Raw genomic sequence first — 72,089 nt, forward strand, 5'->3', positions numbered from 1 at the left:
TGAAGAGGATGTGCTGGAATCCAAAGTAGACAAACAGGAGGCTGGAAGAACACAGCAAGCCAGGCAGCATCTGGAGGAAAGAAGCAGTCAACTTTTCGCGTAATTAACCTTCTTCAGGACTGGGGTGAACTCTGTAGCTCTGTAATGAGGTACCTTACCGTCCATGACTGGGCGATGGAAATATCTCAGCGCACGCTTCCCAGTCTGAGGTGGATCCCGGGCGCTGTTGCACGGCTCCCGCTTCGCCCTGCCGCTCCCCCGACATCAAACAGTCGCCTGCCTCCAGAAACCTCCGGGATTGCACAGCAGCCAACTCACCCGTCATAATGTTAATTTACGAGCTAGTGGCGGGGGGGCGGGGGGGGAAGAGAGGAAGATGCAATAAGTGCAGAAGAAATGAACTTCAACATCTTGCGTACATAACCAAAGCGGCTCAACAAACACGTGCAAAAAAAAACTTGCTCCAAAACTATCAAATGGCAGTGAAAATAAACAAAATAGAAAATGCTGGAGACGGGCAGCAAGGCTCACCAAAGCTGTCAATCTGTACAGGATAACGTTACATAACGAAGAAAACTACAGGAACATGGGAAAACATACACAAAGAAAAAGTCGACTCCCTACAGAGGAAAGAGCTGAAATCTCTACGGGGTTACTGAGAGCTTATCAGCATTTTCTGCTTTTGTTTCAAATTTCCTGCACCTGCAGTTCATATATTTAGGAATGCTCTCCAAAAATATTTATAAAACCCAACAGAAAAAATAATAGGAATCAAGCGAACTGTCAGTACTTTTGAACTCTGAATAGTTAGAAGTGCTTGTTGATACAATACGAATCGCTCAAGATCAGCTGCCTACTGTTGCTGCTGTCCTTGCTTCATGCTATAGCTATATTGGCGTAGATGTGGAATAGCTGCTCCAGTATTTTGGGTTGATTTTGGTCCTATTACCATAAGACAGTCCTCTCCGTCAATATACGGGGCCTAATAATGAACAGCCACGCCGATGCTCCTAGTTACAGTAATCAGTCTTTGCTTGAAATGTGTCCGTTTTGCGTTGGCGCCGGGAGCACAGCAGCGGCGCCCAATGTCACAAAGACGCTCTGTTGATGCGCCAGAGCCGGCGCCAGTAACAGGCCGCCAGTCCAACCCGCCCATCAGACCGGAACGGCACAGATCTGCAGAAGCACCCGTACTATAGGCACATACAGCCAGGAAAACACCATGCCGTTAATAACAAATACCAGGCAGTTCCTACCTACAGTCTACAGAATGGTGGCTGAGAAGCACTTGTTGTACGTTATCCTACACAACAGACAATATCCTTGGCTAGAGAACCCATTTGCTGTTCATCATAAACACCAGTATACACCATCTGATTGAATACAAGTTGAAATCAGTTCAATGCCTAAAAATTGTTTGTTTGTGTGGATCTGTACACGTGCGTGAGAGAGAGAGAGAGACGGGGTGGGGTGGGGAGGAGAGAGATAAAAGGGGTGTATCTGTAAAATGATATTGTTTCCTTAGTGTCCTCAGGACATCCCAAATTCTCAGGTAATAAATGACTGTTCAAGCGTACCAGCTACTTCTTAGTTGTCATTCTTTGAACCATAAGGAGACTGATCATTTTTATGATGAAGGATTTTTTACAAGTCAATGCAACATGCAACTCATTTCACTTACCAAGACAGTTGGTGCAACAAACCAAAATTAATAGTGATTTGGCAACTCATACAATATTTTATAGAATCCTTATTGCACAGATAGAGACCATTCAGTCCATCAGGTCCCACAAACCTTCCCATCTAATCCCTGTAACCCCACATTTACCATAGTAAACCTATCTAACATGTACAGGAAACGCACACAGACATTGTGAGATGATGAAAACTCCACAGAGTCAGCCAAGGCTTGAATCAAACCCAGAACCCTGCTAATCACTGTGCCACCCCAAATTTCTCATTAAGCACAGCGCAAACAGAAAAGTTTCAGCAAAGGTTTGTTCTAGATGAGCAAGTCAACAATCTCTGAAACCTCCTCTTTACATTTATATGTGACAGGGTACTCTTTGCACCTTGTCTGGTCTATAAAGTGCCAAACTCCTCCTGGCTTTAACACAGTCTCATCTTTCTGCCCTATCAGCATAAATATTCCAGTGTCCTTTCAAAGCCACCTAGACTTAATATTCTCAAAATTATTGTGTCGACTTCTAGTACTGAGGCAACCTTTAGCAGTTCTTAGACTTCCAACTCTCCACAAAGCCACTTTTCTTCAGTCTGGGAATCTGTCCGCACCAGCACTTGACCTGGTAATTAACACCAAAATGATTTTTAAAATCCTACTTGGCACCTGCTGTGTGCCTGCTCTCCCAAATTACCCAAAGTCCACATGCACCAAGATCATGTGACTCGTCCTATGTCCACGTTTTCAAATACTTTCAACTATACTTTAGAGTTTCTAGCTCTATAACCAGCCGTTCATGTTTGTCTCCAAGCAGATTACGCAGGTCACATTTCCCCCTCCAAAGTGACTCTATTTTACTTTGATTTAAAAGAAACCTGTTTAAAAACATATCCATCTTATAAAGTCCAGCATTCATAAACTGCAAGTCGTCACTAATAGCAAAGTCTCACATTCAGAAAACTAGCATGACCAGGTAATTGGTTTTAGTTTTAACACTGGTTAAATATTTCTTAGAAACCAGCAATATCTAGCCATTTCACCTTGCCCCATGCCTTCAAATAATAATGAGCATTTAATATACATATCAACAAGCAAATGAAATTCCAATTTTAACATCTCGTCCAGATTAAAGAATTTTTATCCCACTTACTATATTTTCATTTGTGTACATGCGTATCACAAAACCATCTTAAAAAGTTATTAAATTAGAAATGTACAAATAGTGAAGAATATTGATGAGGCTAGGTTAAGTGATGGTGTGACAAGGACTTTCAAAAAGCCTACATAAGACAGATGTTGAATTTTAATCACATGACTGAGGGATAGCAACATAAAATGAACTGTACAAATTTTAGGGGGATACAGATACACACAATCAGCTTGTAGGTGTACATGCCCTAAAGATGGAACAAGTTAGGAATGGTGTTTAAAAAAGACCGGAATCTTGTTTTGAAAACAAAAGATGCTCAGGTAAGCAAATTATATAACTCTGGCTAGGCATCTGCTAAAGTATTGCATTCAATTTAGGAAGACTGCCAACGTTTTGTAGAGGGTGCAAGATAAATTTATTAGACTACTGCCTAGGATAAGAGACTTCAATTTCATGGAGAGACTTGAGAAAAAATGGTTCTCTTTAGGACAGTGTACATAAAAAGGAAATTTGATACATTTGTTCAAAATGATAAATAATTTTGATATCAGTAAATAAGGAGAAACTATTTAGCAGCAGATAGTCAGGAACGAGCGAATACAGATTTAAGGTAATTGGCAAGAAAAAACACAATAGGAAGAAACATTTGAAAAAAAATGCAAATTGTAATTTGCAATGCACTGCCTGAAAGATTGAGAAAATTGGACGAATCACTGAAGGAAAGAAAAGTGAGACGTGGAAAAGCAGAACAATGAGACAAATTGGATAGGTGTACTAAAAACAGTAAACAGGCCCAAATGAGCCAAATGCCCAATATTTGTGATGTATCACTAATTTGGAGTTTAAATGGCTACAAGTTTACACTCCTCTGAAATTAGCTGTGCTTGCACGTTTAAAAAATAAACAGGCTTTTAAATACTAGGCAATGTCCAAATCTAAACATCAAATGCATGCCCTGAATATTATAAAATTTATGAACAGTAGATGCAAGTGAATAATTGTTGGTAACTTGGGGAACTCCCTATTAGCATTATGGGTACCCCTATGGAAACACTGCAGTTTTTTAAGCAGACAACTCACATTTTCTCAAGCGCAACTGAGAATAGGAAGCAAATGCTGGTTCAGCCAGTAACCCCCAAATCCCATGAATGCATAATTAGTGTTTAAAAATTGTGGTAATGATTCTGGGTGATCTGTCTCAGTGTCATATAAACGGCAAATTACTGCAGATGCTGGAAAGTTGAAGTAAACACAGAGGGTGCTAAATAAACTTAGCAGATCTGGCAGCATCTGCAAAGTGAGAAACAGTTAATGTTTTGAATCTGGTATGAGTATTCTTCAGGACAGTGTTTGGTTAAATTATCATGTGTCTAAAGGTTCCTTGGGAGGTTTTACAACACTGATGCAATTTCTTGATTTTATAACAAAATAAAAATCTAATGAACTAAATTACAACAGGCAAGTCTTAATATTATTACTTATTAGCTTGCTGAAAATCAGTAGTTTTTTGTAGCACTTCCCTAAATGATATGTAGCTCACCAGCAAAATTAACATTTGTAATTCACTAAGACCAGTAACATTTGCTCAAACAAGGGATGTAGTCTTTTAATTTTCAATCCTGTGGAACTCTTACATTATAAGTTAATAGACATGTTTATTTAGGTGACACACACAAAATGGGGATGGTCAGAATACCAGCAATGGAAACATTTTCTTATTAATTGTCTCAGATTTTTCTACAAACATTCAAAACACTATTTTCACAGCACTCAAAACATAAAAACAACTTTTTAAAAAATATTCAAACACAACTCATCCAACCAAATCAATTACAGTAAATGCAGAAGACAAGTGTTTTTTTTGTCTTTTTGGGAATATATAAGTAGCTTTATATTGGGATTCTACTTTAAAAGGTTACATGACTGAATTTGTAATTTCCTAGAGGGATCAGAGGAAACTTTTGCCACAATATTTTTCAGATTCACATATGAGCTTTCATCTTTTAAAAAGAAAATGAAATCCCAGAAACCAAAAAGAATAACAAAAAAAAATTACTTTTTTTCACTTTCACATCCAATCATATAGTTTATTACAATATATTAAAAAAATTTAATCTAAGGTATGTATAGACTGTGTGGGAGCTCTTTATTAACAGCAAAAGGAACCACTTAAAATTTTTGCTCTCTGTCTTCAGACCAGATTGTTAATAAGTTGGATAGAATTCAATTTGCTGCAATTTATAGGCAGTTTAAGGATAAGCTGGCCAGGGAATCTTGCACTGCCAGTTGGGCGTTGAACAAAATGAAATTTGGCAGTTCTAATGTGCAAAATTACTTACAAATTGACAATAAACGTGACCAGACCAAAAGAAAATCTTTTAGGTTAAAAGATTCATTATGGTCAAGTAAAGATAGACAAAGTTTAAATACTGCAGCTCACTCTGCTGATCTTGAGCAAACATTCAACACTGAAACAGAATATCACCAATAGAAAAGTGATCAACTCTTCAGCACCAAACACATATAACACCTGCTTTTGTCAGTGTTCGATAAACATAGTTGTTTTAATATCACTGGAGACGTGACCAAAAATTTGATCTAAAGTTTTACTGACCGCAACTGGAAATTGGAACAAATCTTAGTCAAATAAAGACGAGGAGGAGAAGGCAAAGAAAAGCTTTTGAAACAATTCACAAATACCACCCACTCAAACACTAATACAGTTAATGCAGAAGACAATTTCTGTTGTTTGAAAATGATTGATGAAAATGCATCACATATAGTTCAGCATATTGATATACTGTATCATGCTCTGGAACAAGTCATAGTTTATAGCCACAATTTCCCATTCTTAACTGTCCCTCACATCCCCAAGACTGTTCCAGTGAAATTGATATTGGCAAGTTGAGGCCCTTCCCTCTCAAAGGTCTGAAAATTAACATTCTGCCAATTTCTTTATTTCATGAGCTACTGGAAATGTTGTAACTGTCTTCAAAAGGCTAAGGCACCGAGCAAGTGAAGGCCTACGTAAAATCTCAACATGTCTCCACTTAAGACAAAATAAGCTGGAGAAAGGATTAGCGTTCACGACTAAAATAGAACTAAAAATTCATTACAAAGTAAATTTTCTGGATAAGAAATGCAGGTGGATACATTAGCTGCAAGTCCCTGTGACACTGAAATTAAGTAGTAAGGTCTAAGGCTCTAAAATTCCTGAATGTGAGAATGCAGGTCAATGTGAGCTTTGGACAAAAACACAATTCTGTCAGGACCTAGGTCAACTGGGTACCAATCTGAAAAGCACAGCAGCATCAATTTCAGGATCCTATAATAAAAGCACTGGGAGATTCTAAGGAAAGATAGCTTTATTTGGTGGCACCAGGGAAAAGCTACACCACCTTTCTAATACTCATCAGTAAGATGTATCAACTTGTGCTCAGTTAGACCTTGCCTAGGAGTTCTGTGTTACCCTGGAGACTGTGCTTCAGTCATGATGCTGGGGGCCTCGAACAGTCAGATCAAGAATCGAGAGTGTTACAGTTTACATTGTAGCGAACGGCTCAGAAAAAAAATGACATCTTAACTTTCAGATGGCAGCAATCATTCTGAGGAGTCACTAAAGACTTTAGGCAAGCTAAATAATTCATGGCATAATCTTCTATAGAGGGGAGTTACCAACACCACCTTTGTGACACATCAATTTGTACAGTTTGACAACATTACCAGGCCAAAGCTGCCAGATGTTTGTTCATTCTTAGCAGTTACTGTTGAAATTGGCACCTGTTCAGATACAGATTTTAAATCCATTTATAAAGCTGCACATGAACGTAAAAATGGTTGTCTTAATAGATACCATCTCAAATAAAATTGTTATCTCGTCCATAAACTAGTTGATGTCTTTTTCAACACAGCACTCAAATAATGGCAACAGCTTGTGATGCAGTATCCATTTACTTATGCTCTGCTGGTAATAGTCTAGTTGTGTCAAGAGTTTACTTCTGTTCGCATACCCAATCATCCCAGTCTTCAGGATCAAGCTGCAAAAGAAAACATAAAATGCATGACAGCAGCAATCTTGTGACCTTTAACTATCAAGGCAGAAAAGCATTACAGAAATAAAAAACAGTACCTCACCCGAGGCTTCAGCTCGAGATAAAGTCATCTGGATTTCCTCTTCAGTCATGTCCAGATCAAGGTCTTCATCCCAATTTTCAACATAATCAGTGTTTCCTATAATTAAGAAAAAAACCTGTGAAACCAGAATTCATACAACACTAAATCATTGAAAAGAGTTTCCCAATGTGTTATCAATATTATCGTTTCTTCCTGTTAAAGATCACCACCACTATAAATGGAAGGTCGCTTTAGTTTTAACGCTCTAACTCTGGAAGTAGCCAAGTCAGTTTCAGATTTCAAAATTCTATTCTTTAGCTACAAAAATCTGGCCCACTGAGAATTTTCTAATTTAGTATTTTCTCCTTCAGTTGCACTGTTAGTAGAAGGGAAATGCAATGCAATTCAATTCAATTAATACTGACTTCAAAAAGCTATACTTCAGTAACAGTGATCATGAATCTACCACTGTTGCAAAAACTGATTTGGTTTATTAATACCCTTCAGGATAAGGAAATCAGCCTATATCATGACGCCAGACCCACAACAATGTGGTTGATGCTCAAGAGCCCTCTGAAATGGCCCAACAAGCCCCTCAATTGTATCAAACTCTGCAGAAAAGTTGAAAAGGATCAAAAATAAACAAAGCACTCAACATCAACCCAAGCACCAATCCATCCTGCAAGTTCCATCGCTTTTTATATCTGAAAATATGCCACAGTTCAGACAGGTTTCAACAGCAGTCATACTCACCAAACCATGTCTTACAATAAATGTCCCAGGGCTGTATGTCAGGAGTGCATGTTCCGAGGCTCCTCAATATTGATTAGATTAGATTCCCTATAGTGTGGAAACAGGCCCTCCGGCCCAACAAGTCCACACCACACCTTGAAGCATCCCACCCAGGCCCATCCCCCCTATAACCCACACACCCCTGAACACTATGGGCAATTTTAGCATGGCCGATCCACCTAGCCTGCACATCTTTGGACTGTGGGAGGAAACCGGAGCACCCGGAGGAAACCCACACAGACATGGGGAGAATGTGCAAACTCCACACAGACAGTCACCCGACGCTGGAATCGAACCCAGGTCCTTGGCGCTGTGAGGCTGCAGTGCTAATCACTGAGCCACCGTGCCGCCCTAAACTGAGTCTTATACGCCATGAAATCTTAGGGTTTCTAGTCAAATGAGTAAAGAAACCTGCAGTTACCATTTACCATCCTGTCTTAGTTCAGGATTCAGTGCTCCTCCATGTTGAGCGCCACTTAAAAGGAGCAATGAAGGTAGGAAGGTCACAAAATGAACCTCTATCCCCTGTACAATGTCCTGTGAATAGGCAGCAGTAACACTGACTAAACTAACAAACAGAGTACTGAAGGACATATCTGTAAGACTAGCCTATAGTAGATAGCAGAAGGAAAAAACTATGACTTCACCAATCTACCCATAGTTGTTGCATCTGTTCTTAACAAGTACAGATACGGATGACCACAGCAAGTACTTGTGAACACAAAGCCTTTTGTTTGGTAGTGTTGTAGAACAGCAATACCCAAGGGTTAAAGTGCACAATTCCTTGAAATTTTCCTCACAGGTGGACAGGGTGGTTAAGAAGGCATTTAGCATGTTATTCTTAAAAAAAAACATTTGTGGAGCATGGCTAGTATTCATTGTCCGTACCTAGTTGCCCTCAAAAAGTTGATGGTGAGCTTCCTTCTTGAACTGCATGGTTTAGCTGGACCGAAGGATCTGTCTCCATGCTCTAAAACTACGAAAATGACTATGTCGTGTGGTACAACCATTATACTAGATGGGGCACACTTAGATCAGATATATCAACTCAAAACTTGTCATTCATGAAGAGCTGTGGGCTATCAGGACCAGTGGAACTGTAATGAAACATAATTTATAAGCTTGTGGTCTCTCTAACTACCACTGCTATTAAAGGTACCAGTGTTGATTCAACGAAGAGTGTGAAAACTGTCAGGAACAGCAACAAGCATTCCTATAAATGAGGTGCCAAGTGCCTGGAAGCTATGACAGGTCTACATAAGGAAGCAGCAATGGTCTGCAGATTCCAAAGCTAATGAACCGAATCAAAGGCTCTACTGTTTTGCCCATTCCAACCACAAATGGCGGTGATTAAATTAAACAATTAACAGAAAAAGGAGGTTCCAGAGGATATCCAGACTCAATGATGGGGGTTCCAAGCACAACAAAGCAAGAGAGAAGGTTGAAGGGTTTGCAACAATCTTCAGGCAGAAGTGTTAATTGAATGATCGATCTTTGCTTTCTCCTGAGGTCACCAAAGTGGCCAGTATGCAGCCAATTTAATTCACTCTACATTATGTTAATTAATGGTTGAAGATACCAGATACAATATAGGTTATGGGCTCTGAAAACACTCTGAATTGAAGACTTGCCCTTTAGAATTAGTCACATCCCCAGTCAAGCCATGCAAATGTGGTTACAACACTGACATACAGCTGACAATATAGAAAACTGAAATGAAACAGAAAATGCTGCAGAAACTCAGCAGGTCTAGCACTATTTGAAAAGACACTGTTTTGATTATGTTACAAGTCTTCAGAAAAATTGCTCAGGTGAGCTTTGATCATAAAAAGCAGGGATGTATCCAACTGGCCAATTATCACCCATCAGCCTACTCTCAATCATTAGTAATATAAAATGCTGTTATCAATGCTTTTAAAGTGAAACTTACTTAGCATAATCTGCTCATTGACGGTCAGTTTGTGTTCTACCAGGGTCAATCAACTCCTGGCATCATTATAGCTGTGGCTCAATTATGGATAGAAGAGTGGAATTCAAGGGTGAGCTTAGGGTGACTGCCCTTCACAAAAAGGCAGAAATGTGCGAAGTGCAGCGTCAAGGAACTCCAGTAAATGTTCATGAACTAGTCTCTTTCTTACTGGTTTTTCTGTAGCTCCTTTTATTCCCTCCACATGCTGCTGAAACTCCTGTTTGTCTGGCCAGAGCAAAACTAGAAGAAAGATGCTCACTTTGAAAGAAGAGTATGATTAGCATTGCTATATATTTTAGAAGTCAATCCAAACTTTTTTCATGGAAAGAGAACCACTCTAAAGTGATGTCCAAAATATCTCCTAAATTTTACAGCATTTTAAACGTCAGAGGAGTATCCCTAGAAAAGGTCAATTCCTAATCTTTGACAAAGTAATGGTGGCAGAATGGATTTACCTGGAAATCACGAACTTAATTATGGTACCTGAGCCATTTCTTTTCCCCAATAGTTTAGTTTAATCTGTTTCAGACAAGAGCCTTGGTCACCTAAATGCAGTCTCCACAACAAAAGAAAAGGCCACTGTACTGGCAAATAGCAAGAACATTCAGAGATAACAGTGTGGATTTGGTGGAACACAGCATCAGTGGAGCAGGAAAGCTGACGTTTCGGGTCAGGGCCCTTCTTCAGAAATGGGGATGGGGAAAGGAGATCCGAAATGAATACAGAGAGGAGGCATGGGGCTGGGGAAGGTAGGTGGGGTGGTGATAAGAGAGTGCAAAGACACAAGAGATGCAATTGAGGGCATTTTCAATCACCTGTGGCAGGGTGGGGGTGGGGTTGAGGGTGAGGGGGGCGGGGGTTGCAGTCCTTAAAAACAGGAGGACATCTGGGGCGTTCAGGAGTGGAATGCCCCATCTTGGGAGCAGATGTGCAGAGGCGGAGGAATTGGGAGTAAGGGATTGCATTCTTGCAGGAAGGTGGGGGAGATGTGGCGTAGTCTAGGTACCTGTGAGAGTCAGTGAGCTCCCACTCCCCGGGTGACATGCCAATCCTGGACCATCTTTACTGATCAAGAATCTATCTCAGCCATAAATTTACATAAGGACTCTGGCCCACAGCTGTGTGGTAAGGAGTTCCAAAGATACTGAACCCTCTAGAAGAATTTTCTCCTCATCTGAGTCTTAAATTGGCACCAATTAATTCAGACACTATGCCCTCTGGTCCCAGACTATCCCATGAGGGGAACAGCCTCTCAGCATTTACCTTGTCAAGCACCATAAAAATCCTACAGGTTTCAATAAGATCACCTCTCATTCTTCTAAACTCCAATGAGTAGAGTCCCAGCCTATTTAGCCTTTGCTCACAAGACAATGCCCTCACACCAGAGATTATTAGTTTCAACTATGCAAAAAGTCTTAGACTCATTGTCCAACTCAAAATACCTTCGTGAAAGACAATGGGCTAAATATTCCCAGCCCCTGAATGACAAACAGCAATGGTGAGATAGTCAGGGGGAAAGTGGCAAGAACGGAAAAATTATTTTCTCAAAACCGAGGGAAAAATAAATGACTGATTTCGTGCAGACGGTTTCAATGGCCAAACAAGAATCTCGCTAATGAGCTGGAACGGACCTAATTGCGTGGCATTAGTTACTTAATCCTATGACATTTACATATAGGTTGCTATTTTCCTCAGCAAAGGAAACTAATTGGCACCAGTTTCTGACAGGAAAGTCAGAGCAGTTACCTGGTGGCTGTAGCATGATGATGTCTCTTCAGGCATTGACCTTGGCTAGCATTCCCCAACATCTCAGGGCATGCTACATAAGCAGCAACAGCTTGCAATCTCTAAGTACGAAGGTTGGCTTTGACCAAGCAGCAGCCTCACCACACTGTCATGACACATCTCAGACTCGCTTATAATATACAGGTTTATACTTTAATACTGCACTTTGAAGATCAACAGTTCCTTACATTGTAGCACTGCTGCCAGGCAGTTTTACACAGGGACAGGCATTCATCTCATGAATGGTGCATATCAGGGCTTTTAGCCTCTTAGTGCTCTCCCTTTGAATCTACGTGGATGCATACAGCATCTCTGCCTTGCCTTGCTTTTTTATACATTGCCACCTCATTCATATTCTCCAAACTCACAGAACCTCCATTTCACAGCACCTTTTAGGACAGACACAAAGCCGGCCAGCAATGATCAGTCAAGGGGGTAGACATGTTGCCGTACAGCATTACAACAATCGCCGTATGTGCCAGCAGATTATGCAGCAAACAGATAAATGTGCCTCAGTCAAACAGCCATGTCTCAAAGTCAAAGGGACTGACCCTTCAGTCAAGTCAAGGGGACTCTTGTCAGTCAGGGGTCACAACATACTCAAAGGCATCATCCAGAAGCATCAGTCAGGTGGCCACCTGGTTTAATCAGGTTCAGGGGCTCTAAATCATTAAAGCCCTGACAGTAGGTTACAATAACTCCTACAGGTTCAATGCCATCAGCCTGGAATTTAGTACGTCAATCAGGAAACTGCACAGATGTCAGTTAAGGATCTGGTCAGCCTTCATTCAGGGCTGTCGTTCCAAGTCGGGCAGTAGAATGGGGGAGATGGAATCAGTGTGTCCTAGGGGTTTCCTGACTGAAAAAAAAAAATCACAGAAAACGGGTTAACCAGAGGTTGCTGTTGTGGTAGGGAATTAGCAGATTCAATTTTGAGAACCGGACAGAGCGAGGGGGGGATTCAGAGGAGAGAACAACTATGCAGGAGACAACTTGTGATAAGATGATAGGAGATAGTACAGCATTGGAGCACACAGGCTTTGTTGGGCATTAAGTGGGTAAGCCTGGGGCTCAGGGGTAATTTGGGAAGCTGAAGGCCTAAATAAATGAGGTTACTATGGGGTTGCCAGTGAGAGCGTGGCAGAAAGTAACATGAAAGTTTGGTTGAGTGCAGGGGAGGGGATTACTTACCTAGATCAACAGGTTGAGGTCACAACGCTGTCTGAATCACTGCCTGCATGGCCTTCCGTCCCCAAATCACAAACAGGCATTAGCAATGAAAATTGGCCTACACCACATCAGAAATGGAGAAGTAGTGTTTTATTTTGTCTGATGGACTAGGTTGTACTTGTTAGACACGTGAAGTGCTTCAAAGGACAGTTGCATTAAACCAGGCATTTATGCAGTACAGGTTAAAGAAATAGGAAATCACAGAATTCTGCTTGTGAATCTTATGCAGTGATGAACTACATTAAATACACATCCTGGTCTCAAGTTCAAAAAAGATTTATCAGGATGTTGCCAGGAATGGAGGGTTTGAGATATAAAAATAGACTGGAACGGCTGGGACTTTTCTCACTGTAGCATAGGAGGTTAAGGTTTATAAACCTTCAAGATTTATGAAATTGTAAGGGCATAGATAAAGTGAAAGACAAGGGTCTTTACCCTGGGGTGAGGATTTGAAAACACAGGGGCATATTTTTAAGGGGAGGAGAAATATTTGAAAAGGACACAAGAGACAATTTTTAAAATACAGTGTGGTTCATGGGGTAAATGAACTGCCAGACAAAATGCTGGATGCAGGTACAATTACAAATGTTTAAAAGACATTTGGATAAGTTCATGAATAGGAAATGCTTGGAAGGATATGGGCGATGGAAAAGCAGGTGGGGCCAATTTAGTTGGAAACATGGTTGGCATTGACGGTTTGGACTGAAGGGTCTGTTTCCAAGCTGTATGACTCTATAACACTCTAGAGGTCACCAGTGATCAGAAACTAAATTGGACCACTCAGAAATCGGGCAGATCCAAGGGCAGGTCAGAGGTTAGGAGTTATGTGCACCTCCCGGTCCCTCAACCCCTTTCTATCATCTATAAGGTCCAAGTACTCTGTCGTTGATTGAATGAGTGCAGATCCATAAAATCTCAAAGGAACTACACCACAACAGCCTGCTTAATTGGCAAACTACCATCATCTTGTGTACTTTCTTTCTCCATCACTAACACAATGTGTTTCATCCACATGGTTCATTGTACAACACACCAGCATTTTTTGCTAGCACCTTATAAACCGTTAACTTCTACTGGCTAGAATAAGAGTTAGCAGGTGTATGGGAACACCATTTGTAAATACTCTTCCAAATCGTAAACCATCTCAACTCTGAATTATATCATCGTTCCTTCACTGTTGTGTGTTTAAAACCATGGAACTCCTTACCACCATTGAGGATGTATAGACTACATCTGTTCTTGAAGCTAATTCTCCAACGCCTTCTCAAGAGTGGTTAGGGTCAGGCATTAATTGCTGTCCTCACCAGTAATGCCTGAATCCCATGAATTAATATAACTGACCTCAGCAATTTCAATAGTTTAGCATGAGAGCTCAATCCATCAGGGTGCACAGATCATTACTGAAGTACTATTAATGCACATATCATTCAAATTAGAAAAGTTTTAAAGTGAGTTTGATATAACAGGAAGACTGAGCAAAGTGCAAAAGGTCTAATTTATATAGACTCTACAACAACTTAACTATGGATGGTTGATTTAAATGGCTGATTAAAATGTTCAGAAAATGAATTTTGTGAAGGATTAAGCATTAAAAACTCTACCAATTATTCAAGCAACTAACCCGTTAAATATATTGACTGGTCCCAAGTTGAATTTATAATTTGTCCTAAATCTGAAGATTTCAGCAAGTTTGCCAGTAGCATTGTGATCATTGGTCTTTGCATCAAGTTGAAGAGAAGAAATTCAACCATATATTCCTGTTCTGACTGAGTTCAAGAATTACAAGCAGACTTATGAGAAACATGTTGAATACATGCTAGAATTTTCTATAAAACTCAACAGTCAAACACCATGCACAACACAACAACACAAAGCATGAGTTTGAAGGATGGTAATTTATCAAACTGTGCACTGAAGGGTGGAGCCAATGTTTTCAGGAGATGAAGAGCAAAATTGGTAAAGAAATAAGAAAATTGAAACAAAAACCAATTCAACTAACACAGTTAACACATAAATTTGAAGCAAAATACTCACCTTTGTTACTAACAAAAGCAGATTTTTCAACATTTGAATTTAATTTGATGGTTGCATTTTTATCAATGTCAGATTGTAAATCGAGGTGAGCAAAATTTCTCTCGAGAACGGAGACTGGGGACTCTTCAAAACCTGAAGAGTCCTCACCAGTACTTATGCCCTCATCTCCAAATAGTTTGTGACACAATTCTTCTTTTAAAACAGTTTTCTTTTCATGCTTCTTCTCCATTTCCAAAAATGATTCTAACATTTGGATAGTTTCTTCTGCTGGGTGATTTAGTTGGATTCCTTGAATGTCCTCAGTGGAACACAAAGCAAGTGGCTGGATTTCATTTGATGTGTGGTCAGACAAAGTTGACACAGCAACTCTCAAGCCAGTTTCTTCCAATTTGTTTCCTGATGGTTCATGCCAGTCATTAGTTATCATATTTAGATCTTTCGTGTTAAAAGCAACAGCAGAAAAGGTGGTGTCATCCCAATCATCTAAGGACAAAAGATTATAGAAGAAAATGTAACAATTTTTAATTCCTTAGCTCATTGGACCATTATATGAACACAAGATTTACTTAAATAGCTCTTCAGAACAGCGTAAGGAGTTTATAATGTATTTCTATACCTTCATCTTCCCATTTTAGATCCACAGAATATGTGCTTTGTTCTGCTCTTTCTTTTAAGGCTGCTCTCCTAGCTTCTTCCTGTGCAAGGAGTTAAAAGAAAGTGCTAAGGTGCACTAGTTTTTAATTTTAATTCAATAATTCTTCAAATCTTGTTCATGCTTCCCTGTTACCTGCTGCAATTTGTGGACTTATTAATTTTTATTACATGACTATTACAGGTTTCCATATTTTTAACTGATTATGTACTTTACATCTGAATTTATGAATGCAAGTTCTACTGAAATCCAGCCTTTCACTATAAAATTCATGTTCCTAGAATACCATTATTATTATTATTGATTATTAATTATTTTGCCTCTTTATTCCCTGCAGAAGCTGTTCTGTATACCTGACCATGCTTACACCTGCAAAAGGCCTGTATATGTACAGAAACAGTAGATTTGACTTGCTAAAATGAAAAAAATGGTTAGATGAACAACATTTAACTCCTTCAGTAAAGGCTGTTATACTTGAAGCAAGCCACACCACTTAGAGAATCTGAAAACTACCAGCTACGGAATATTGCATTTTTAAGAGCCAATGAGCTCAATTGCAATATAGTTTTGTCTACTTACTGCAGTACTGAAGACACACTAAAGGACAACAGGAACCCAATGTCAAGTTTCTAATAGTTCCTTATCTGCTAATGTGGTTTATGGAGTTGCCCAGAAGCGAGCATCTTGGTACCATGTTGCTCAAATTATAATCTTACATCTGTGCAAGAGTGCATGATTTCTACTCAGATAAACAGAATCAACCTCACTTGTCTGGAAGTGGTACAGAATCATTACAAATGCTTAGCTGAATATTTAGCGGAAGTATTGCCCCTGTAGGTCCTCCTCCTCCATTCTCAAAACCCATGGTCTTTGAATAAACAGCCTTCTAGGAGCAATCACCAGATGTTACACTGATTCCAGAGAATGCCACAGCCAAGTCACTTCACCCATCATCCAAACGAGATGCATTCACAGTAGTTTATATTCGCTCCCTCATCCCATCATCACTATCCAGAGATACTGAAATTAATTTTGTTGTTATCCATACCGCACATCATTGCTGTTTGTTCCCAGAAAACATCAACCCATTGGAGTGCTGACCTGATGAAGCTGATGGACTCTGTAGAAATACCGAGACCAGAAGTCTGCATGAGTAATTTCAGAGGGAACCTATTTTATAAAAAGGTGTTATAAAAAAAAGGCAAAATCAAAAAAAACCTCAGTACGAATTCACTATGCAAATAAAATTAAACCATAAATGTAAGAGAGTTATTTTAATAGAAATATATGAAAGCATAAAAGTATACTAGTAAATGCTCCATAAAAGTGACAGGTTTACTTAAATTAACATGGTTAAATAATTTCACAGAAGTGAAGTGAAGTTGCCAGTTCAAATTAAGAAAGAATATAAGAATTTTTGGCCCTTGATAATTATATTGCTCTTCTAAAGTTGAAGTTAAAACTTATTTTAAACTGATTTTGAATATATTCTTGCTACAATTTGGAGAATTTACTTTTGGTACACAATTCATTTTTTAAACAGACTGATGCAGTACTCTTTGGCAAGTAGATGCCAATGCAATAAGTTTTCATACAACTGTAGTTTGTCAAGTATTTTAATTTGCCAAAAATACTGATAAAAATACCAATTTTGCATAAAGGTCTCTTATGCGTGGATTATTAGCCAAGAGGTCAGATATAGCACACTTCTCATCATCCAAGGTGAAACTCAACAGCCAGGAGTTATAGTGGTCTGTGGAAACAAAAGATTTACGTAGAAAAAGGAAAGTGAGCTAATTAAACATTTTTCAGAACAGGCTATCAATAAAACTCAAGTAGTCAATTCGCTGGAATCAGTCAAAATACGTTTGAACATTTCAAATTAAAGAAAAAAAATTCAATTTATAGATTAGGCCAAGACTACCCAAAATTTCATTTGGTCAATGCATATCACAAGAACCCTCTGCTCATTAGATGCAAATTAGTCCACGGTAACTATAACAACATGAGTCAATTTAAAGTTAGCAGCTCAAAGTCTTCACCCATGAGAAGGGCAGATGTGGGCCGAGGTACAAAATATGACTAGAATTAAGTCAAACAGAAAAGCGCACTTTTTAAAAATTCTGGACAGATACTGTATTCTTGGTAATAATGTGGAAGAGATTTCATAATGACAACTAAAATCTCAATAAAAATTGTAGGCAATTGAAAGGAATTTATCACAATATTAATTAATTTGGAATATTGATTTTAAAAAAAAAATCAGACAAGGAAGAGCAGCAGGAGATGACTGAGGTGTGGAGATTTGTCTCCCCCATCTCAATGATGGGAGTAAACAATAAAAACATGGCTTTAAAGCTGTGAAATGTTGCCAACAACTTCGAGTGGTATGAATAGGAGTCCTGTTGCACTTCATTATTTTTCTGTTATTTTTAAAATTTATTTTAAGGTGATCTTCTTCTACAATTTTTTCTTATTTTTCTCTTCCCCTCTTTTTGCTTTAGCACTGTCTCTATTTCACGAGATGTTACTTCCTATTCTGCTATTTGCATTCCACCAGCTAACAGAGTATTATTTTCTGCTAATTTAATTCCTTGACTTAGTTTGTTTGAGGTGGGGTTCACAGAATGTTTCTGATTAAATCTTTGAAAATTTTCAATTGATTTGATGGAAGCGCTTCAATATGAATTGGGATCTTCCCTACAACCCTCTATTTCTTACAGAGGTAAGATAAACCTGCACACAGGCAGTACACATTTTCAGGGCTGTTGCACATGGTTTGTAATCACGCAATAGGACAATCAATAGTGCCCCTTGCAACTGTAAATTATATTGTATCTCTTGCATTTAATCTCACATGGAGTTCCAATCTTCCTAAATCCTGGACAGAGTAAAAAGGCAAGAGGATGATAAATTAAATTTAACAGCATTATCTATTTGTCTATGCAGCAAGTCAACATAGCAACACTATGTGGGGACTGAATTAATTCAATCACTGCAGAGGATGGTTGCTTAATTATGTTGGTGTTTGACATAAACAAAACAACCTATCAGCCTATCTCCTAAACTTCCAAGTTTTCTGAGAGCTTGCCACTGCTACTTTCTAGTTCAAAACTAGGATGATTGAGTTAAATAACCCAATATGCACAATGTTCATTACACATATCTCAAGAGGAGATCCAATGACAAGACAAATTCTGCTGATCACCAAGCATTAAGGATTTTCTAATATAATGAATGGCAGGTATTTAGTGATAAAGATAAACATTACTACTTTTTGTTACTCGCCAGTAACAACGAAAAGTGGACAGACTCGTCTACATAAACAGAAACATTGCAGTCCTTGAGCAGAATATTAAGTTACACTCCTGTTAAATGCAGAACATTGTATAGGTATGCTGAACTACATTATGAACTCGGGTTACTTAAGGACTGAAACGTCAGGAGTGAAAAATGATGGGAATAGAGAAACTGGATTGAAATTGGCTCATGGGTCTTTAATGAGTATTGCTTGACTAAACTATGCAACTGTGAAATGACTTATCAGTATATTTCACTTTGCAGGTAACTCGAACATCAACTTGTATACACTGGAATGGCAACAATTACTTCAGGCCGTGCAGGCTGTGAATTTTTGGCATTTCTTACTTGGGCAAGGTTCCACAACAAACTTTGAGAATTAATTTGCAACATATTTACACACAAAACTCTGTGGCTGATTATCACATTGTCATTTGGAGGCACAGGGTGAGAGAATTGAACCAAAGTATAATTACATTCACATAAATCAGTTATTGGTGCAGGATATAAATTGTACTTTTTTAAAAATCTCCACTCGACCTCCAGTTAATAACCGTACCCACTTTTCCATTTCCTTACTTCTGGAATAATAGCAGCCACCAGTACACATTACTATGAGGTTATTGCATGCATAGCGGCAGCACTGTAAACTCAGTACTGCATATTCCTTCAATTTCCATAGCTATACAGGTTAAAAATTCTTGCACATTGCTATTTGTTCTAATTTCTCAATTTTCCTGCATATCTGTTTTACAAATTCAGATCCAATAGTTTTCTACAGTCTAAATTTGTTTTTTGTCGCTGGCTGTATCTGTATTTCTAGTACACAAAAAAGCTGAAACACTGAACAGATTAGAACTGCAGCACTAAATCTTACTTCAGCTACGAGAAGCATTAGTTCACAAAGATGAAACAAATAGCAAGATGCATGCAACTAATCAGTATGGACACAATAAATTAACGTATAATTTGTGATGAGACATTAAGTAAAATAATCCAGTAAACAAGGCCTGATGCTGGAGTTAGAATATGAATACTAAATACTCTGGAAGAAACTTTGTTTGCAACTTCCCAAATATAGAATGCACCATTTTGGTAACTTAACATCACTCCTTCCTGGCCCAGCCACTGACACCCACATCCCATGAATGAATAAAGCTTAATAGCTGAATATTACCATCTGGTTTCTTGGAGTATGTTGCAGGATCAGCTTGAAGGTTAGAGAGTCGGGCCTGCAAAATAAAAGAAAAAAAATTCTTAAATAATCACTGTCCTTCCACTTCACTTTTGTCCATTATTTTAGAACACTGTACATACCTTCAGACTATCATATGGCTCACTACTTCCCATCTGATAGTCATTTATTGCTTTCGTCTCAGAAGTGACAGATTCTTCCACTGCAGGTGCAAACGCATCAGAGATCGCTCCAAGTAAGTTTGAAAGTCCCTTGCTAAATACCTGACCACCTTTTGCGTGCTCCTCAACCTAGTAAAGAAGTATAAAAGTAAATTTTGTGTAGTCTGCAATTTGTTAAGTACTGTGATCAAATGTGTCTCTGGTTCCACATGAATATTGTATTCCCAAACATAGCAACCTTCTGAGTGGTGAAGATCATAATAGCATAGGCGTATCTGTGAACTTGAACAAGTTGCTTAAATTTTTTTAGAATCAGATTTTGTTTCATTGCACATTTTAGCTCAATTTAGTAAACTTATAGTTCTATTGCTGCTGGAACATTCTACCTTTGATACCAAAAAATCGTTATAACCACAGGGTCTTTTGATATTTATATATTTTTAATATAAATTTGTGTTACATTTGCAGTTTCAGAATTTTTAGTGGCATATTATCTGGGAGTTTGAAAGAATTAATTAACTGAAGAATGTTTCTGTTGCCTTTTTTTTAGGGCTTGTTTTCAGAACGAATTTTTAAAAATTTACCTTGTGAGGCTTTACAACCTAGCAAGGTAAACAATTGCACCTCAAGTTTTTGGTTAGCATCTTCTGAACATCTTTGGTAAGCTTACGGAAAACAGTCGACATAGAGGGGAGGGGGATGGGGAGGAGGGAGAGAACAATTTTCAATTTCACCTCCAGTTTTAGTGTATCCAACAAAGAAATTTTATTCCATGTAAAGTTGGTCTTAAGAAAGGGAGACAATAAGAAGATTTGTTAATGCTAGATTACCTTACTGTGAACAGTTAGCGACAGGGTTTTCTGGTGGAAGTACTGTACAATGTATCCTTTGAAGTATGGATGTTTTTGGGATTGAGAAAGGTGTTATTGGGATTATATTTTTACATTATATAGTTATATTATCATTCAAATGATCTTTAGAATAATTTAAAAGATTTAAAATCTTTGAAGGTGTTATAAGTAAAAAATCTGGATTTACTATTTTCTTTTCATTTCTCTTAGTTAGTAAACATCCATTTGTCGTTAAAATCTCTAATATTGCATGCATTTTCTTTTATTTGATTTATTGTTGTCACATGTGCCCAAGTATAGAACAAAAAGTTTTGTTTTTCGAGCAGTACAGGCAGATCATAACAAACAAGGACATTTAGATTATGAGGTGCTTAGACAGAGCGAGGCGCACAAGGTTATGGCTGAACAGGAGGTGCACAAAAACAAAGCTAACAGGAGATTTGAAATTAGAGAGGTCCGTGCAGCAATCCAATAACAGCAGGAGAGACCAGCTTATTAAAACAAAAAAAAAAATCTGATCTTGCAAGGCAGACTTGTTTAGTACAACATCTGCTGGAATCAGAATATAGGCTCACATTAAGTTTCTCTTTGAATGCTAAGGCTGTTGTTGAAATTGTAGTCACAGTATCCTGTTGGATGACTTGAGTGAATTCAGCCAGATCACGTGTCAAAAGCTCCACAGCTTTTGCAGACTGTGAATGAAAAAAATAAGTTTGTTATGGAATATGATTCGTTTTACAGGAGTCCCTTCTTCACCTCACATACTACTCTTTCAATGATGAAAATGTTCTTGACAATTTCAAATTTTCATCTCCATTTGCTAAAGAGTCTGAAACCTGGGAAGGTAAGAAGCTAAAAAGCAAGAGACACTGCCAGTGTCTGCCATCCAACTAGAGATGAGGGCAAATAGGCATCCTCAATTCCATTTACGCTAATAAGCAATGTTAATATAATGCATGTTCATATACAATGCCACAACACAAATGCCATTGCAAAAAAAAATTTCTGCACAACTCCACCCACATCTCATCTTCTTACTCAGAATTTCTGAATTTGAATGAAGTTTTACGTACTAGTTGATGTAACTAGAGGACAGCTATTTTTAGTGAGCTGTAAAGTAACCTGGGCCAGGTGGGTTAATGAACAATACAGCAGACAAAAGGGGCTTTATTATCTATTTCTTATGGCAGATGAAGCTTACCACAAAACTGTGAAGTAATTTATTTACTAGGGAGATGTAAAATAAATGGGACAATTTTTAAACAGTGCAGGAATAAAAAGACATGGGGGTGTACATGTACAAATCTTTGAAGGTAGTGTGATAATGTGAGGAGTCTGTTAAAAAAAGGCTATGGAATCCTTACCTTTATAAAGAGTGGAATTAGGCAAATCAAGGATGAACTCCTATTCAGCCTTTGAGGTCAATAAGTATGGGCCGGGAGGAAGGTAAAGTGCAAAGGAGCTGCTGAGGGTCATACTTTTCCTTCAGTCATCACCCTTATTTTCAGGTAGGGAGGTAGGAGATTTAGCAGGTCAACGAAATAAAAGGCAAACAGTTAAAGTTAACTTTTAAAACGTGCATGCAGAGAGCATGCAAAACCAAATAGATTTAAGTGGGCAAATGATATAACACCATATTCTCCAATACAGAAGTGCAACGCCATGGCTGTATCGGCGCGCATAAATTAGAGAAGCAATGAATATGTATGCAAGCTACTAATGAAATTAGTTTGGTAAAAGGAAATCCTAAAACAATGTAACGAATTACTCCATCATTCCAAGCTTTGCAGGAAATCTGATTTGTTTACAAAAGGCCATACCTTGGCTTTAGCCGTTGCGATGTTTTGCTGAATCCAGCCTCCCCACCACCTACCAACAAATCAAAGAGTAATAACTGTAAATTTAAAAAAAAATGCTGCTGCCTCACGCCGCTTTCAGATTGTCAGCTGCTTTCAAACAAACACTTACCTACTCGTCATTCTGCTGTTATTATATCCTCAACCTTACAACCGTTAGAATTACAGTGTGGACCAAGCGCTTGCGGTCAAGAACTTCGCGTCATCTGGGTGGCTACAACACAAAACAGACATGGCATCACTGCCACCGTGGCAAAGATAAATTATGGGAAAGGAAGGCTTTAACCTTTCCACAGTCACTAATTAACAAGAGACACCAACTCCGCACTGTTAAGCTTAATTTATCACTGAGCTCAGACAAAATTGCATCAGTACCGTCCAATAAACAGCTCAAACAAAATTACTCAAGCACTATCCAATTGGAATAAAAGTAACTGAGCACGATTCATAGAGAAAGCCAAGACAAGTTGTAAAAGACCGCAGACTGAGAAGACACTGACGGCGCTTGCACCAGCTCACACTCAGCACGAGACGGACTGAAGTCGTTGACGTCAAACTCACAGTCCCGCCCCCAGCGGCGTCTCGCTTCCTCTGAACGCGACGTCACACGTCAGTGACGTCCGCTCCAGGTAACGGCGCGCAAAACCGACGAATCGGCGGCGGAAAGAACTCCGGTGAATCCACAGCACCCGCGGACCGTCTGTGTGAGGGAGGGAGGGAGAGGGGACCGAGATGACTCAGTCAGTCCTAGTCCAAGGTAAGCGGCTCTATTCCGCCATTTCACCGACATGGCTGCCCGCTTACTCCCCACCGCTTCCTGAGCTCACCGTGAAGCTGACAGCGCTCTCCCTCCTACAGAGCCTACATGCTGGCTGTTTTCCTCATCAGCCAGTGCAAGATTTTCATTACATTCCTCTGGAGCAGATGGGACTTGAATCTGGGCCTCCTGGCACAGAGCTAAGGAAACTGCCACTATTGCTACCCCAACAAGCAAACTCAGATGCAGGGTTGACGTGGGAATCTGCAAGTTGCCGTCAGTGATTGTCTGCTTCTCTAATTGACCTGTCCTTTAACATTAACTTGCCAGTTCTCTTCAGCCAGCTCTATCTGCTCTCCTGTCTTCATAACTACCCCTACGAACAATTTCAGACAGCTCTGGGAGCCCTATGGGGAATTAGTAGGGCATGGAAACAGAACTACCTGAAGTGATTTAGGAAAATAGGCTAATGTGTAGATCAATCCAGATGCAGGAGCTATCACAGAATAGATACTTTCAATGAGAAAGAAGAATGAACATGTGTGACTCGTGCTTAACTAGAAATGTTAAAGATTTAATCAAACTGAAATAAAATGTGCATCATCGTGCAAAGAACGGTAGTTGGTCAGATCATAAGTGGCAAAGAATGACTGAAGAACTAGATAAAGAGGTAGAAGAGAAAGCTAGCCAGAAATATAAAAACAGATGGCAAGAGGTCCTATAAATAATTAAAGAAATGTGTTAACAAAGTAACAGTTGGTCCTCTAGTTAGTAAGACTGGGAGATTTATAGTGAAAAATAAGGAACTACCGGGTGAGTTATCAGGTATTTTGCATCTGTCTTCACTGTAGCAGATACAAGTAACATTCCTGAAGGACTGATAAATAATGAATTGGAACGGAGGGAAGCACTCAGGAAAATTACAATCACCAGATGAGAAGTGGTAGTAAGTAAATTGTTGGTGCTGCAGTTTGATAAGTGTCTGTGTACTGATGAACTTCATCCTAGGGATTTAAGAATGGTGAGATAGGTAATACATTGGTTTTAGTGTTCCAAAACTCCCTTGATTTTGGCACAGTGTTTTTATTTGGAAGATGATTAATGTAACTCCTTAGTTCAAAAAGAGAATGAAGCAGAAAGCAGGAATGGACAGGCCAATTAGCTTAACAACATTCAGAAGGAAAAATTAAAACCTATTATTAAAGAAGCTATAACAGGGCTCTTTGATAAGTTCAAGTAATTGAGGAAAATCACCATGGTTTTGTGAAAGGAAAGTCATGTTTCACCAATCCATTGGAATTTTTAAGGAGCTAGCAGATTTTGTGCCTGAAAGGGAGCCAATGATCGTACAGTATTTGAATTTCCAGAAGGTGTTTCATAAGGTGCCACATCAAAGGTTGTTGCTAAAATAAAATTCATAGTTTAGGGGGAGCATATTGGCATATATAGATGAGGTTGTTGACAGGCTTACTGAGCCTAAGGGTTTGGTTGCAGATGTTTCGTCACCCTGATGGGTAACATCGTCAGTGGAGCATCAGTGTTTTGTGCAGTTTGTTATTTATATGCCTCGGTTTGCTGGGGTGGTTATTACTACTTGCGTTTTTGTTTCTCAGTGACATGTAAACAGGGTTTCATTCATTGTGTTTGTTGATGGCGGTCGAGTTAGAATACCAGGAATTCCCTGGCATGTTTCTGTTTGGCTTGTGTGATTATTGATGTGTTGCCCCATTCCAATTTGTGACCCTTGTTGACCGTGTGTAGTGAGACAAGTGAGAATTGGTCGTGTCTCTTGGTGGCTAGTTGGTGTTCATGTATCTGTATATTAGTGTGGCCTATGTAGTGTTTCTCAGTCCTTGCGTGGTATTTTGTGTATTAGCCTAGTTTCACTGGTTTTGGATATGGGGATCCTTTGTTAGTCAGTAGCTGTCGTAGGGTGGTTGTTGGTTTGTGGGCACCTCTGATACCTAGGGGTCTGAGTAGTCTTGTGGTCATCTCTGAAATGTCCTTGATGTATGGTTGTATGATTAGTGAGTCTGGTCATGTTGTGTCTTCCTGTTGTGGTCTGTCTCGGAGGTAACAGCGGATTGAGCTCCTCAGGTATCTGCTTCTTTTGAAGACTCCGTATAAGTGCTCGTGTTCTGCTTTGTGTAGTTCTGGGTTGCTGCATTGTGTAGTGGCTCTTTTAAATAGCGTCTTGATGCAGCTCCATTTAAGGGTGTTGGGGTGGCTGCTAATGTAACTGAGTATCTGGTCCGTATGTGATGTTTTGCTGTACACACTAGTCGTATATAGAAAGAGATAGTAGGAACTGCAGATGCTGGAGAACCTGAGATAACAAGGTGTAGAGCTGGATGAACATAGGCCAAGCAGCATCAGAAGAGCAGGAAGGCTGACGTTTCGGGCCTAGACCCTCCTTCAGAAATTTCTGAAGAAGGGTCTAGGCCCGAAACGTCAGCCTTCCTTCTCTGATGGTGCTTGGCCTGTTGTGTTCATCCAGCTCTAAACTTTGTTATCTTAGTCATATATAGAATATTGACTGGCCAACAGGAAACAGAATGTAGGTTTAAGTTGACTTTTCTTTTTTAAATATTTTTTCAGGTTGACAATGTGTAACGAATGATGTGCCTCAGGGATACGTACTGAGACCTTAGTTATGCGTACTTTATATAAATGACTTAGATGAGGGATGGAGGGTACGGTTGCCAAATTTGCTGAGACCTTAAAGACAAGTTTTGATGAAAACACAGAAACAGTGCAAAAATATATTGAAAGATAAAGTGAGCGGGCAAATATGTGATAAATGGAGCATGATGTGAAAAAATGGGAAGTTGTACGTTTTGGCAGAATGAATAAAAAGTTTGTTATATAAATAATGAGAAATTGCAGAGCTCTGAGTTAAAGACAGACCAGGCTGTCCCAATGTATGAATTACAGAAAGTTAATACATAGCTTTCCAAATTATTTGCTGTACTAATAGTATGCAATCATTTATCACTAGAAGGATTACGTCCAAAAAGAAACATTGTGCTTCAGTTGTACAGGACACAGCCTCTGGATTACTGTGTAGTGGTCACTTTTATTTAAGGAAAGATGTAATGCATTGTAGATGGTTCAGAAAGGTTTTCTAGCCGAAAAGATGCTTCCTATTATGGGAGAATCCAGAATTAGGGATCGCTGTTTTAAAAATCACGTTATCCATTTAAAACAGCAATTAGGCAATTTTCTTCCCAAAAACATGGAGGACGCAGTCCTTAAAAATTTTTAAGGCAGAGGTAAATTCATGTTTAGAAAGGTTTGATAGGTTATTGCGTAGATGGGAATGTAGATTTAGATGGGAATGTAGATTTGAGTTCCAGTCAGATCAATTGTGATCTCACTGAACAGTGTTATAGGAGCTGAATGGCCTACTTCTGCTCCTGATCTGTATGTTTGTATTCTGCACTCTGCCTTTCATTTTTTTTTCTACCCCCTTCTCCCATTCTCATAAAGCTTTCTGGAAATTCCTTCTGGAGTCCAATGAATTAAAAATCACTGAACTGATCAGAATTTTGACTCTCAATTATTGCAATGTGTGAGTGAATCCTAAAATAGCATATTTTCAAATATGACAGAAGCTGTGCCAGAGAGTTGGTAAGGTGTGTACCCAAGATGACCCTGCCTGTGAGTTAGTTACAGTTAAAATGGAATACACTTGACCAGCCAAGCTCATTTGGTTTTGCACATTTGCTTCTTATTTTTCCAGTACTTCATCCCTTGTGATTATTTAGTGTGTGTCACTCCCTTTTGCCTGTCCCTTTCTGTACTTCTCCGGATGTTTTTTGTGTTGTCAAGACAAATACCAATAGAGGCAGCACGGGGCTCAGTGTTTAGTACTGCTACCGCGCAGCACCAGGGACCTGTGTTCAATTCAACCCTCTGGCGACTGTGTTGAGTTTACACATTGTCCGTATGGCTGTGCTGGTTTCCTCTACAATCCAAAGGTTTGCACGTTAAGTGGATTGGCCATGATAAATTGCCCACAATGTTCAGGGATGTGCAGGTTAGATGGCTTAGCCATGGGAAACACACAGAGGGTCTCAGTGGGATACTGTTCGGAGTGGTGGTGTGGACTCAATGGCCTGCTTACATACTATAGGGATTCAATGAAATTAGTTAATCAGAACTTCTGCTGTTTTCTTGTATCCCATTATTGATACTCTTGTCTTGTCTCTCATTAGATAATGCTGATTTTTAGATACTTCTTATTTTTATATATTTGTTAAGGCTTTTAATGTCTTAATAATTCTTGTCAGTTTTGTCTCCTTCTCCAGTTTCTCCCTGTTGATGTTTTTGTAATCATCCTTTGGTTTCTAAAGTGTTCCTAATCTCTTGGCCGACAATTTCTGTTTGCAGTATTATACATATTTTCTTTCAGTTTTATTCCATGCTTACCATCTATGCCTAACCAAAGAAGTTATCTCTGTAAAGTAGAGTCAGTGAGATATTGAGAGGGACTACAGTGTTGAACAGCAAAGTTTTTGTAGGGGAAACAGTGATGGGATATGGAGAGGAAGGTGGTGAGTAGCAATCTTTGCATATTGAGGGGTGGTGATTGGAGATAATTAGGGGATATAGGAGCTAACTGAGGCGTAAAGGGGATTGGGCTTCTATTTTCCCTATGGTCAGAAAAACAGTTTTTTTTAAGGTCAAATTTGGTCAAAGGTATTTCATTTTAATAATTGAGATGGGTGAAATTTATCCCACATTGTTGAAATACAGAAAGTAATGGTCATTATGAAAGAAATAGTGAATACTGGGAAGATTGCTTGGAAACAGGTTAATGTGTAGCCACATTCAAAAAATGGGAAGGTAAAAAAGGAGGCTTTGGTCTAGATCTGTAGACTGTCCTCACAGGGTCAATCCAACTTCTCCCTTTGCTCCTCCCTGGGTGTTACAGTACTCCCTTTGTTCCCACTCTTTGCTCTTTTCTCTGGGCTCTAGATACGCACGCTGGCTGCCCTCTCCAGCCTCTGTTAGAGGGTGCTACCCCTGTTATATGCTCTCCCAGATATGGCATTTTAACAAGTAAAGTGTCTGACTGCTTCAGGAATTCGGACATAATATTTGGGTTTGGTATGATGCCACTAAACACAAGGTGTCCAGTTCTGGTTATCAAAAAAAGAAACAGTCAAGCATTGAAAGCAGTGCTGAGGAGAGCAAGGGCACTAATTTTGAAAAGAGGCAGGTTCAGCAGTAAATTAAATACACTGCTTAAAGCTGGAAGCTGTCAGACTTCTGTTGAGAGTCAGGAGGATAAAACTAGTGCAAAGTTGCCATAGATACCAGGTTCAACGTCCAGCATTACACCTGGCCCAGTGCCAACTGACCGTTCAAATTTTTAGACAAGCCACGAGTGGAAACTTTTTTTTTTGCCCTGTGAAAGTTTTACTCAAACTTCTGGTAGCCTTGTGATATCATTTCCAAGATCACCCTGGTGTGCACTAGGGCTTGAAAGAAAAACAAGCAATTTGAACACACCTTCTCAGTGATCTGATTCATTTTATTTTCACAAGGTCAGTGTAGTTGCCATATACTGATGATGCATATTATTTATAATTTTATTCTGAAAGGATTGATTCTTTGAAATAAGTGGCTTATCACCTGACAGTACATTATGCATTATGTATCATGTGCAAAATAATCAGTATATCCGTAGTTTTTTTTGGTTATTATTTGGTGGACAATACACAATATGCAGTTAACTACAGCTGAGTATATTTACAAATTCTAAAACTATTTATAGTTGGATATTGTTTTGTCACATGCCAGTGTGCCTACCCCAGTGAAGCTTGGAATTTTGCCATCGTGAGTATGTGTAGCATTAAGTACATCTGATGGCAAATGTTCCTAGTAGTTTGAATATCTCCTGAACTTGGAGAATCTGAGTCTTATTGGAGGGCAACTTTGTTACATCTGTTGCTCCATTAAGTTAATCAGAGGCATGAAATTCACAGGAAGTAAGGAATGTTACTTATTAACTGAAAATCATGGGTGTAAGGAGCCAGTTTTCAACAATCTCCCCCTGGCCCCGACCCACTACTTCTGAATAGCATAGAATCAAGAAAAGTATATACTGGTGATATTCATGTTTTTGCAAACAATAATTTCATGTTTTCATTCTTGTCAGTGGGCCAATGTGGCAATCAAGTTGGCTGCAGATTTTGGGACTTGGTTTTACGAGAGCATGCAAATGTAAATAAGGTAAATAAGCACAAGTGGAAATGGAAATACATTTAGAGATCACATGACACCTGCAAACCCATGGGACTGTACACAAATGTGACCTGAAGGCTTTTGGTGTGGATGGAGAAAATATTAATAAGTAATACTGTATATGAAAAGTGCAGAAAGCTTTCAACTACTGACATGATTTCTTAGTTGCTAACTAGTAAAGTAAAAGTGACTTGTTCCACTCCCCTTACGAGTTTCCAACAAGTTAAATAACATTCTTTCTGACTTGATTACCTGTTTTTTTTTAATGTAGATTTGTTTATTAATAGTTTTTATTACTTGGATGGATTAGATTTTACAATTGTTGAGCTTGACTTTTTGCTAATATCATTGTGAAATTGTTTAAAGAGAAAATTGATTAATTCTGTTTTCTAATTTAGAAAGGCATCTATGATGAAGCACTTGGTAACTTCTTTAGAAATGTGGATACAAGGTAAGGAGTTTAATTTTGAATTTGTGGAAATTGAAAATATTGTTAAAAACTATAACGTTTTCCTACTTTGAAAATTTGGCAATAAACCTGAAATGATGCTAACGAATGACATAGTAAAAATGATGTTCACAAATGTTGCAGAACTTTTTCAAATGGCGGAAAGGAATGGATTGGCAGTAATATTTTTCTGATGTAATTTTCTTCAGGATCATTTATTTACTATAAAAACAATCACCTGTTTTTATGAATTCATTATTTTGTAGATCTACTAATGGAGATGATATAAATCTTCACAAAGGAATAATTCGATCTCTTAAAGCTCGGGTAAAATCTTTACTTCTTATTGTGTACAATTATATCTTGGTAAAGATATAGTAATTGTTTGTTGGACTGCAAGCATTTCTTGTTTGAGGATTCATTTAATGAAGAAATACTTCCATGGTCAGGAAAAGGATGAGATAAACAGACACTAGCGAACATTCTGCTAATGATCTGGTTTATTTTTGTTTTGTGATGTTAAATTTTACCTCATCTATTTGTTATGGTTTAATTTCATATAATCAAATCATTGATTTTTGTCTGAATATTTATGTAAAAGTTTAACATTCGGTAAGCATTTATTTTTGTCTTCTAGGCAGTACTTGTTGACATGGAAGAAGGTGTCGTTAATGAATTACTTCAGGGTCCATTGAGGGATGTTTTTGATAGTAAACAACTTATAACTGATGTATCTGGTTCTGGTAATAATTGGTAAGAAAATCTAAAGTAAAAATAAGTGACTAATGACCCTCCAGATTGAATCCATCTATTTTATAGCTCCACCAGCTTAGTATCTAACTAAATTTGAGTCAATCCCACTGTTTTTGTCTATACCTTTTACATTGTAAACCATTTGAATTAGATTTTTCTTGTTTATTACCTCCTGTCTACTTCCTGCTTAGCTAAACATTTTTGTAGTTTTGGTCTTATCCACCATAAAGCAATAATATTCTAGATCAGTATTTCCCAAACTTCTTCCCACTGTGACTCAATTTTGAGCCTTGAAAATTGTCATGCTGTGAGGTTGCCACTTTGGGTGCAAATCTGTGAGCTTGGGATAAGGAGCACTCTGAGAGCAAGAGCCTGTCGGAATGACAGCACAGTGCCATAACTCATCCTTACCTCCACTAGGAGTGAACCTGTTGTTAATTTTATTTATGTATAATTTATAACATTTACTTTACACAGGTCTCCTGACATTCCTGCCTGTTGACAAGGGTTGTCCAATCTTCTTGCTTGGGGTTGCAGAAGTGGAATGGAATGGGTTGCACATATCATCTTTTCTTTCCTGTGCCTTCCAGTGAGAAAATTTTGCAAGAGATGAAATTTGGTGGAACTGTAATGATGAATCTCAGTGACAAAAAATGCAAAGAAAGAACTCAGTAACTTGAATAACAAATGTGAAGCAGCTGAGCTAACTGAAGCAATTCTTTTTGGTATTTTTATTTAAGCACAGTTAGAAAACGATAGACTGGGCTGAAAATCCTGATAGCCAGAAATGTCGAGCAATCTAGGGTCCAGCGTCCCTCTCAAACCTTCCACACACATCCACTCTCTGGACCCCATGAAGTTTCATGGCATCAGGTCAAACATGAGTGAGGAAACTTTCTGCTGATTTTACCATATACTGCCCATGCTAAGCCAATGAATCAGTATTCCTCAATGTTGAACAGCATTTTGAGGAAGAATGAAGGATGTCAAGGAATCTACATTGGGGTGAAGGATTACAGTGTACTCTGTACAGTGTACAGAATGCACTCTGGGTGGGGTATTATAACATCCAACACCAAGAATGGCTCAGCACCACCAGTACTGACTGAGCCAGTCAGGTCCTAAAGCACATTGCTAGACTAACCGAGTGTGTGGCAAGTGTAAGGGAATCAATAAGAGGGAAAAACATGACCTCCTCCTCATCAGTCTGCCTGTCATGGATGCATCGGTAAGAGTGACCACCACACAGTCCTAACAGAGACAAAGTCCTGTCTTAACATTGAAAATGCATGTCATTTTGTTGTGTGGCATGATCACCCAGTTAAATGAAATAGACTTCAATAGCAACTAAAGACTGAACATTCATGAGGCACTGTGGGCCATCAGCAGAATCATATTCCACCATGGTCCAGCATATCCCTCATTCTACCATTACTGTCAAACCAGGGGATTAACTTTAGTTAAGAGAAACCAGCAGAAAGAAATGCTAGGAGCAGCACCAGGCATACCAAATGTCACCCTGGTGAAGCTACAAATTACGACTACTTGCACGCCAAACAGCATTAGCTGCAAGTGACCCCACAACTAATGGATTAGATTTAAGCTCTACTGTCTTAGCACATCTCATTGACAATGGCGATATACAATTAAATAACTCTCACTGGAGGAGAATGCTCCTTAAACATCCCCATTCTCAATAATGGGGGACACTACATCAGTGTAGAAGTTAAGGTGGAACCACTTACAACAATCTTTTAGCCAGAAGTGTTGAATACATAATTCATCTCTGCTTCATTCGCTGGTCACGAGCGCTATACATATCAGTCTTCAGCCAATTTGATTCACTCATTTCATGAAACAGTTGGAAGCTGTAGATGCTGCAAAGGCTGACAACATTCTGACAGTAATACTCAAAACTTTAGCTCCAGAATATGCGGCACCCTTAGCCAAGCTCTCCCAGTACAGCTACAACATTGGTATCTACCTGACCATGTGAAAGTTGACCACATATGTCCTCTCCATAAAGAAATTGACAAACCAGCTAGCTAACTGCCCTATCAGTTTACTCTCAATCACTAGTGAAGTGATGGAAGGTATCATCAACAATGCTATCAAGCAGCACCTGCTCAGCAATAACCTGCTCTGTGACACCCAGTTTGGGTTCTGCCAGTGTCATTCAGCCTCCGACCTTTGTACAGCCTTGGTTCAAACATGGACAAAAGAGAAGAGGTGAGAGTGACTGCACTTGACATCAAAGCAAGGAGTCTTTGGCAAAATTGGAGACAGTGGGAATTAGGGTAGAACTTTTTTCTGACTGGAGTCATACCTGGCACAAAGGAAGATGGTTGTGGTGGCTTAAGGCCAGTCATCTCAGATCCAGGGCATCACTGCCTGAGTTCTTCAGAGTGGTGTGCTTGGCCCGACCATCTACAGCTGCTTCATGAACACTCTTCCCTGAATCCTAAGGTAATAAGTGGGGATATTTGCTGATGACTGAACAATGTTCAGTACCATTCACGACTCCTCTGATACTGAAGTAGCCCATGCATAGATACAGCAAGTCCTGAATAATATCCAGTTTTGGTCTGACAATTAACAAGTTATATTCTCATCATACAAGTGCCAGGCAATGACCATCTCCAACAAGAGGAAATCGTAACTTATTGTCCTTTGACATCCAATGGTATCACCATCGCTAATTGCTCCTATTACCACCATGCTGGTGGTTACCACTGACGTAAAACTGAACTGTGGTGCAATGGTAGTGTCCCTGTTTTTGGCCCATGTGACCCAGGTTTAAGTCCCCACTGGACCATGTGGCCGGGTTTATGTCCCATCTGCTTTAGAGGTGAATAACAACATCTCTGACAGGTTCATTGGAAAATATCTACAGTTCAAGTTCCTTATTCTACCTCGCGCTAATCTGGATTGTAAGCATGTCATTGGATATACGCACAACGGTTAAATTGTCAAACAAGACTTTAATTAAAAAGAAATTCATTCCCCCATAGTAGTGGATATATGTAGCAGATCTGAGTTAAAACGTTTTTAAAAAGTTTTGGAATGTGTGACTTTGCAACTAATTGTTCCAGTTAATACTTCAGAAAGAGCTGGGCAGGAATAGAACGAGTAGCTGTCAAAATTTCATTTCTCATCAAAATAATTACTTGTGTGTTATATTGATTTCTTAATTGCCAGGAACATGGCAACAGCAGCCCTGTAAACGGAGTAATGATGTTCATGCAAGACTTTCTGAATGAATTTTGAATTAGCTTCAGGCAAACTTAGAAAGCAATTACATTTTACTCACGTACACAATTCTGGCAGTTCACGTATACTTTCTGAATTTTTTTTCCTCAGGGCAGTTGGAAATAAACAATATGGTTGCCTCTACCGTGATCGTATTCTAGAAGTAATCCGAAAAACAGCTGAACACTGTGATTGTTTGCAGTGTTTTTTTTTAATTCACTCAATGGGTGGAGGTGAGTAGTACTTGAACACAAAGTATTCTTGAGACACTACCAGTTTCAATTTTGATTTGATTAGAAACTAAAACTAAATTATTAATTTTGAACTACTCAAATCAAAGTTGTTAGAGGAAATATTTTCATGTTTTGACTAAAGCATTGAATGAGTGTTCTAAACCTATTCAAGGAATACAGAACATGGGAACAATAGTTGGTTGTTAATCCCTCCTGTCTGTTCAACCAATCAGTTAGACCATGGCTGTTCTATATGAATTACCTCATTTATTTGTCTTTGTTCTGCATCACTTGATGCCCTATTCTTTAAAAAAAGAGTATATATCTCCTTTTTAAGGAGATAAAAATTAATGCAGCATCCCTAGCCTTTTGAAGAATTGCAGGTTTCCGGGGCAAGATGTTACATGCCCATGTTAACTGTTTTTCTTGCTGGAAAGAGCGTATAATACAAGTCAGGTGACTGGTCCATCTCCTTTTCACTCCCATATTACAGAGAATGGACAGGTGCCAATATCAGCTACTATGTAAGTAAATTAAGGGTCAGTTGAGCTTATTTAAAGTTCAGTGGATCCTGATATTACACCAGAAGGTGCTGGTCATGGACAGGGAGATAGGAGTGGAAATGCCATTATTTTCCCCTTTTTTCATATTTAAAAAGGCATTACTGAAGAGAGCGCTAACATTAGAGGGTTCCGCTACGTATTGGGAGCAAACTCCCAATTCGAGAAGACATCACTCCTTCGCTCGGATGTGCATATACTTTTAAACCCTACCTCCTCTTGTCTTAAAACAATCGGATTAGGGCAGCTCCAGACACTGGTGCTTTCAAACAGTGAGGTGTAGAAGCCCCAGGCTGTATCAATGTACCTCACCCGCAATGCATTATGGCTCCAGTTGACTTGACATCACATCTCTCCTGACTTGCCTCAAGAGGAAATAGCTTAGGTATGCATTGATGAACTATTGAATCATTTCTCCCAAAACTGAATGTGATTCTTCAGATGGAAACTTGGCATGGTTCTGTAACTCTAAAGCATCATTACCGAATTTTTGAATAATGAATGAATAATTTCATGAGTAATCAAATTTTGAATTTCAACTGTTTGATAAAAGCTGATGTTCCATTGTCCCTTTTTTTAAAATTTGAATTTTGTACCTTTTGCTTTAATGATTTGTATACGTGAACATACAAATCTGTTTGCTCCTTTTGGAAGAATGGGGGAGGAATGGAAAATCAGGGGACATGGTGCTGCATTTCACCAGAAATCAATTTTCTGACCGTGTAAATTCTTTTTTACAAGTTTCTTGGAGGATTTCTCTGTATGAAACCTAACATGATTTCTCATGCTGTCTGTGAAACTCGCATTATTAGCTATGTACTATGCCTCTTTGGGCCTCCTAAGATTTACAGAGACAGGGCCATTTCTAAAATGCAGTTGCGCACCAGCTCAAGCGCTGTTGCTGCCCTGCATGGTTCCTTTGTCAGAAAAATTACCCAGAAATGGTGGACTGAGGCAAGATTGTGCCCTAGTTTTCCAACAGGGACTTAGTAGTCCTAGTGAATGAATTAATGGAGGTGAGGCTCATTCTGTTCTCTCAGAACCAACTGAGAAGGTCAAGGCAGCAGTCGCTGGCAACCCAATCTGAAATTACCACCACGGCCAGATAAACCTGCAGCAATGTCGCAAGAAGAATTTTGCTGTTCTGTGAGGCTAAGTTCCACCATCGTCTCTCTGCTACCTCACACTCACTCTGTCTCTGCCACTGCACCGACCACTCGCTAATACTCATGATCTACCACTCTGACAATTACATGCAACACCATTGCTCACTTGCTCTGACCCACACCAGCCACTTGCAGACTGTCAACTCTGCATGGCCTCTGAGCTGCCTAATGACTCGCTCACTCAGGGCACCTCGTCACTGTTTCTCCACATGCACCAGCACTAACAGCAGTGCCAACCCCTTTCATCTCACTCAATTCTCCCTATGCCACATTCCAGGCCCACAACAGGGCAGACTGGGCCATGCTGGATGGTAGGATGCCCTATATTTGCTTCCTCAACCTTTGAAGAGAGAATCCTTCCCCTGGCTGGCTATGATCACAACTGTTGATGTTGTGATGCCAAAGCCCCATTGTCCCAGAAACCAAATAAGAAATACTGTCTATTGCAATGAGGTTATCCCATTACTGCCATTGTGAATGTATTCTTAATATGCCTGAATGTCTGCCACTTTTTTGTGACACTTGCAATCTGCACAGTCTCCACCCTCAAGAGGGCACTAGTCATCTCCTCACCTTCTCTGACAAAGAAGTTATAAATCCCTCAGAGGATGCACCAACACGATTGCCCCTTACTGCCCCAGATATTTATACCTCTGGATATTTTAGATAGATTAGAGCTGGGTGTACATACTGGTGAGTGCATTGCTGCCACATCTCAGCAGCTGATTGAGGAAATTTGCTAGCACTCATAGGACTGCCAGAGGTCAGGCACCTCTTCAGCATTGGGCGTTGGGTCTGCAATTAATGACATGATACACAGGTGTAAGCTGAAGCAGGAGCAACAGGTCTATTTGTCAGAGTCACTGGGCAAACTGACTTGAAGATTGCAGTCTCAGGCTCTGAGACACTAATGCATCTCTAATGTTTGTACTGTGCTGCCTTTAGCAAGCAAGCATCTGGCTGCTTTTACAGACATGTTGACATCTGCTATAGAGAGTCAGATACAACATACTCACTATCAAATGGATATAAGTCTAGACTGGCACTCCATTGCTGTAGCTATTGCCACCAACAGCAAGAGGACCTTGACTTAATTCCAAATGCTGTTTCCTCAAAAAGAGAAAGGATGGTGCCTGTTGGCACCCAACTGATGAAGGAATGCACAGGATGCCAGGACTCTTCTCTGGATCTTGGAGCCGCAACTATCCTCAGGGTCACGTGCCCAAAACTGCAAGGCCTGCAGGCTCCACTGTTGTGTAGATTCTGTCCACCGAAGCTACGGAACCCAAGACTACACAAAAACGTAGTGAGAGGGAAAGGAAGAGGAATGTCTTCTCAGGGCACAGGTGAAATTTCATTGTACATAGGTATTGACTTTTTATCAGCTGCTTGAGCTAATATTATTTTAGCTTCAGCTGCAGGCATGAAGTCACAGAGGTTAGTCATTCTTAACACTACCAGATATTTATAGTCCACGCTGTGAAGTGAACAGCTCTGGAACTCTGGATAGTGATCAATACATTGGTAACTAAGCTGAATTTTTCCTGGCTACAGTGCATTATTTGTGCATCCCAGCAATCCAGTGGGATTGATGTATGATGTTGCATGATGTAGTTGAGAGCTTGGAGACAGGATTTGTACTCCACACAAGAGGTCAATGCCTAAGATTCACATAGTACTTTGTGATCACAAGAGCCTTTCACCTATACTATGTGGGTGTCAATTTAATGCTGTTGAACTTTTGCAGAGCTTCACATCTCGCCAAGGTGAAGGTCCTTGCCTCACACACTGAAATAATTACCCTGCTGTGTCTGCTATCAATCCGGTAGCTTGGACATGGTCACTCGAACACTTGTGGTTATTAGGGCAAGGGGATCTGTGTCCTTATAATCTTGGGAGTGAGCTAGTCAGCCGTGTAGGTCCAGTGCAACCACTTGGGAGTCAGAGAAGCTGCACGGACCAGTCATCGATTAGAACTGTCTATCCAACACAGTCATGGACACGAGCCACTGTCAATCATGTGCCACTGCTGTGGTGCGAAAGCTGGGGAACTCATTTGCGCTATGGACGTAATTTGGCAGATACGTGGTGCAGGCATACAATTGATCTAACATGACAGTAGCATCTCACCCTGATGACTACTGCCAGGCGTAACAAGTAGTCTGTCTTTATGTCTGTGCTAATGACCAAGGAAAAACTGAAGTACTGAGTCCTCGCTGAGGGATCAAAGCACAAATAGGGAAGACAAGGCAGAGATGCAAGTAACTACAAAGTGAGCTCGTGCTGAGAGCATAGAGTCATGCAGCAAGGAAACATGTCCTTCAGTCCAACTAGTCTATGCTGACCATGTTCCCAAAGCAAATAGTCCCACCTGCCAGTGTTTGGCCCATGTCCCTCCAAACCTTTCCTATTCATGTACTTATCCAAATATCTTTTAAACATTTGTAACTGTACCCACATCCCCCACTTCCTCTGGCAGTTAATTCCTCATCTAAACAACTACTCTCTTTGTTTTAGAAAAGGAAGCCCTATTTAAATCTTTCTCCTCTCACCTTTAAAAATATGCCCCCTTCTTTGGAACTCCCCACCTTGGGGAAAAGACCTTTGCTATTCGCCTTATTTATGTCCCTATGATTTTATTAACCTCAGTAAGGTCATCTCTTGACCTTGTACGCTCCAGTAGAAAAAGTCCAGCATATCCAGACTATTTTTATAACTCAGACCCTCCATTCCGGGCAACGTCTGGTAAGTATTTCCTGAACCCCCCTCCAGCTTAATAATATCCTTCCTATAACAGGGTTACCAGAACTGCACACTGTTCCAAAAGAGGCCATGACAATGCCCTATACAATTTCAACATGACATCCCAGCTCCTCTACTCAAAAGTCTGAGCAATGAAGACAAGCATGCCAAATGCCGCCTTAACTACCCTGTCTACCTGTGACTCAAATTTCAAAGAATTTTGTCCCTAACTTTCCATATGTCCTGGGATACATCTGATCACGTCCTACAGATTTATCCACTTTTGTGTTTTCTAAGATCTCCAGTACTTGTAATCTGTTTTCTAAATATCAATATGTATTTCCCAAGTTCTCTAATCTCCATCTCTTGCTCCACAGTAAAAATTGATGTGAAATGTTCATTTCAATATCTTTCCCAACTCCTGACGTTCAACACAAAGACAACTTCATTGATCTTTAAGAGGCCCGACTCTCGTTGCTCTTTTGCTGTTCGTGTATTCTTAGAATCTTTGGATTATCCTTAACCTTATCTGCCAAAGCTATCTCATATCCCCTCTTTGCCTTGCTGATTTGCCTCTTAAGAATGCCTCCACTCTTTAGACTATTTAAGAGATTCATTTTGATCCCATTGACAATGTGTAATATATGATACTTTTTTAATTCTTGATTAGAACCTCAATATCTTTATTCATTAATTATTCCCTAATCTTACCAGCCTTGTCTTTCACTCTAAATAGAACATAAATGCCTCTGACCTTTCATACTTGTGAAAGCCTCCCACTTGTCAGTCGTCTCTTTATCTGTGAACAGTCTGCTCCAGTACTTTTATGGAAGGCTTATCCTTTTCCATGAATGTTTTAAAACAAATACAATTATGATCACTCGTCTCAAAGTGTTCACCTACTAACACTTCAGTCACTTGCCCTGCCGTATTTCTCAAGAGAAGATCATGTTTTGCTCCCTCTCAAGTAGGAGCATTTACACATTTGATGAAGAAAATTTTCTTGAACACATTTAACAAATTCTTTACCTTCCAAGCCTTTGGCTCTATGGTAGTCACAGTCAATGTTTGGAAATTTAAAGCTACTATTATAAATCTATTATTCTTGCATATATTAAGATCTCTCGATATTTCCCTCTGACTATTGGGGGGGCCTATAATACAATCCCATCAACTTTATCATCCCTTTCATATTTCTGATATTGACCCATATATTTTCACTGGACGATCCCTCAGAAATAGCCTCTTATACAGTATTAAATGTTTTCCTTAATCAAAAATGCCACTTGCTTTGCTCTCTTGTATCCCTTTCTATCCTTCCTATAGCATCTAAACCTTGGAACAATGAGCTATTAGTTCTGTCCTTCCCTCAGCAAAGCTTCTGCAAATAGTTATGATGTCCCAGTCTCAAGTTCCAATACATGCCCTGAGTTCATCAGCCTTATTTGTAAGACACCTTGCATTGAAATATATGCAGTTTAATTCTTCCGAGTTACCTTGTTCTGTGACTTGCATTTGTCTATCTTTTTTTTAATTAACTTGCTAATTAGAACAGCCCTTAGGTACACTCTGGTTGAATCCAGATGTTGGATGTCTGCTTTTATATGCAAAGTGTCCTGACATCAGCATTGCAATTAGAGATGCTGGTGCACTCCAAAGTGAAGTATGTATTTGATGACAGTGCTTGCAGTTGTGCACTCACCACCCTTAGAGCATGCTCCGAGATATTGGTTACAACTTTCCAAAATGAAGATCTGTGGGAGGAAGCGACAAGCTGAAGTCACCAGGAACCCACTCATGTTGGGAATTATTACTATCTATTAATAACTATTATTAGTTTTTATATTGTGGATGTGACAGTACGAAATACAATATCAATGAGGTGAAATTGGCTAATAATGTATGGAAATAGATAAGTAGGCCTCTCACCACTCATTTGTGACATTATCATCTCACCATTCAAAAGTTGGTTGCAGAAGAGGACATTTTTTCCTCAATGCTGAGAACCTCATTTTTGCTGATCTTGCCTTATTTTCTCAACTGACTCACCGATCCCCTCATTGCTCGGGGCTGCAAAGATTCCTTCACAGCCTTGGAATAAAAAATACGTCATTTAGTGACTCTGTTGGGAGTAATTTCTTCACTTAGATGATGGTGAACCTTTGGATTCCATCAAGAACAGTGGCAGCTCAATCATTGATGTGTGTTCAAGGCACAGATTAATAGAGGTCTATCTATTAAAGACCATCAGAGAAAATTGCATTTGAGGTTGGTCAGTCATGATCCAGCTGAATGACACAGGAGGCCAAAGGCCTGCACCTACCTGTATTTTGCTATGTTCATACATAAGTCTCAATTTCTCATGATTAGGAAAATATTTTTAGGACATATTTTAGAAAATACTTCTTGTTTCAAAGTGGATAACCTCAATTTCTCACATTGAACTGTATCTGCCATTTTTATGCCTGATCAATAGGGTTGTCTATATATTCTTGCTTCTTCATTTACGCAACTTCCATGGCGGTTTAGTGCCATGTGAAAAATTGCATGTTTAACTCTTTTCCTTCATCTAAATTATTGATATATTTGATGAGAAATGAAGTCTCAGCTCAAATTCCTGGAGATAATCTGTCATCCTATTTCACCATCTAGAAAACATTCCTTTCATCTGTATTCCCTGTCCTGTATGTCCCAATGTGTCTGCAAATATAGATCAAAGATATCCATAGAGTTACCTAAATTAGATCTAGGATATATTGTTTTCAGCAACAGCGCCATAAGCATGATGACTGAAGTTTTAACAAAAATTCTTTTTTAGGGACTGGTTCTGGTCTGGGTACCTTTGTGCTGAGCCTTTTAGAGGATGAGTTTCCAGAAGTCTACAGATTTGTTACGTCTATTTACCCTTCTGCTGATGATGATGTTATCACTTCACCTTACAACAGTGTTCTTGCCATGAAGGAACTGACTGAACATGCAGATTGTGTTTTACCTATTGAGAACCAGGTATGCATAAGAATATTTCATGATACACCTTTCAAGAAGAAATGTAGTTACAAATAATTGAGAATTATACAGTGCCTTTTTTTACATAAAACAACTCACAAAAATACTTCACAGGATTGTATTACAGAAAAAAACCAATACCAGCATCGAAGAGAATTCAGACAAAGTATTGTCAAAAGTTTGAAGGAGGAGAGTAATGAACCAGTTTACTGAGAAATCCAAACTGAGGACATTAGCTGAAAGCATAGACACCCATGCTGCACAAAAGGAATGGGATAAATGTGAGCCCAAAGTGGGAGAAACATAGAGTTCATGAAGATCTGTTAATTACACAGGCCATGAAGCTATAGAGCCAAGGATGAGCATGGCTGTGGCGACCTGGGTGAGAAGTTGTTGTGGACTAAGCAAACAGGAATAGTGTTGTAATAGTATAGCAATAAGAAAAAAAATTCAGTCTTGATTTTTACAAACTCATGGAGTATTGGGATATCTTCTAAAATGGAAAATGCACATGGATCCAGAGGTCTCATTGCCATTTCAGACAGATCCTGTTTTAAAGGAGGGGAAATAGAGGCAAAAACAGGGATGAGGTGTGACTTCTACCTGTGGGAAGCACTAACCCAGCAGGGCCATTTGAATTCCGTGCTGTATTTTCTGCTGGAAGAGGGACTGTTCTGCATTATAGGAGTTATGACTCTTTAAATAAGTCAATTGCTTGACTGACAATAAGGTCTGTATGGCTGCAAAATTACTCAAGTGTTGTCTTTTTTATGTGGGATTGAGTATGTAAAGTTAATTTAATTTAAATTAATTGAACTTTCACAAATACAGATGGAGTGAAGTATGTAATAGATGTTTGAAGTTTTGGCAACCATTCCCCAATTTGTAGCCTGTGTGTGGGATGGACATGTTCAGACTGAGTTATCACAACCCACTCAGCTCAGCATGACTCCTGTGGCTTGTCTATGGTGGGCACTGGGTAAGAGAACACCAAAGGTGTAAGAAACTAACTGAGATAAAATCCAAGAGAACCTAGATGTTAATTATAATTACCTATATCTTGAAAAATGTTTTGTTACTTTATATTCAATTTCTAGTAATTTTAATTTTTGAACATTGTGTTTGAAAGTTAGACGTTCCAGTGACACACTTTTATCTGTGAAAAATGTGCATTTGCACAGTGTTGCAAAATATATACTCTTCATTATTATCACGGAAACCATAGTTTTTTTTTCAGATTTGACCTTCAATTATATTTCAGGACATAAATAACAGGAAACTGACAGTGCTGTTGCAGTTCTAAACTCAAAACAGTCAGACATAAATCCACATCCCTTGTAGCTATTTCCAAGTCAGGATGAACAACTGAGCTAATATGTAAGCAGAGAAAAGTTTGTAAACATTCAAGTCAGACATCCTCTGTGGAGAATGAAACAGAGGTAATATTTCTGACATCAGGTTGTCAACTCTTTTCTCTGTGCAGATGCTTGTTGACGTACTGAATATTTACAGCACTTTACAATTTCTTTTCAAATTTCCATCTGCACAGTTTTTCCTTCTGTGGTACGCTCCCATCACAAATGGTGTAGAAGGAACAAGTTAGGAATGTGCAACCAATGACTGACAAAGTAAGTGAGAGAGGGAGGTAAATAAAAGCACTTTTGTATGAAATATTGCAAGGAAAAATAATTTCCAATTTCAGGGAATTCAGATACTTTTATGTAGCTAAATCACATTTGATCTTAGCTCTGCATGCCTTGCAAGATCAGACGTTTATCAGAAATGGTAATTCTGTTTCATTCTGTGCACACATTCTCTGACATGAATATTTCTGGCATTTCTTTCTGTAAATGAACTCCGTTGTTCTAATCCGATCTGAAGTAGCTACAAAAGGTATGATTTAATTGCTCGGCTAGTTTGAGCTCAGTTGTGCTGTGAGTTTGCCATTAATTGTGTATTGAAACAACAGTTTTTAGATTTTACATAAATCGAGACATTCAAGGCTCCGTAAGGAAAACCAAATTAAGGCATGTTGACTCTTCCCTCTTTTGAAATTAGTTGTTTTGGCAGTGATAGAATTTGCTCGTTACAAGAGGTGTCTTGGCAAGAATACCCTCTGTAGCCCTACTCCTAACAGCAAGACCAGATAGAATGGCTGTTCCCTACACATCAGCTAATCTGTCTGTTCAGAGCAAATACCTATCATCTAGCTGAGAACACTGACATCATAGTTATGTTATTGTACTAATAAATCAGAGGTTTGAGCTAATTAACCTAACAACATGAGTTTAAATCAACCAAGACCATCGAAAACTTGAATTCAGTTTTAATAAAAGTGAACAGTTAAAGCTATTATCAGTGCAACCTGGTCAGTTGGAAGAAATATAACATAAGATTTTTGTTTTAAAAAACATGATAAACTATTCTGCCCTACTTCTGTATTTGGCTGCTGTGTGACTCTGTACCCAACAGAGGTAGCTCTTGATAATCCGCTGAAGAAACTTACACAACCACACAGTCTATTTCTGGCTGTCTTGACTGTCACTGGTAATTTTGCCAGAGCCAGTAGAAATCAGAGTTTGCATAAGTGGAGTATTTTCAGGTTGGCAACATGTACCTAGTGGCCACAGAGATTGATGTTGAGGTCTCAATTATTTACAAAAGATGACTTGGATGAGGACAGTAAATGTACCGTCGCCAAGTTTATCGATCTCACAAAAATAGGTAGGAAGGCAGTTGGTGAGAACGGCACAAAGAATCAGCAGATGGATGTAGACTGGTTAAGTGCGTAGGCAAAAATTTGATAGGTGAAGCATAATGTGCAGAATTGTAAGATTAGGCATTTTGACAGGAAGTATAGAAGGGCTGAACATTATTTAAATGGAGAAAGACTTTAGAAAGTAACAGAGGAGAGGGATTTGGGAGTCCTTGTCTGTGAATTATGGGGAAAAGGCAGGAAAGTGGAGTTGAAGATTATCAATCAGCTATGCTGTCATCGATGGGTAGAGCAGACTCAAAGGGCTGAATGGCCTACTTTTGCTGTTATATCTGTGGTCACATGGCCTCCTATGTCCTGGAAATGAATAAAACAAAACAAAAGCTTTTGATTTGACTGGTTTCCCCAGCTTACAGCTTCCATGTATCCCAACCCTGCCTCCAAGCTCCCCCTTCCTGCTCAACAGTAATGTCAAACTGGCTGGCTCCTGACCAAGAAACAGACACTTTTTAAAAAGAAATTCCTTCTGTTAAATTCTGCAGAATTTTCAGATGGCATTTTTTTGGCATTTCCCAATACTGCAATCCTGCCATGCTTTCTCCATGTCTCCCCAAAAAAACGTAAGGCCTGTATTTGTCACTAATGTATTTTGTTTCATACTAATGTAATTACTTTCTCATATAGCACTAAATTTCAAAATATTCCCTCAACTTTGTCTTTGTTTTCTTAAAACAGTCCTTGATTGACATAGTCAACAAAATCAATCAGATGGCCAATTCTGGTAAATCAGCATCTGCAATAAAACATCAAAGTACATTGATTTCTGGTCAGTCTAAAGTCAAACAACAGGAAAAGCCATTTGATGCTATGAATAATATTGTAGCTAACTTGCTGCTCAATTTGACTAGGTGAGTGAATGCTTATATAAATAATTACAATATTCCAACAAGTTCCGTTAACTGTGGGCTAGTTTTGACCACATGAAGGGGTCAGAAAGAAATTCTGTAATGTCTGCCACAATTGACCAGTGTTGTTACCTTTTGTTTCAATTCCCTCGGAAGATTGTGCTTACGAAGAGGCTGTCACATGATGCGCAAGCCGTTATGACAGTATAGCAGGCTATATGGATCAGTTGGCTCTTTTCTAGTATGACATTTGACTAACTTTTCATATAGACACCAAATGCAGGGCCTTCCTAAAGAGCAAAGTAAAGAATTGTAAAAGAGCCAAATGATCAATATAATAGAACTAACACCGACGACAGGTGAGAAATTTAAAAAGTAGAAAAAGAAAATGGAAAAGGGGATTAGATGGACTAACGACGTGCATAGAGACTGAAAATCAAGATAAAGGAAAATAGTGAGGGTTTTTCTAAGAAAAGAAGATGCTCAAAAAATGTTTGAAACCATGTGCAGATAGAGCATCTTTTGTTTCAGAGTGAAAGGATGAGGGAGGTGCTTGAATGTTTTGAAATAGTTAAGATGAAGTAAGGTAAAAATAGATCTTGTGAATATTCTGGAAGAACGAAGGAAAGCCAGGAATGGAATTGAGGGATCTGAATTTTACTCGTGAGAGTCAGGAAATCTGATGACTGTGCAAACTAGTCTTAGTTTATAAAGCCCCATTAGACCTAATTTTTCCTCCAGGTGGCGGGGCAAGTTTAAGTCAGGCCCACAGACCTTTAAAGAAGATCCTCAAAAGCCAAGGGGCTGGGTGCATTCTGATGCAGGCTGGTTAAGAGACTAGCCATGATTCTTTAAAACTTTGTTCCAGTTGTTCAAGAAACTGTTTAAAAAATCTAAACCTCATTGGTTCCCCTGCCCAAGTTTTGGTAATATTATTTATGCATGTAATAAAATAGTCAAATGTTGCATAATTGCTCAAAAAATCTCAATGTACTCTGTCCTCTATCGTGAAATCAAAATCTTATTATTTTAGATGGTGTTCATTCAGTTGCATTTCAAATGGATATTTCATTGCAAAAAACTTTGTATTTTGTAGAATGCTTTAAAACTCTACAGAGAAAATTGACTCTTAACAAAAGAGTTAGTCAACAATCCTGCAAAATCTTTTCCTGGCTAAAAGATCTGGTCAGAAGCAACAATCCTTTTTTGAAATTAAGAATTACGTTTTTTTCAACAATGTATATCCATTGTTTTACAAGAACAGTGGTCTTTGAATTTTTGTGGGTTTACAGGCTTTCTGGAAAAGTAATTAGCTCCTTACAAAATGAAATATTAGCATCAGGTATTTTACTAATCAAATACTTGAAGTAACCTTTGCTTTATTAATACTTATATCTCGACATTCTTTCACACAGGTCAAAAATGTTTCAGTTTTTTAGCAATATATGTGAAGTAGTTTTTAGGAAAGCATTAATGGAGTGCATATTATTTAATTATACAATGAGTACTCATGTAGTATTTACTTATTTGCAGACACGATTTATTGCTTGGAGTTTTAAGTAGTTACAGAGATAATAGAAAATTCTGCAGATGTAACGTGAACAGTACGTTTGAACATTTCAATTTACTCTAATCTGTCTACATTGCAGTTTGTTTAATTCTGTGTTTGCATCCTGGTAGTTGATATGATGGAATATTTTCTATGAATAAGAACAGCATTTCACAAAACTCGAGATTGTGTAGACAGTGTTTGTATTAGTTTGCTTTCTGTTGTTTTTGTTGCAGCTCTGCCAGGTTTGAAGGATCTCTCAATATGGATCTTAATGAAATCACCATGAACCTGGTTCCATTTCCACAGCTTCATTACCTTGTTTCTAGTCTAACTCCTTTATATACCTTGGCTGATGTAAATATCCCCACAAGAAGGTAGGGCCTTTGCGAGTTTCTTTGGAAAGAAATTTATATTGCCACATGGGTCTGTCACTTACGGGTTCTTTGACATTTACTACATTACTACTGTTTTTCTACCTACTTTGTGATTAAGTCAGATACTGACTACATATATGCAAAACCTAAATACAAAATGGAAAAACTAAGCTGATGGATGGGATTGAGAGATAGGAGAAACAGAAGAGAAAAGTATTGAGAAGAGTCTTGATAATATGGAAAGGAGCAGTAAGTCAGAAGATGTTCCAGAGGGCTAGTACGTGATAACTAAAGAATGGTACTCAATGCTGGAGTGTAGAGAACAGAATATAAGGAATAAACCAACCCCTGAGAAATAAAACTGCAAGAAGGGTCAAAGGAGACAGTTGAATGTAAACAAAGTGGTTTTGAAATTGAACCAAGGGAGTTGAAGCAGGCGGTGTGCATGAGTGGAAAGGCTCAGAAGCGTGGAGCTATTAAGTGAGTAAGTGGATTAGTGGTAGAAATATTTTGAATGAATTGTAATGGCATGCTGGTGAAATTGTAAGAGCAGAGTGAAGGGATGGTGCTCGCAAACCTGTAAGATCTAGAGTTCGGGAGAAGCTTCCTGCCAAAGTTTAAGTTCAGTCACTAGGAGGATCACCCAGGTGTGTACAAGGTTAAATATGGAATAAACTGCATCTCAGTTTCAGTCGGGGTGAGGAACAACCACATCAAGTACAGAACAGACATTTGCACACCCCAGTGGAAGGCTTTATTCCATCAATAACATGTGATATCTGATCCTATGGGTTTGAATATCACCAACCCATCTTGTATCAGCTAATTCAAAACAAAATGAATGTTTGAATTTTATTTCTAGCAGTTGTGCATGTATGTGCATGCTGAATCGTTAGAGAGGACTTCATGTTTCTTTTTCAGAAGATTAGCAGATGGAAGAAATCTCTTTTAAAAAGGAAAGATTTATGGTAATCCTCCCAAAAGGTTTCCTGCAAAATGTTGTTAAGGACAGAATGTTTAACTAACTTGCTTGTGCTTTTTGATAAGGCAAGAGTGTGTCTAATGACGATAATGTAGTTTGTGGTGATATCAAAAGACATTTAAATCAGAGCTGCACAATAGGTGTGGGTGCAAAGTTGGAGCTGGAATAAAAGCGAGAGTAGCAGCCTACTAACAAAAATGGCTGGTTGACAAGCAATAATAGTGAACAGGTGGATTTAGAAATGAAGGGAGGTTTATCATAGCATTTTGCAGGAGTTAGTGTTAAGATACTTGCTCTTACTCATTAAATAAATTACTGAGACATTAGTACGTTGTGCATATTTCAAAATTTGGGATGATGTAAAATTCGGAAGTGTTAATGTGAAAAGGATAGAGTTGTACCTCAAGGATATAGTCAGGTTGGGGAATGTGTACATCAGTGGCAGATGAAATTTAATGCATAAAAATGTGAAATAACTAATTTTAGCCGGAAGAATGAGAGAGACCACAGAAATTATAGGATTCAAATCTAATTGGGGTGCAGGATCAAAGGGACCCGTGGCATTAAATGCAAAAATTATTAAAGGCTGCAGGGCAGGTTGAGAACGTGGCTAGTTAAACATTTTGATCCTGGGCTTTAGGAATAGAGCATTGAACACAAAAGTAAGGAAGTCAAGTTCAATCTATATGTAAAAAAGATAGGATTGGCCTTTGCATGTGGACAAGAGATTTTCCCCTCTCCCCGTAGTACTCTTCCCATAATCCACATTCCATGAATTTCCTCATCCTGCATTACTTTTCCATGGACTGGATCTGTCTTGGCACTCTGTTGCCTGTCCTTTATGCAGCAACCCTGGCCCCCCATGGTGCCGCTGACCGTACTTGCCCTTGAAGTTGGCAGTGGGCTGCTTTCCTGAACTGTTGCAGTCCATTTACTGTCGGTAGACCCACAATGCCAGTAGGGTGGAAATTCCAGGATTTTGTTTATGACCAGAAACCAGTCCTCCAAGTTTAACACAACTTCTAATGTGAGAAAGTTGCTTTTATATTTTGTGTACAACACATAGCAAACTATCTCAGCTGCACGTTCTTTGATTATTCATTTAAACAGATTGGATCAGATGTTCACCGATGCTTTCAGTAAGGATCACCAGTTGATGTATGCTGACCCAAAACGTAATCTGTACCTTGCCTGTGCACTGATGGTCCGAGGAAATGTTCAGATTTCTGATCTTCGAAGAAACATTGAGAGGTTTGAATGTGCACATACGTTAAACCACATCTTTTGTTATCCTGTTATGTTAATTTAATATAGCTATTGTTCATTTGGAAGTTTCATACTTGGAAAAGAAAATTATGTTTCATCAATCACCCACAGAATCACAGAACTGTTGTACCAAGAGGTGGTTATTCGGCACATTGTATCTGGAATAGCTGGCCAAAAGAGCAATTCACCCTGTGCCATTTCCCCACCTTTTTCTCATAACCGTTCCCATTCATTCTTTTCAGATAATGGTCCCGTTCCATTTTGAATGATCAAACCTGCCTCCAGTACACACTTGGAGGCAGTACACTACAGACTGCAATGATTCAATGTACAGAAAAGCTTTGCTTTATATGTCAGTCACTTAATTTTCTGTCTTCTCATTCTTGACTTTTTCACGAGCAGCAACAATTTAGTTGTATCTGCTTTGTTTGGACAATCTGAATGCCATTATAATTAATTAATACTAATTTGTTTAAGTAACTGACAATTATTACAATTTGGGCAAGATATCCTACTGAATTTGGAATTACTTTAATAGAAAATATGCATATACTTTCTTATGAACAATGCTGTTATATTTTAATTCTTGCTTCTTTCTGAAATTCACAAGCAGTTATAGGTAATGAATAAATTGTACATGTTGCGACTAGCAAATATAGCGAGTTTTGAGAAGATTTATAGCTCAGGTTGAGGTTCTGTTTTAGTGTGTTGGTGGGTTTGTGGGTTTTTCAGCAACAAACCCAAACAAACAGACAAAACGTGCCCAGAAACCATAACCACTCTCCCCTACATCAAAGACATCTCGGAAATGACTGCCAGACTACTTAGACCTCTTGGCATCAGGGTAGCCCGCAAACCCACCAACACACTAAAACAGCAGCTAATGAACTTAAAAGACCCTATACAGACAACAAGCAAAAGGAACGTCATTTACAAAATACCTTGCAAGAACTGTGACAAACAGTACATTGGACAAGCAGGCAGAAAGCTACCCACCAGGATACATAAACATCAACTAGCCACAAAAAGACATGACCCACTATCACTCATATCCTTACATACAGATGAGGAAGGACACCACTTTGATTGGGACAACACATCCATCCTAGGACAAGCCAAACAGAGACATGCACGAGAATTCCTAGAAGCGTGGCGTTCCAACCGGAACTCCATCAACAAACACATTGACTTGGAGCCAATCTACCATCCCCTGAGAAAAAGAACAGGAAATGACATCACCAATGCAGGAAATGACATCACCAACCCAAGGAAACCTAACCAGATAAACAGAAAGCGGGACATAACACCAGCACTTCACCGGAGGCTCACTGATAATGTTACCTAGAATGGTGACGAAACGTCTGAAAACGAACCTTCCAGCTCAGCGAGCAAACTTACATCCAAAGCTAGCAAATATTTGTAATGATGATTGTAACTTTTTAAATTAATGCCAATTTTTAACCAGTCATTGGGTTCCCTGGTACTTTGCAAAATCAACCTGTCACTCATTATGAGAGGGAACAAAAGAGAGGCTACTAAAATACAGATTCACAATAAAATTTTAATCATTTTTAAAAAGGAAAAATCCATAATTAAAAATGGACTTTTTCTTGTGAAAATGTTTAACGTTAAGATTAACATTTAATACTGGATCGAGAATGGCTTAAGACTCTTGTGAAGATTTGTAGCTCGGGTTGTGGGTGAGGTTGTTGATATGCTCGCCGAGCTGGCTGGTTATTGTTCAGATGTTTCATCGAACACCAGCTAGCAGCAAAACGACACAACAAACGTTCCCTCGGACAACAAAGGCCATCAATTTAACTGGGACAACATGACCATCCTAGCTGAAGACAACATAGACACTCACGGGAATTCCTAGAGGCCTGGCTCTGTGCCCATAATGCAATCAATAATCATGTCAAATTAGATCCCATCCACAAACCCTTGCAAAAAGGAACCGGAAATGACACAAAACACCTCAACGGACCAGCTTATATAAATACAAAGTGGAGTAGAACATCGCTTCATCAGAGGCTGCACTGATGATGTTATCTAGTATCGTGACAAAACATCTGAACTACAACCAGCCAGTACAGCGAGCAAGTTAACAATCTCAAAGGAGAATGGCAACAGCACTAATGCAATTTCCAATCTTACTTGGTGTTTACTTTGAGTAAGCATTTCTGGAATGTACACTTGTGATGCATAGAAGAGTCATCATTTCCCCTTCCCTGCCTTTGAAACTTGCTAATAGCATATAGACCAGGAGTCTAATTTTATGTCTTCCTGGTTTATGTGAACAAATGGTTAATTTCTTATGAAAAAGCACGTTTACCTAAGTTACTGTTTTTGCCTAAATAAACACTGAGTTAGGTATAGCCAATTTCTTGTAAGATAGGTTTTCAACTATTAATTTCCATTCAAGAAGAATTGCAACTGTAAACAAGATAACAAAGTGTGGAGCTGTAAGAACACAGCAGGCCAAGCAGCATCTCAGGAGCACAAAAGCTGATGTTTCGGGCCCAGACCCTTCATCAGAGACCGAAACATCAGCTTTTGTGCTCCTGAGATACTGTTTGGCCTGCTGTGTTCATCCAGCTCCACACTTTTTGTTATCTTGGATTGTCCAGCATCTGTAGTTCCCATTATCTCTGAAACTGTAAACAGCTTTGTTAAAACAAGCGAATTAAATTTTGTCGCTTGCCTGCTCTGGTTCTGAAGGAGCAAATTGGCAGTCTGCAATTGGAGTGAAGTTTAATGGCCTACTACATGGGAATTTGATGGCAAGGGAATCATTTAATCAAGTAGGAGCCTGGCAGGTGAGGGACTGCAGTTGATCCCACGGTTAAGAAGCCTTTGGACAACATTGTCATTCTGCTGCCAGTTGTGGCCTCTATATAAGCGGTTAATGTCTCCTCTAGTATTGACCCAGCTTTGCAGGGAGAATTACAAGCCAGCTCACTTGGAATCCTGTGATATAATAGTGATCTTTTGCCTCAGATGGATGTTGCACCAGTAGGAGCTGCTACCTTCCTGGTGGCAATGCCATTTAATGTGCTGCTAGCCTCTTATTCTCTGTGTGGGACTTCTGGGGAAGACTTGTTGCAATCTCTAGTTTAAGAGCCTCAGTATTTCTAAGAGTCGTTGAGGTTTACAGGAGGGAAACAGACCCTTTGGTCCAACATGTCCATGCCACCCAGTTTTCACGATTAGTCTAGTCCATTTGCCCACATTTTGGTCCATATCCCTCCATACCCCTCATACCTATACCATCTATGTACCTGTCCAAATGTTTCTTAAATGACAAAATTGTACTTGCCTCCACCAGTATGTCTGACAGCCTGTTCCAAACACTTATCGCTGTTTGTTTGAAAAAAAACTTGCCCCTCAGGAACCTTTTATCTCTCCCTTCTCACCTGAAACCTATACCCTCAAGTTTTAGACTCTGCTGTCATGGGAACAGTTGTTGACTATCTCCGTTATCTGTGCCGGTCACGATTTTATAGACCTCGATATGGTCACCCCTCGGTCTCCTAGACTCGGAGAAAAAAGTCCCAGCCTTTCTATCTCTCCTCATAACTCAAACCCTCCAATCCAGCTAAGACCCTAGTAAATCTTTTTTGCTTTTTTTTTTAGTTTAATAATATCCTTTCTATAGTGCGGCAACCAGAACTGTACTCAGTACTCCAAATGTGCCCTTACCAACATCTTGTACAGCTGCAATGAAATTTCCCAACTTCCATACTCAGTGCTGTGACCATTGAAAGCAAGCAGGCCAAAAGGTGCCTTCACCGCCCTGTACCACTAGATCTCTTTATTCTATCATTTTCCCCAGGGCCTGACCATTGACTGTGTATGTGTTGGACTGGTTTGACCCACCAAAATGCAACACCTTGCACTTATCTAAATTAAACTGCATCTGCCATTCCTCTGCCCACTGGCCCCAATTGATCAAGATCTTGCCGTATTCCCAGATAACTTTCTTCACTGTTCACTACACCACAGTCTTGGTATCATCTGCAAACTTACTAATCATATCTCCTAAATTCTCATCCAAATCATTTTTATAAATGATCAATAGCAGTAGATCCAGCACAGATTCCTGTGCTCACTGCTGGTCACAGGCCTCCAGTTTGAAAAAACAGCCCTCTACCACCACCTTCTGTCTTTTACCTTCAAGCCAATTGTATATCCAATTGGCCAGCTCTCCCTGGATCCCATGAGATTTAACCTTACTCAACAACCCACCATTTGGTTCCTTGTCAAAGGCCTTGCTAAAGTCTAGGTCGACAACATCTATCCCGCTGCTCTCATCTACTTTCTTAGTCACACCTTCAAAATACTGTTTTTTACCCCAGAAATTTGAGCTTAGTAATTGAAAGAGTGATTACTTAGCTATTTATTCATTAACTATTTTGTAGTATTATTTCATTTTAACATCTGTGAAAGCTGCAGTTATGATCCAGGATGATGTACCCTATCTTTCTCTATAGGCTGAAACCTTCTCTCCAGTTCATCCCATGGAATCAGGAAGGTTGGAAGACAAGTCTGTGCTCAGTACCTCCTGTTGGTCACACTCACTCCTTATTGGCACTAGCTAATAATACTTGTGTTAAGACTACCTTCATGGATCTAAAGGATCGATTTGTAAAACTTTATAAGAAAAAGGTAAATTCATATGTCTCAATGGTGTCTAAGGACTTGGGTTTATGGCATTAAAAAAATATTAGAGGAGTATTAGCTGGATTGGAAAGGAGGGGCAGATATATCCTGTTGTAGGTGGGAGAGTTACAACTATTTCTGTCTTACCAGGCTGTATCACCTTGCACTTATTGACGTTGAATTTCATCCTTTTGTTGTAAACTGATCGATATCCTCATGCAGTTTCCTTTGCACTAATGTCACAATTTGATACACTGCAAACAAAGGGAGCTATCAGTTCCTCCATCTGCATCCAAGTTTAAAAAAAGCGTACATTCTCGTAATTGTTGCTTGTTACCTTGTTGAGAATGGTGGCTCCTGGAAGACCCCAAAGCTCAAACTTCAGGCTTTTCAAAGGGGCACAGCACTCTCAACCGATCTACTTGATAAGCACAGTCTAAACACAAAAGTCTAAACTTTATTGAGATAAAGTGGCCCAAAAGCTAAGGCAGCATCATGGTCATTTCAGGGAGCCCAACCAAAAATTCCATGGCCATCAACAATTGAAGTGCTGCTGATGAAGCTACTATTCCTTTGAGATTTTATCCCACCTCTAAGAATTATCAACAAGTCAGAGATGGCCACTGCTGTGAATGGATGCAGCCTTCAAGAAGGTAAAGGAGAGTTGAGGTTTCTTGGACCAGTCATGTGGGCTTTGGTAAAGAGATGGATTGGGTATATTGTTAATCATGACAAGGTGGGGTGTTACTTTAGGACCAGTTATGGCCTCTGGGTGGGAATGCTGTCCATGACCATTCTTAGCACTGACATGATTCCATGGTTCGGGAAGACAACAGGCATGTCACTTCTGCACTTACCTCACCATTTTAAAGCTGTCTGCTCACAGCCCTCTGTTATGCCTGAGGGCTACAGTAAATTCCACCCAGGAAATTGTGTTCTGTTTGTCACTGTAATTAGTTCCCTCTGTTTCTTGTGGGGAAATAAATATATAATTTAGAACTTGATGATACACGTGCTTTTCAGTCCAGGTTGACGGCTAAATGATAGAGACAGACGTGGTAGTGAGTTTCATCTAAGGGCACCATGCCTCAGGCAAGGGACAAGATCAAGAAAGTGGGAATTTCACGGTGACCTCAGCACCATGCAGGAATTGAACCTGTACTCTTGGTGTTACACTGCACCACAAATCAGCCATTCAGCAAACTGAGCTAACATTGCAACAGGCCCAGGATAAAAAATATTAGCGTGAGAGCCAGGTGAATCATTGATACGACAAGTATTACAACATGGAGGTAGACATCCCAATCAAATCAACCTTCCTACCTCTGTATTCACAACACAATTAAACTAAAACCATCAATGTCCTCAAAACTGACCCCAATGGTTCCTAAATGTTCATTTTGAATAACTAATTCCAGATTCTTTGAATAGTCAGTTCTTGACAGTACATTTGTAGCTTCAACAAAATACAGCTATTTATTGATAATACAGTAACTTTACTAGAGCAAAATTAAACAACAATGTAATCTGTGATTCTATAAATTAAACCCAATAACCTTTGTTTTCAGCCTCATTGACACAAAAGACAAACAGACCAACACAGTTAAGAGATAAATGAAATAATAAAACTAGCCAGGTTACTTAAGCATTTCTCATGATGCATTGTTCTGCTTTATCTAGTGTACAATTGTTTTCGAAAACAGTGGTTAAGACCTTGAGGGATCTCTCGCTACCCCTTAGCAAGCTAAATCAAGTGTTCATTAATTCTGCCATTAACATTTCTTTGCATTATTACTCCTTCCTAATGCAGCTTGACCTCATAGTGATCAGGTATTGCTATCAATCACAAGGTTTCAGTGAATTGTTTGAATAATTAATTATGCTAATTTTTCATTTCAGGCTCACATTCATCATTACCTCCACGTGGATGGAATGGAACAAAGTTGCTTCACAGAAGCCAACAATTCTTTGTCATCCCTCATAGAGGAATACAACCAGTTGGATGCTACTAAAGGACTACCAGTCACCAAAATGTCTCGCCTTTCCATTGCATCATAAAATATTATCATGAAAGGAACGGTGTTAAATCCATATTACAATACTAACTTCAGTTATAATTATTTTCCAAAAAATTGAAATAATCAGGTGCGCGCTTATAAACATAAAAGCACATAAAAAGTTGTTGCTGAAATCCAGAAAGGTCTTTACACCTGATACAGATCAAATTCTACAAGACATAAGATGTATTCTGGTCTAAGATTCTGTATGTGCATTCTTCTAAATAATTAGTGTTTATCTGAATACTCTTAGATTGGTGACTTGGTTGGCTAATACATCTAAGAACAAGTAGATGGACCAACAAAGTTGCTGGGATGCTTGATATGTTATTTTCACCTGGAAAATGGTTAAAGCATTACACTCATCAGTAAGTTAAGGTTGCAGAAAAGCCAACCTCCCTATTTTGGACAGTTTGGCAAAGATTTTGTTTGTATACCTATCTGAAGACCAGTAATGAATCCCCATCAGTTTCATGGGCTAGGCCCGATGGAATCAAGTGCCCCTCAGGTAATTAATTGGCCACTTTTAGGCCTCAGGTGAGTTTCCAAGCAGCAATAGTTCTGTCTGTTGAGAGTTGCTGACCAAACAAATGGCACCACATCTACCCTGTGTCTATTATCATCATCAGACCCCAGGCCACTGAAGGGGTAGTGGGAGGTAAGAGAAGAAATAGCTTTCAATGGCCACTCACTGTTCGCTGCTAGGTTCCTTGTTCAGCCAAGGGGTGACTGCTCCAGGGAATTGTGTGGTTGGTTTCTAGCAAACCTGAGAGGTTTTCCTGAACAGCCTTCCAAGGTTGTGAAAGACCATGCAAATTCCATTTAATCCCCGAGCTACCACTAAATTGCAGTGGAATCAGAGATGTAATTTGGATCATAAATGAGCTTCTTTGCTGCCTTCCTGATTAGACATATCAATGTTGTGTCAGTCCCTTCTGTCATCTGAATTAATCAAGGGACGTTTTCCTGCTGCTGTGGAGCTGACATTGATTTGTTTTATTGTTATCATGTGTACTGAGATAGTGAAAAGTGTTGTTTTGTATGCTGTACCATACGAAGTGCATTAAGGCAGCAAAACGGATTGCAAAATAGAATGTTACAGCCACAGAGAAGGTGCAGTGAGAGATTGAAATGAATATTTGAGCAGTCTATTCAAAAGTCTGACAACAGTGGGGAAGAAGCTGCTGTTGAATCTGTTCATACGTGTATTTGAACTTTTATATCTTCTGCCTGATGGAAGAGGATTGAAGACAATATTACTGAGGTGGAAGGGGGTTTTATGTTGGTTGCTTTCTTGCAGCAGTGGGATGGAGTCAGTGGATGGAAGGCTGGTTTGCATGGTGGACTGGGCAATTTGGTAGGTTGGTGTTGATGTGAACCATGACTGACCTGTCAAAGCATTTCATAATTATCAAGGTCAGAGCCAGGCAGTAGTCATTGAGGTATGCTGCATGATTTTTAACTGGGATGATGGTCAGGTGGGGACTTCATAGTAAGGAGGGATTGAAGATGTCTGTGAATACTCTTGCCAGCTTTTCCATACAGGATCTGAATGCACGGCCAAGATCTCTATCCAGGCCAGTTGCTTTCAAAGGGTTCACTCTCAAGAAGGCTAATCTGACATCTGGGGTGGGGACAGGTGCATCTGAGACTGTTGGGAGAGGTGGCACCATTGCATGCAACCCTAATTAAATGGACCCAATACCATGGTTCCTACTGCTACAAGCTGCATAAAATTCAGTTCTGTGACGTTGGAAATTGAAAATATTTTAGATAAAATATTTGGCAAAAATCTACCGTAGGATTATGATTCGCAGCTATTTGCTCCCATTAACAAATGGGTAAGATACTGACATATTAGTGATCTGCAAAGAATTAAAATGGCACTGCAACAGTTGTTGAATTGATTGAATTCCCGTAATTAAAATCCTTTTCTTAGTTCTATGAAATTGGAGCTGGCAAATAAACCATACAGATTCTTTTTCTGGATTCTATAAATAATCAATTTAGATTGCATTCTTGCTTATATTAATGAATGTTAATTGTTTCTATAAATTATCTGTACAAAAATCTTTCTATGAATGAAATGCCAAGGGTACCTAACGATTGCACAAATATTACACGTTAATAGAGTATTAATATTTAAAAGATGGATATATAGTGTGTTTTTGCATTTAAACTAATATGCCTGCAAGTTCCATGCTGTTTATATATATTTATCAAATAATGTTTGACTTCTCTAGTATTGATAGTTCTATTAAAATTATTTTGATGTAATTATTTCACCATTATTTGGCTCATACATGATATGCACTTACTACTTTGAACATGCATTTGGAAAAAGTGTATTTTTTGTATAATGCAAGTTCCAAATCCCACTACTTTTTTGAGAAACACAATATGAGCAAGTAGTTACTAACTCCACCAGTGAGTGATGTTACAGAAAATTTAAAATGTTCATTTTGCATACACAACAACAAACCATTAAGTATAAGTTCCAAATGCAGAAAATATCATTGTTTGATCTGCTTTCAATCTAAAAGGTTTAATTGCTGGAGTTTTTTTTTGCATCTCTTTCAACTGAAACCTGCAGCTTTTAATTCCATTCCAACTGAGTCTACTGATTTGTGCTGCAATTGAGATAGGAGGAATGCACTGTCATTCTAGTCTCTACTCCATGGGTCACAACAAAAAGTGAAAATATTATACCCAAATCTTGACACTGTTGATATGTACTTTCTCTATAAGGGACTTATAATGAAAAGGTCCATCCGCATTTCTTTATTGAACACAATTATAATAAAATTATAACTCAAAGCACTGTTCAGTGAAGATGCAGAATTGGTTAATATATAATTTGTTACGATAATATAAATGTTTACTGTCCTAATAGTCCAAAACAAACAAACATGCACATCAGATAAAGGGAAAGAATAGATTTTTCAGTAGAGTTTCATTATGCTTTTCTTGTTATCCTTGAATCCAAAATCAAATGATATACAATGCTTAGAGATTTGTCATTCTGGTGACCTTGCACATACGGTTAATTCACTAGTTATGCATGGTTATGGGCAGAGTCTTTACAGACAGATTGCTCAGAAAATACAATATTGAAAAGTTTCTTCAGTCACTCCTACAGAAGAACCTATTGGGTTTCACCCTCATCTTGGAGCAAAAGTGTTATCAAAACTAGAGTCACAAGTTGAACAAATTGTGTTGTAGCAGGCTTTTCCAAACTGAAATATCAAACACAAAGTCCAAATCTACAAACATTGTTCAAACAAAACAGTCATAAAATCTAGTCTCAAAACAGTCGTGTGTTTCCTGAATTGAGCTCTAGCAACCAAGCCCAGCAATTATTTTCATGTGGGTTCCAAGAAATGGTTTAGTTTAAAGTAAAATGTTCAAAAGGTCTTTATATTTATCATGTAAATGGAAAATCCAGGCATCTCCACAAATACTATTAAATATTATGGCTTCATAATATCATTATTTTGGCAAAGCTGCAGATTCAGATTCAAATTAGATTCACCAAATGTGAGACGGGAAGAATTAACTTTTGCTGAGAAGTTCTTGGTTGTTTTCTTTTGAAAATTGCAGATCATTGTTGGCACTGTGGCTTATAGCTATTATAGTTGTTATAGCTGTTAAGAATTTTCAGAGTAAGTTTTGTCTGAGGATTGACCTGAAGCATCCTACGTGAGATGAAAGCTTTCAATAAAAGGATTTTTTTAATTGGTCATGAAACAGTAATGACAAGCAGGTAAGAAGATGTAAGCTGGCTTTGATTTTTTTTCAATCACCTGATTGGTTGCAATAAAGACCTGAAATTCTTTTAAGCATGAACTAATATCTTTTTCCAGTTAAAACTAGTTAACAAGTTTTTACTTTGGCAATAAGGAGCTAATCACAAGGTATCCTTGAGTGTTCTCTTAAAGAAGAGTTTATTAAACACCAAACAAAAAGAAAATTGATAATAAAAATGTGATATCAAACAAAAGGCCTTTTGGACAACTCTCTCTCTGACACAGTTACGGACACACATGCACGTTGTCATAAAGATAAAAAGGAATAGTTCCTAATACAAAAACTAGATAAAGGAATATATATTTTTAGAGCCTTTGGATATCGTTGAGATGCAAGGGTTTAACCCAACACCACATTGATGTCTTGAACCATCTCTTTTAGAGATTATAGTATTTTTTTAAAATTCAGTTTCTTGGTGCTTCTTTCCAACCAGTGTCTTCATTGGATTATTATTCCTGAGAGAGAGCAACTTCCAGCCTGTTTCAGTTCTGCAGTCTAAAATCCAGTTCCTCTGTACACGTGTTCCCCAGCCAACCCCTTTCAAAAAAAAACTGTATATAGAATGTGAAGTTTTCTTTATTGTTTTGATAATTTATGTGAAGTTTTTCTCTCCAGCATGAAGATTTTCACAATGTGCAAATCAGATTGGATTTGAGAACCTTCTGACATCTTTCATGGACATCTGGTTTCATTATCGTGCAGGGGGAAAATGTAAATTTCAGCTGAACTATATGATCTAATCCAGGTCAGTTACGCGAAATTTGCCAGTCTGCATGGCTGGGAGACAGCTGTGGATTTTTTTTTTGTAAGTTGGTGTTTGTGGTCCCTTTTTAAAACCATTTCAGTTTATGTAAGTCTAAGGTATTGGAATTGGTGATGGAATTCAAAATCTATATTTTATACAATTGAGACACTACAGAGTGTCAACCAGGAAAGAAAATTTTTCAACGAAACACTGCCTTATAAATAGAAAAAGTAGTAAAGAAACAGTGCATTGAGCATGCTCCTCCATTCAATACGATCATGACTGAAGTCTGGTTTAACTCTACGCCTACTTGCTATATCCCTTGATTCACTGAGATCAAAATCTGCCTTTTGCAACCTTTAACTTATTCACAATCTTCTATAGTTGAGAATTCCAAAAATACACTATATTTCAAGTTAAATAATCTAGGTCTTAAATCATCAGCCCTTATCCTATGACTGTCCCCTTGTGTTTTAGATTCCTTGACCAGCATGATTTCTTAGCATCTACACTATTAATCTCCTTCAGAATCTTAGACAAATCTTAGAAACTGTCTCTCATCCTTCTGAATTCCAAAGAAAATGGACTCTATTTACTAATACTTTCAGCATGGGACAATTTTCTAAATCAGAAACCCATCAACTTTTGTTGTGCTGTCTCCAATGCAATCATATACTTACTGTTAATGTGGAAACCAAAACTGAAAACAGCACTCTAGCATCGAGACCTGCATAACTGAGGCAAGACAATTTTCTTAATTCAATTTCCCTTGCAATAAAAACAAATATGTAACATACCTTCCTAACTGTTTGCTGTTCTTCCATGCTAATGTTCTGCATGTTTTAAGAACCACTGTCTCTCAGTATCAAGATTTACAAGTTTCACATATTCAAAAAATATTCTGCTTTTCTATTCATACAATAAAAGTAAATAACCTCATACTTATATCTGTCATCTTGTCCACTCACAAACTATTTGTCTTCACCCTTTGTGTCCTGCTCACAACTTACTATCCATTATGATTTGTAACATTAAAAACTTCCATAAACTTCTTTCATAACTTGAATATTGCTGTAAAGAGTAATGTTGCTCCAGCCTTTCATTATACATGCATTAGGACAAATGCAATAATGCTAAATTTCAAACAATCACAACCATTTACACTAAAGACAAAAGGGTACTGTTTGGTTGGCAATTTGACTTTGATGGCTATGGTACTCTCTTGCAGAAATCAATGGGCACTATAGCCTCCTAATTACCTAATTCAACAAGGCTTGAGCGTATTCCTTTTCTTTGCAGAGACAAAAACAGTTGCAGTGTAAATGAACCACATTATTAACTTGACTGTCTTACTTTTGTTTATTACTATGAACAACTGATGGAACATGCTGTTTAATTCAACTAGCCTTACTACAAAAAATTAGGCACCAGCGCTAAAAGTCATATGTTATTTGTTCAATCGTTTGGTAGGCAGAACATTGTCTTGGACTGATGGCAATATCCTGTTAGTGGAAAATGACACCTTATTCAGTTCCTGATCGATAGGAGGTTAGGGTTTCTCCAACCAAAACATGTTTCTCATGGAAACTGACAAACATGTTAATGAGGTGTGGACCTAGAAGGAATCCCATGGCATAATTATTCTGAATCTGGGGAAGTTGGGGGTGAATTTGTACAATTTGCCATCGTCAGAAGAAACAGTGATCTTTGACTGGCTTTGCCTACACTCTAGGAAACCCCAAGAAGGCAAAGGTGGGACGTCAATCTTCAGAACAGTCTGGCAGCTGCAGTATTCCCTGGGAAAAGGAGGTCATGAATCCTATAGATAGCTAAGTCAGGGACCTTGGAGGGAGGGAGGGAGGGATCAAGAACCCTTAAGTGGGGTGCAAGTACAGTAAGAGGTTGGAAGGCCAGGTAAGAAGATACTAAGGGAGAATAAGGTTGTAAGGCTACGATCCTGATGCACAAGGGGAATTCCCCAAAGGAGTAAACCCCTCCCTTCCTGCCCTTAAATCAATGCTGGTTTAAAAACATGACCTGCCCACTTTAGCCCAACTTTTGCCAATCAGTATATTACGATGATGGAGGTGGATTAAAGTCTTTAAGTGTGCATTAATTGGCTACTTAAGATTGTCAATAGCTCCGCAGAGGGTTGGCTTGTGGATGCTTTCCACAACTGTATTAGAGTCAGGGGTGGCTCCCATGTAGGCGTAAAAGGTTGTGGTTATTAACAACAGGGCCAGAAGCCTTTGGACCCCTGGAATGGGAAGTCTGTCCTTTTCTCTCCAGCAAATAACTCCTAAAGCCAGTTGGTGAAAGCCAGTTTATTTTCCCTGATTATTTGCTGCAGTTGTTGCTTTTAACCAATAAGTCAGAGACTTTATAAGTTATGAAGCAAATGCTCTGTGCCTCCTGCAAAAATTGAAAGAGAGAGATTAATGAAAAGTAACACCTGACAAGTCAGCTTAGCGGATTTTGTCGACCTGAACCATTAAACTACTTTCCCAGTTTTTTCCACTTGCTACTACGCCAGTGTTTTGTTTTGCGTTTGTCTGCCTGCATGTGTAGGGAATGTTTTACAGGGAATTATAGTTTTAACTAGTTGAGGTTCATAGTTCATAACTGTTTACCTGCAGCTAAAATCTATTTATTTATAATACATAGTCATTCTTATTAGCTGCAAAAACCTAGCCCTTGCTTTTTGTAACCTGAGTATGAGAAACAAAACCAGTAAATTGGAAAATGTTGCATCTCCAGGAATAGCGAGGTTTGACTCATACCCAGGCAGGAGTCTGTAAAATTCAGCTGTAGTGTCATTAAAACTGGCTCAATGGCATGAGTTGCTAAGTTCAAAAATGCAAATACAGCACAAATGGCAGTTACTTCCTTCAGGTCCATAAATAATGTCTTAACGTCAAATGTGGAAATGGACAAAACATGACTCTCAATATGTATTTAATGTATAGTCTTTGCAAAGATAACGTCATCCATCACAATCGCAGTAGCATTCAGCTAACTCAGCAAGGCAGCAGTCTGTACTCCACTGAAGTCCTGGTATTTATTATGAATTTAATTAGGAATTTAAACTCAAGTGGATGTGATATGTGCTGATGGGTATAGTGACTAGACTTTTAAAAAATACCTTTTGGCATTTTTGAATTCTTAGGTTAGTGTGGTACAGAGTGAGATGGTGAGTAGTTTTAAGTCATTACACAACAGGATCAGTCATAGGTGGATGACTGTCGGGAAAGGTAAGAAGGTAGTTCAAAAGTCTCTGGTCACTATTCCTCTATCAAATAGATATTCAGTTTTTGAAACTGTTGAAAGGGATAGTCTCTCCAGGGGAAATGGAAGGGCCAGTCAGTTATTGGTCACTTGGAACAATTCTTATGTTAGGCAGCATTTGACGAGATTTAATAGAATTATTGTTATAGGGTACTCTCCTGTCAAGGCGATTCTGTGGCAGTGAGCATAAATTTAGGATGGTTTGTTCCTTTCCTGGTACTAGGGTTAAGGACATCTCTAAACGTTTCAAATGTATTGTTAAAGGTTATTGAGAAGCTAGAAATTATTGTACACATTGGTAGGAATGATATTTTTAGGGTAAAAAGCTAAAGCAGTACAGAGTAAATATAAGAGGTTAGATAGAAGATTAAAAAATAGAGCCACAAAAGTAGTAATATCTGGTTTACTCCCAGTGTCAAATCCTAACAAGGGAAGGAACAAAAGGTTAAAGAAGATAAATCAATGGCTGAAGAGCTGGTCTATTTTTCAGGGATTCAGGTTTTTAGGAAATTGGAATGTCTTTTGGAATAGAAAAAACCTGTTCAAAAAGGATGTTTCTAACCTAAACTGAGTAGGAACCTATATCTATGTCGGGAGATTTGCTCATTCCATTAAGGGAAACATTATTCTGATAGACAGCGGGAGTGGAGGAATTTTAAGTAGCAGTGTAAACAGAAGGACTGATGGGGAAAGTTCAATGGCGACAAGAACACATCAATCAGAAAAGAAAGACAAGAGAGAGTCAGAGTATGTCGCAACTCTCAAGAACTAAATTGCATTTATTTCAATGTAAGCGGTCTTAGAGGGAAGGCTGATGAACACAGGGCAAGTTTTAAAACATGGGATTGGGACAACATAGCTATTACAGAAACGAGGCTAAGAATTGGATAAGACTGGCAGTTCAATGTTTTGGGTTTTAGATGCTATAGGAAGCATAGCAAAGGAGGCAAGATAGGATGGGGAGAAAAGGTGTAGCATTTTTGTTTAAGGAATACATTTCTGCTGTAACAGGGGGAAAAAGAGTAAAGCTGGTAAGATTAAGAAACAATGGATGAATGAAGATATTAATGTTCTAGTCAAGAATAAAAGAGAATCCTGTTTTAGATGTAGACAACTTGGTTCAAGTGAATCTCTTACGCAATATAAAGAGTGTAAGGGCATTCTTGAGAGAAATCAGAAAGGTAAAGGGGAATATGAGATAGCAGATAAGGTTAAGAATAATCCAAAGAGTTTCTACAAGTATGTTAAGTGCAAGAGGGCAACTAATGAGAGGGTAGAGCCTCTGAAAGATCAAGGAGATCATCTTTCTGTTGAACCCCAGGCAATGGGAGAGATACTAAATGAATATTTCACATCAGTTTTTACTTTGGAAAAAGAAATGGAGTGTGGAGAATGCAGAGAAATAAACTTTGATGTTCTAAACACAGTTCACATTACAGAATAGGAGCAGGAAAGTTGATGTTGTGGGTCAGGTCTGAAATGACACCTTTCCTGCTCCTCTGGCCTGTTGTGGTAATCCAGCTCCACACTGTGTTATCTTTGCCTCCAGCCTTTGCAGTTCTTACTATCTCTCACATTACAGAAGAGGAAGTTCGGGAGGACGTAGAGAATATAAGGGTGAATAAATGTCCAGGACCTGATCTAATTATCCCACAATGTTTTGGGAAGTAAGGGAGGAAATTACGAGATCCCTAGCAGAAATATTTGCATTAGGGTGCTTGACGACTGGAGGTTGGCTAATGTTGTGTCTTTGTTTGAGAAAGATTGTAAGGAGAAACTGGGGAACAATAGGCCTGTGAGTTTGACTTTGGTTGTGGGTAAACTGTTGGAGGCGATTATAAAAGATAGTATTTATGGACATTTAAGAAGACAGAAATTGATTAGGGATAGTCAGCATGGTTTTGAGCAAGGAAAATGGTGTTTCACAAACTTGATTGAATTTTTTGAAGAAATTACCAAGAAGGTTGATGATGGCAGAGCAGTAGGTGTTGTTTATTTGGATTTTAGTAAAGCCTTTGAAAAGGTTCTGTCTGTTAAGTAGTAATTAGTAAAGTTAGGTCATATGGGATTCAGGGGGAGCTTGCCAGCTGGATACATAATTAACTTAATGGCAGGAAACAGAGAGTAATGGTGGAGGGTTGTTTTTCAGACTGGAGGCCTGTGATCAGCACTGTTCCACAGGGATCAGTTCTGAGGTGTCTTTTGTTTGTCATTTATATAAACGGTTTGAATGACAATATAGAAGGCATAGTTACAAAGTTTGCAGATGAAAACAAAATTTGGTGGCATATCAGACAGTGAAGAAGGTTTTCAAAGATTACAAAGGGATCTTGAATCAATGGGTCTTTTTTTTAAAGTGCAATTCTGTAAAACAGGAAATCTGACAGACAATTTGTACAAACAATGTTCCCACAAATACCAATGACATTAATCACCAAATAACCTGTTTTAGGTGTTGGATGGCAGATACATTGTTAACCAATATGTTGGAAGACTGCTCCTGTTCTTCTTCTAATCGTGTGATATGATCTTTTAAATTCATTTGAGAAACCAAATGGATATTTGATTTATGCCCAAGACAATGCAGCACTTCCTTAAATTGACATTCAAGGGTCAAGCTGCATTTTGTACTCTAGAGTAGAATGTAAATCTATAATTGTTTAATTCAGGCAAGGGTACTGTTACTGAGTCAACGTTAACAACTTTTAAATACCATCTATGATCAAACTTAGACACTTGAACAACAGATCTATAATTCCATGTGTAAAATAATACTTACTTCAACATAATTTTCTTTAAAAATTGCATCAATTCATGAGATGTGGGCATCCCTAGCCAAGCCAGCATTTATTGTTCATCCCCAGTAGCCCTTGAGAAGGTGGGAGTGAGCTGCTTTCTTGAGTGATGTAGGTAGACTCACAATACCACTGGGAGGGAGCTCCAGGGTATTGACCAAGCGACTTTGTAACAATTGCAGAAATATTTATTTTTGTTTAAATGCTGTAGCTATTACATTACTGTTTTGAAGTCTATTTATGATGTTAATTATATGATATTATTTGTAATGACATCTGTTGGTATCTAGTTTTATAGGAGAGGATTCATTATCAACTGCAAAATGTTCAACAGAAAATAAATTTAAAGAACCTCATGCAAATAACCCACGTACACGGATAGACTATACAAATGTATCCAATTTCACCAGAGAAAAGTAGGTCCTTGTGCATTGAAGCAAGATATTGCGCAAGATATTGTGCAAGATATTGCGCTTGATGCCTATCTCCAGATATTTTGTTGATGTAGAACTTTAGGCTTTTTCCCTATATAGTCTAGTTGCATAAACACAGAAATGGTATAAGTTTACATTCTTTTAAAGACAAGATATGTATACTGTTCTATAATGTTGCTCAGGAATCAAACAGTCACGTGGTGAAGTACATGGTGAAATACATAGTGCACTACAGTAGTTTCAAATCTGAGAAGATGTCCTCTGAGTCAATACAGACCTGTTGACATTTGCAAGATACAATCCACATCATCTTCCACGTGATCATTTCTCCATCAGTGCAGTTAAATTCTACTTTCACAGTTTTCTCTTTGGTAGGAACACAGCAACGGGAATCTGAGCATGTACCACAGAATATTGGCCTGTAAGTTCTTCTACTCATGCAGCCAGAAAGAACAAATCTATCAGCTTTGGAAGGCCGGAATGTCTGTAGACACTTCTTACCTTTCTACAAAGAGGAAGAAAAAGCATATTTGTGTTCATTAATCAAAATCCACCGAGTCAGTGAAAGATAAAAAAAATCCCTTGTCACGCTATTTTGCAGCAAAATCAGATTCCCTTACATGTAATGTAGTTCCTTCTTTCAGCTGTACTATCCACACTTGCAGTATTGTGAAGGCAACTAAAAGCCAGAAGCTGTTATTGAGAGGATATCCAAATTCTATGGCTTGAATATTCAATTACACGAAAGCCAAAAATTTCACTCCTTGAAGCAGATCTCTGAAGTGGTGACATCAAAGTTGGAATTTGACTCAGACACTTGCTTGCCAAACGCAGTCTAGAAGTACGTATTCTACTTAAAGATTTTTCTACAATTTCCTTTTCTTCTTTCATAGAGACAACTTAGCACTGAGATTTAAGAAAAAAACATTTGACAAAGATTTTGGGACAGTGACAGTGTGTATTGAAACTAGATTAGCCTGATGAGAAATTTCAGTGTACAGTCTAATTCAAATTGACACAATGTGAGACAATTATCTCATCACTAATCCTTCAATCAGGATGATCCCTATTTGTTTTGAGAATTACAGATGTTCTCCTTCAGCCTGCAAACAATAGAAATGGTAAATATATATATTTTTAATTTGTCTCTTGGTATATTGTTAGGGAAGAAATAAGCCTAGATTTGATTGCACCTTTAATACTGTACATTCATTGCTGTCTCTAGTCTAAAGAATTAAAATGATTGTTATTTGGTACTGTGCAGCATAAATGATTCACTTCATAGTTGAACAGTGTAATATATGCGAGGAAACATGTAAAAAGGATGAATAAACTTCTGTGCTGCTTTGTTCCATGACACTTGGTAAATACCGCATCCAAAAAGTAACACTTTCAACAGCACTTGGCTGAATTGCTAACCCATATGATGTTCTCAAGTTTACAGAATGGAGTTGAACTCACATCTTTCTAAGTTGGAGGCAAGGGTAGAAGAACAAGAGTGAAGGCTGAAACATCACCACAAGGGGTTCCTATTGATTTAGTCCTGTTAATTCAGCGTATTGCCAAGCACCAGGTGCTTGGACCATATGATGGGGTGGCCACCAACTCTGCATACTAAACAATATCTAAGGAAGAACTAAATTGACTACATTATTTAGAAAGTTTAAAATATGAAACAGTACATATGAATAGCAAGTGTGATATTTAGAGAGTTCACATCAGAAAAGATCAAGCTTGGGTTTTGATATTAGCTAATGAGAAGCAAAGGAGGCAAAAGATTGAGTTTTAACAGCCTCCTGGAGATGGTTTGACAGTTGTGAAAGCCCTTAGGATAAAAACACTAAACATTTGGAAGAAAATGCTCAGGCAGCCACCAGACACAAAATGATATTAGCACCTCCACCAATAAACCAGAGGGAGGTGGATAATAAATTAAAATAGGCAACAATTAATGACCACTTGCTGTTTCTTCTTCCAATCACTTTCAAATTCCTCCTGAATAGGCAGGTACCCTCACCTTCTTCCTATAGCCTTAATTGTAACCACGTCTATTGTTGGGATTGCTGTGCCACCTCTGATCGAGTCGGCAGCAATGACAGGCTGGCAATCATTCTTGATTATCACCAGTTAAATCTCCCAAGGTATCCAACCTACCACCCACACAGACTTGGTACTTGCTTATGACTTTGGTCAGAGAACTTCCTGGAGTCATGTAAAATTCTGGTCTGCACTTCACATAACATGAACATTCTAAAGGTAGCTTGACTAAAGTAAAATGGCAGAAGAGCAATGCAATTAGCAAGAAAAATGCAATCCACAGAGAGGGGAAATGAAGCAAAGTTGAAGTGAAAGCGTAGCACAAGACATAGTTTGAAGCCAATCAGAAAAAGCAATGAGAATAGTTATAATCTGAGCAAGAAACACTCATCTAGCTTCCTCCTGCCAACCCAAAAGTGAACAACTCCACGAACCAATAATGCACAGCAGTCCAAACAAAGTCAGAAACAGTTGCCCAAACAGCTCAGATCTGAATTCCCCCATTTGGAACTTCTGAAAGGACTGTCAATTATCACAGCATTGATAGAAATTGCACGAAAGAGCTTAAGTAGTCATTAATCGACAAGAAGGTCTAAGTAAGTTATACCTCAGGTTTTCCCAAGCGGAGTAATTTAGGGAACAAGGCACAGCTGCATTCTTACGAGGCAACCTATGAGGCCATGTGAGGTCTTAAGACACTCTGTATTCCACAATATGAAAACTATCATTCTCAATCTCCTTTCTCAAGTGGATATAGGGACTCTCATTGTTATTTAAAGATACAGGGATGTTGATGGGTTTCTCATGATGTTGCTCAATTGTTTGATATGTGTTATATATAAATGGCTACAGGATGCAGGTTTCTCTTGATCTGGATACCAGGTCTCAAATTACCATAATTTAATGAACAACATTGCTTTTATTCAAACAGTGCAGATCGTACAGAACTGTTTGTTGCTGAAATATTTTGCTTATCCAAGTATCATTCCATCCATTAAACGTTTGAAGAGGGAATGATGTAGATACCAAAGGGGATTGATAAGTAAGTAGCTCAGAGTTAAGGAGAGAAAATTATGAAAATTCAGGATTGACCTTGGTGCACTATTGTTAGCATGAGGAAATTGCTGTGCAAGTTGAGATTTCTAAGGCTTCTTACAGCAACAGAAAAGGTGATTTCATTTGAGCCTGTTACAGTTTCTTGAGTAGCTCAGTGTGCTGGATTGGTAAATCACCCTAATAATTACAGCATTTCTTTTGAATTTTTATACATTTTACACCAGCTATTTTTAATTTCTGTGTTTCAGAATACTTCTGTGGGTGGCTTCTGGGTCCTTGTGTATTTGAAAACTGTGTCTATTTGTACTGGAGTATTTGTTAACCATAGATGGATGTTCTTTCTTGGACAATATCAACTGTTCAGTGGTTCAGGAATTCTCTACTTTAAAAAAAATTGTAGAATAATTACAGTAGAATAATTAGAAAGATGACAGTATACTGTTGTATCTAATTTAACTAATTACTCTCTAATTTAAGAAACAATAAAGAGAAATAAGAATTCTAGAATCGCATTTTTTTTCTAATTCATAAGATTAAGAAATGATCTGTAGTTTGTAATCCTGTGCCAAAACCGTAATAAGCGTAAGAAATCACTGACTGTTTTCTTTTCATCAACCTCAAGAGTTTTGCTAATCCAAGTTAGAAAGTTTTGGGGCCTTACTGAACTGAGTATGTAAGTACCAGAAAGCAAACTCCCTTCAGGAAGATGATGAAATTCAGAGTGAAGGTAATTAAACTCCTGGGTATTTAGTTTCTTCACAACACTGGGGCCTTGGCAGGCCTAATGGACCCTACACAACTGTGATGGGGAAAACAAGTGGAATTCCTAGGGAAACATTGTAGTTTCAGGCATTCCTGCACACATTTTTGACATGTTGGATGGCACAAGGGAGAAGAACACTTCTATATATGTGGGATTATAAATGAACATGTACATCTACATATTGTGCAGCTAACCATGTCCTCAAAAATCCAAAATTTATGCCTTCTCAGAATCAAGTTTTGGGCTTACTGTATTCATCTCCTATACCCATCTCTAACTATCAAATAATGTGACCAGTAGATTCTGCTGTGATTTACCTTTAAACTTTTTGGAAGTCTTGTGTTGCAAGGTCGAATAAAGCACAATCTATATTCTCTTTCAAGTTCACATTTGCTGTTGTCATTTGTCACGCGATCTGAAATTCCGAGGCCACAGGATTTTGAACATGAGCTCCATGGAGTTGTTTGAAGAGGGCATCCTTTTCGCCATATTATTGGCCTTGCCTTATAAGCTAATAATAAAAACAAAAATAGGGTTGTGACTTTGCAATTCAAGCATCATTTGTCTTCAAATTCAAGTTTAAGGCATATAAAATTAAAGACGAGGAATTGATAAAGAAAGAGAGAGGAGCTGCTAATGGATAGATAGCAAAAAATGATAATGTAGATTCTGATGACTCTTATGCCTCGTAGTTGTAAAACTTGTAGTTTGATCCTGT

At 38.6% G+C, this 72,089-nt stretch overlaps 3 protein-coding genes across 9 annotated transcripts in view; 1 reads left to right on the plus strand and 2 right to left on the minus strand.

Annotated features, from left to right (window-relative positions):
• Positions 1-257: 257 nt before the first annotated feature.
• On the minus strand, positions 258-23,319 carry LOC125452397 (BSD domain-containing protein 1-like). Of its 6 annotated transcripts, none has more exons than XM_048530720.2 (12): positions 22,882-23,282; positions 22,734-22,782; positions 21,489-21,605; positions 20,024-20,191; positions 19,884-19,938; positions 17,053-17,159; positions 16,508-16,576; positions 15,371-15,449; positions 14,755-15,237; positions 6,961-7,061; positions 6,786-6,868; positions 258-341 (listed from the first exon to the last, which is right to left on the minus strand). In XM_048530720.2, the coding sequence occupies exons 1-11, from the start codon at positions 22,890-22,892 to the stop codon at positions 6,824-6,826; spliced, it is 1,284 nt and encodes a 427-aa protein (XP_048386677.1). In that variant the 5' UTR covers positions 22,893-23,282; the 3' UTR covers positions 258-341; positions 6,786-6,823. The 6 variants fall into 6 exon arrangements, with proteins under 6 accessions (XP_048386677.1, XP_048386681.1, XP_048386679.1 ...); XM_048530722.2 differs by lacking the exon at positions 258-341 and adding an exon at positions 23,289-23,319 and having other exon boundaries at positions 4,353-6,868; positions 22,882-22,983; XM_048530721.2 differs by lacking the exon at positions 258-341 and having other exon boundaries at positions 4,353-6,868; positions 22,882-22,983; positions 23,174-23,288.
• Positions 23,320-23,467: 148 nt separating this feature from the next.
• On the plus strand, positions 23,468-59,387 carry tube1 (tubulin, epsilon 1). 2 transcript variants are annotated; one of them, XM_048530716.2, is made up of 12 exons: positions 23,468-23,526; positions 29,693-29,766; positions 30,177-30,229; positions 30,493-30,553; positions 30,864-30,979; positions 34,340-34,461; positions 41,748-41,935; positions 45,387-45,559; positions 47,342-47,482; positions 49,575-49,715; positions 54,224-54,398; positions 56,292-59,386. In XM_048530716.2, exons 1-12 carry the CDS (start codon positions 23,502-23,504, stop codon positions 56,448-56,450), a joined length of 1,428 nt encoding a protein of 475 aa, XP_048386673.1. In that variant the 5' UTR covers positions 23,468-23,501; the 3' UTR covers positions 56,451-59,386. The 2 variants fall into 2 exon arrangements, with proteins under 2 accessions (XP_048386673.1, XP_059501353.1); XM_059645370.1 differs by lacking the exon at positions 23,468-23,526 and adding an exon at positions 29,474-29,522 and having other exon boundaries at positions 56,292-59,387.
• Positions 59,388-67,744: 8,357 nt separating this feature from the next.
• Positions 67,745-72,089, minus strand: part of ccn6 (cellular communication network factor 6) — a 19,119-nt gene continuing 14,774 nt past the window's right edge. Inside the window, exons 4-5 of the mRNA XM_059645695.1 lie at positions 71,689-71,882; positions 67,745-68,020 (exon numbers count right to left, since the gene is read on the minus strand). Of these exons, the coding sequence (XP_059501678.1) occupies positions 67,745-68,020; positions 71,689-71,882 (470 nt within the window). The remainder of the gene's footprint in view (positions 68,021-71,688; positions 71,883-72,089) is intronic.

The sequence above is a fragment of the Stegostoma tigrinum genome, chromosome 4 (genome assembly GCF_030684315.1).
Source record: "Stegostoma tigrinum isolate sSteTig4 chromosome 4, sSteTig4.hap1, whole genome shotgun sequence".
Taxonomy (NCBI): Eukaryota; Metazoa; Chordata; class Chondrichthyes; order Orectolobiformes; family Stegostomatidae; genus Stegostoma; species Stegostoma tigrinum.

Excerpts from the sequence above, each read along its gene's own strand:
- LOC125452397 (XM_048530720.2), bottom strand. Across the intron at positions 16,577-17,052 it reads GAGACCTTTATGCAAAATTG|GTTCCCTCTGAAATTACTCA; the intron begins GTATTTTTATCA and ends TTTATAAAATAG. Across the intron at positions 15,450-16,507 it reads GAGTCCATCAGCTTCATCAG|GAAGAAGCTAGGAGAGCAGC; the intron begins GTCAGCACTCCA and ends CTCCTTGCACAG.
- tube1 (XM_048530716.2), top strand. The coding sequence starts at position 23,502 with ATGACTCAGTCAGTCCTAGTCCAAG. Across the intron at positions 30,230-30,492 it reads TTTAGAAATGTGGATACAAG|ATCTACTAATGGAGATGATA; the intron begins GTAAGGAGTTTA and ends ATTATTTTGTAG. Across the intron at positions 47,483-49,574 it reads GTAAATATCCCCACAAGAAG|ATTGGATCAGATGTTCACCG; the intron begins GTAGGGCCTTTG and ends TCATTTAAACAG.